Below are 72,089 nucleotides of genomic sequence, written 5' to 3'. Positions count from 1 at the left end.
GGATGCAGACTTCTTCCTGTACCACTGCTTGAAGGTGTCTTCCAGAAACTGGCAGTAGGACTGGGAGTTGAGCTTGACTCCATCCTCAACCCGAAAAGGCCCCACAAGCTCATCTTTGATGATACCAGCCCAAACCAGTACTCCACCTCCACCTTGCTGGCGTCTGAGTCGGACTGGAGCTCTCTGCCCTTTACCAATCCAGCCACGGGCCCATCCATCTGGCCCATCAAGACTCACTCTCATTTCACCAGTCCATAAAACCTTAGAAAAATCAGTCTTGAGATATTTCTTGGCCCAGTCTTGACGTTTCAGCTTGTGTGTCTTGTTCAGTGGTGGTCGTCTTTCAGCCTTTCTTACCTTGGCCATGTCTCTGAGTATTGCACACCTTGTGCTTTTGGGCACTCCAGTGATGTTGCAGCTCTGAAATATGCCCAAACTGGTGGCAAGTGGCAGCTGCACGCTTGACTTTTCATGGGCAGTTATTTTGCGCCTTGGTTTTTCCACACGCTTCTTGCGACCCTGTTGACTATTTTGAATGAAACGCTTGATTGTTCGATGATCACGATTCAGAAGCTTTGCAATTTTAAGACTGCTGCATCCCTCTGCAAGATATCTCACTATTTTTGACTTTTCTGAGCTTGTCAAGTCCTTCTTTTGACCCATTTTGCCAAAGGAAGGGAAGTTGCCTAATAATTATGCACACCTGGTATAGGGTGTTGATGTCATTAGACCACACCCCTTCTCATTACAGAGATGCACATCATCTAATATGCTTAATTGGTAGTAGGCTTTCGAGCCTATACAGCTTGGAGTAAGACAACATGCATGAAGAGGATGATGTGGACAAAATACTCATTTGCCTAATAATTCTGCACTCCCTGTATAAATAAAAGGTTCACGTTGTTTTCCCAACAGTTTCACTAACATCTACACGGGATGTTAGACACAAAGACACAAAGCACTCATGTGTTCTCAATGTCTTCTCCGGTGCTGATAATTGGCATACATTTTGTGTCAGTGACATAAAAGACGGATTTAATGCGACATGACAATTCAAACAGCAGTCGCTTTCTAAAACATCAGGTATGTATCGGATTCAGTACCACATACGAAAGTGACCCAGATCGGATTTGAAAATATTGGATTTGTGCCGTTTTTACACTGTCATACCATGATTGGATATGGGTCGCATACAGTCACAGATTTGATGCGCTTTCGTGTGCAGTGTGAACGTAGCCAGAGCCTCCACATGTTCTCACTGTAATTTGCCCCTCGTGAATGAATTTACGATTGCACTAATTTGAATGTTCGGGGGAAAACCAAACTCATTTTACTCACAGTATCCTACAAACGTCACTGCTGTTTAGTTTTCTGTCTTCATTTATGTTGGAAGTAATAGCAGAGCTGTACGTCTGAATTTGTTTCCAAAATCCCTCAGTCAGGACATGCTATATTGTATTTAGATGGAAGCTAGTGAGCTAACTTCCTGCTAATTTCTAACTCCGTTAAATGTCATAAATTCCGTTTCGTTTTCATAGCATAGCATCTTTATTTATAACGCACTTTACATCCAACAATGTTGACCAAAGTGCTACAAATATAAAACAGAGAGAAAACAGTTTAAATTACATATAAAATATCTTAAAATTAAAAATAATATAATTAATAAGAAAACATTAAGAGACATCAACAAGTCCTGCTGTGCTGAAAGCCAAGGTAAATAAATATGTTTTAAGACGTGATTTAAAACCAGATAAGGAAGGTGCCTGTCTAACATGTAAAGGCAACTCATTCCACAATTTTGGTGCTGCCACAGCAAACGCCCGATCCCCTCTGAGCTTACGATTAGTCCTGGGCACACTCAGGAGGAGCTGGTCTGCCGACCTGAGGGACCGGGAAGGTATGTATGGATGAAGAAGCTCATAGAGGTACAGAGGGGCAGCATTGGACCAACATTTAAAAACAAATAAAAGCAGCTTAAAATGGATCCTAAAATGCACCGGCAGCCAATGAAGTGAATATAAAACTGGGGTGATATGCTCGCATGTACGAGTGCCAGTTAAAAGGCGTGCAGCAGCATTCTGAACTAGCTGCAGTCGAAAAACAGAAGATCGACTCACTCCAAAATAACGAGAATTACAGTAATCCAGCCGAACGGTTACAAAAGCATGGATTACTGTTTCAAATTGCTGTCTCGCAAGAAAGTGCTTAATTTTGGCCAGTTGCCTCAGAGGAAAGAAACTAGACCTTACAACCGACCCGATCTGGCTTTCAAGCTTAAGCTCAGGATCCATTTTAAAACCCAGATTAACAATCTCTGGTTTACAGAATGATTTCAGGGATTGCAAATCAACACACGGAACAGCAGTGGAGGCAGGTCTGAACACCATTACTTCAGTTTTAGAATCATTAAAACAAAGAAAGTTTAGCGCCAACCACAACTTGACGTCCTCCAGACATGTTTGCAAATGATTTACAGACGACCCATCTTTCTTTTTAAGAGGAACATAAATCTGGCAGTCATCTGCATAACAGTGAAAAGAGAGTCTGTGTTTCCTAAGAATTGAGCCCAATGGAAGTAAATAAAGTGAAAACAGGATAGGGCCCAGAATGGAACCCTGTGGTACTCCATCAGACAACGGAGCACGGGAGGACTCACAGTTTCCTAAGCGAACTGAAAAGGTTCGATTTGTTAAGTAAGACCTGAACCATTTCAGAGCCACACCTGTTATACCGACACACTGCTCCAAACGTGAGATTAAAATTTCATGGTCTACAGTGTCAATTGCAGCAGTTAAATCGAGTAAAAATAAGAATGACACTTTCACCAGAATCACATGATAAAAATATATCATTAAAAATTCTTAAAAGTGCTGATTCAGTGCTATGCATTGCTTTAAAACCAGATTGAAAAATCTCCTGAACATTTTGTGCATTCAAGTATGGGATCAATTGGTCATATACAATTTTTTCCAAGACTTTAGATAAAAAGGGCAGCTTAGATATTGGTCTAAAATTTTCAACAGCGTTTGTATCTAGCCCAGGTTTCTTAAGAAGTGGTTGCACAATTGCATCTTTGAAATTCTTTGGAACCATACCTGAGGTAAGGCTGCTATTTAAAATGGTTAAAATAGTTGGACCTATAGTAGAAAAAACTTCTTTCAGAAAACGGGGAGGGATAGGATCACAAGGTGAGCCTACAGCCTTTAAATGATCCACCACCTCCTGTAGCTGAGCAAGAGTAACCGACTCAAACTGTTGAAAGACAGCTGAGCAAATCGGAAGATCAGAGGGGTCAGATGTGGGCAAAATAATCCGCGTCCAAGCCGAGGCTACCTTGTTTATAAAGAAGTGCAGAAACTTTTCACACATTTCATGTGAAGGCTCAAAACTAGGTGCAGAGGGAGGGCTTAAAATAGTCTCAATTGACTTAAACAATATATGTGGTTTCTGATAATTCACCATAATAATGTTTGCAAAGTATTTCCGCTTTGCTTCTTTTATTGTAAGCTGATATAAGGCCCAGCGCTCTCTTAAATTTTGTAAAGAGACCTGTAAGTTATCTTTTTTCCATCTCCGCTCAGCCCTACGACATTCACGCCTCGCAGCACGGGTTTCATCATTCAACCAAGGTTCAAACTTAGTCTTAGGATGCCTGATTTTGAGAGGGGCAACAATATCCAAGACAGTCTGACAACTAGGGCTGTGCGATATGACCAAAATCTCATATCCCGATTTCAAGACATCTATCGTCCGATAATGATATAAATCACAAACATGTAACATTTTCTGTAAATTCTGTGAATGTCGGGCAGCTCAACTTGCGTGAAGTGTTTCCAGCTGGGCGTCGCGTACCTGGAGTCAAGTGTTTTAACTGATGCATGAAATACATTTTTAGACATAGGTTGTAACGGCTGCCGTTTTCTTTGTGAGTATTTATTACACAGCGTGCTGCGGGGAAAAGCCTGTTCTAACGTTTGAGTCTAAGGTTTATTTTTTAGCACCTGACGGCTCTTTTTTGCTTCTCATCCGTAAATACTCTGCATCTTTCACGTGATTCAGTTTATTTTGAAAAGTCTCAACAGGATCTTGACCTTTATTGTGAAAGGTTTATAAGGAAAATAAACAAGCGGACACGAGGTGGTTTTACCGTCGTTGTTGCTAACGACAACGCATAAAAATAAGCGCTTGCTCGTCTGTAGTGTGGTTATATTAAATATAAGAGAAAGAGAGAACTTTAGGAAATTAATATAGCCACTACAGTGACCATCAAAATAATGAAAAAATATTGCCGTAAACAGTTTATTTTGCGACACCACGAAATAAACGATAGTGTAAAATGAAACGATAGACGTTTTTATATCGTCATCCGATATATATCATTATATCGAACAGCCCTACTGACAAGTGGTATGAAACCAAAAACTGAGTTCCTCTATGTATTGGAGTGTCTCAGGAATGGAGAACTGATTATAGTAGGTGGAGAACCGTGCTGCAGTGGAAGAATTTAACAAACGAGATGTCTTAGCAGGGACATGCCCCCTGAATTCATTTCTAGACTAGAAAAATTTGCATTTCCTGTGAAAATGCTGTGTGGATGCCTTAACGCTGAAGCTGTCTGCTGAAAAGCTGAAAAAGATGAAAAGTTGCAAAAAGTTGTATGGTGGTGAAAAAAGAAAAAACATGTCACCCTGAGCAGGATTCGAACCTGGCCCTCGTGGTCTCAAGGCAGCTACTCATCTCACTGAGCTAAACTCATTCTCTCAAAAAAAGAGGAGGAGAGACCGACAATTCTGCTAAAATGAGCAGAAGCTGCTGAGAATTGTGCTGATAAGAGGAGAAAAGGCTGAAAATTTTGCAGAAAAGAGGTGAATCAGCAGAATTTCTGCAGAAAAGAGGTAAAGAAGCAGAAAGTTGCACTGAAAAGAGATGAATAAGCAGAATTTCTGCTGAAAAGAGGCAGAACAACCTGGTTCTGCTCAAATTCACCAATCAGAGGTACTGCCTCTGTCTGCTTCATCAGGCTGTGTACTTGTCTGTATTTCTGCCATGGAGCGTTAAGAAGAATCTGAGGTCCATATTAGAAAAACTCCTAAAATGGGGTGAAAAAAATGACAATTTTGCTGAAAAGGGGTGAAGAAGCTAAAGTATACCAAATCAAAGTATTTGTGCCAAAACATAGTATTTCTGCCATATTGTGGTATTTGTGCCACAAAAGTTACTACATTACAACATGAATACGGATTAAAGATGAAAGAAACTGGCAACAAATTCCTCCACTACAAACCAGTCTGATACCACTTCTTTGCAGTGTTCACGTTTACTAAGGCACTACCCAAAAGGCGCCACAAGAGGGCACTCCAACACAAGAGATGACCTATGTACACTGATGCACTTAGTAACAGTCAGCCTCCTACTTAGCCATTACGTAATACAGCGATATTACAGTGTACAAAATTCACATAAATTTGCAGGGGAAAAAAACAAAGCAGGAACAAGCCCAAAACAATAAAATAACTGGGCTGCCATAGCTATTGCTAACTAGCACATACGCTAAAGGTAACTAAAACCAATACCAACTAATGTTTTTGCAGAAACACTGTAATTTCACTCAAATACTATGAAATAGCAGTAATACTATGATTTGGCAGAAATACTATGTTTCAGTACAAATACTATGACAAAGCAGAAATACTATGACTTAGAAGTAATACTATAACAAAAGGGATTCCTCAAAATTACTATGAAATTGCAGTAATTCTATGATTTGGCAGAAATACTATACTTCGTACAAATACAGTGCTTTGGTACAAATACTATATTTTGATTTGAATACTATGATTTGGCACGAGTAGTATGATTTAGTACGAATACTACGAATTGGCAGAAATACTGTGACTTGGTAGTAATACTATAACATAACAGATATACTGTGATGTTGCAGACATAGTATGTTTTTGCACTACTCATTTGTAGTGAAAAAAAACATGTGGACCAAGGTGGGATTGAACCCACGACCTTTGAGCTGCAGAGCCGTGTCATTACTGATTACGCCACCTGGAAAGGGGGCGGGCATCTAAAACACAGACACTTGAGGAGTCAGAATTAGATCGCGGTGAGAGGCGAAAAACGCCGTTTTTTGGAGTTACAAAACGTCATGTAACTCAAAAACTAGCGGCATAATTCTTGTACTGGGTGAATCAGCGGACTTTGGTGTACTTTGACTGCGATTTTCATTGCTCTTTGTACCTCCGTCGCGGAGATATGACGAGAGAAGAAACGGCTTCATTTTCGGCGTTTGAAAACTGAGAGGAGGACAGATTTCCACCCCTCAAACAAACGTAATTCATTGCTCAACGGTAAGATAATTGTAAAAACTGCTTCCACTGTGAGTGTCAGCAGTGTCTGAAGATATATTGGCACAAGCCTCATGTCCTAACTTTGCTTTATTAAGGAGATATGGCGATTTGAAAATGCCTCCCGTTACAGAATTTCAGCTCTGAATTTCAAAACCTCCCCATAGACTTTCAATGGGGATTTGTCAGACCATGTGTCACTCCGAGGCAAATTGCGAAAGAACGGTAAATCTCACAATAAAGATAGTGACATTGTCTGAAAGCCAGCAAAAATACCTACGTTTTGATGTATAATTTGTGGGGGTTGAGTGGAAATTGAGCGAATAGCAAGAAGTTGTTTAGACATGAAGAGAAAATTCAGAATGGACCAGCACTCACTCTGACTTAATTGCATAGCAACCATAGCAACGCATGTATTTTCTGAAAAATCACAATTTTGCAACTGAAAACTTAAAGAGAGATAAGATTAAAACAGTAGAAGATCTGAAAAAGCTGAATCAGACAGGAATAGCCCAATAATCTGAGAACATTTTAAAGTTTGAATGGAGTTTCTAGGTGAAAGCATGAGGACGTAGTTAAGTTTCAAAGACAAGCAAGTTTTAGCAGAATTGTGGAAGTTTCCCATTCATTTCAATGGGACAAATTAAAGGAAAAAAGTGTAATATTTTAAAAAGTATAATAGTAATAAACACCAAAAGTCATAGCTGGAATTAGCAGAAAGAGCAGAACAGTTTAGAGTTTGAACTGAGAAAATCGGCTGAAAACTGAGGGAGTAGTTAAGTGCCGAAAAACGTACGGAAGCAACAAGAATAATAAAGAATAAAGAGAAACAGGAACTCAATAGTGTGGATGCCTTTGAGGGCATCCACACAATAAAGAGATGTCAAACAGAACCGGCATATGATCAGAGAAAACAGGATCAGAGACTTTCAGATTAAAAACAGGCAATGAGTGCGCTAAAACCAGATCGTCTCACAGCTGCTATCCAGACTAGACGCCTTCTTTTGGTAACATCCGATACATGAGCTGCCTCATGTTGCTTCCAGGTGGGGAAAGAATGAAAAGATAAACCATTTTCAACCTTATTCCCTTGCCGGTCGTGCGATCTAACATTACAACCGACCGCACAGCAAGTACGAACCATAGCTGGTGTTATTCGTGTGCTTTCGCTCCTCTTTCGCTAGCGTTTTGTTTGACCCAGAAACATGGTTCCTCAACCAAAAATCCTGGCCACGCTCCCTCTCGTGACATCACGCTCCAAAAGACCTATTAGGCTAATCTAGAGCTGGGCGATATAAGATTTTTTCATATCACGATATGTTTTTTTCATTGCAGGCGATAACGACATATATATCACGATATAAGCCAAATAACTATATTTGTAAGATTTAAATGTGCCGTTGCTCACAAGTAAAATGTGAAATAATCAGCAGCTTGTTTTAATTAAAATATTTATTTCCCATAATAAGTTCAACAGGGTAGATGTACTTAAGGAACATGAGACTTCAGTTTCAGATAAATAAAGGCAAATATTGCAAACTGCACAAAAGGCAGCCGCTAAAGCGTTTAAGTTTCAAAATAGAACAAACAAAACAGACCACTAAATTGTCAATTCCACTTAGAAACAAAATATTAATTCTAAAAATAAATCTTAGGTTGTTTTACAGAAGAACAGACAAAATTGACTAACTTTTGTCAATATCAAATAAACTGAGAACTAAAAGGAAATTCTTAATCTCTCCTTGTTGTATATCTTAGCTTTTCAAACAGTTTTAACAGTTACTTTAGTCTGACAAAAGCCGAATGACGAATTAGCGCTTTCAGTCAGAGATTGAGCATGCACCGGTTTATTGTATTTCCAGACTTGCTTTCGGCACAATTTACAGTGCGCGCTACTCTGTTTTTTGTCAGACTTGAAATAGCCGAAATACCTTCACACTACGGAACTTCTGTGGCCCTTCTGTTCGACAAGCTCTCCGGCATTGGAACCGTCATCTGTTTTTTCTTCGGTAACCTTCGCTCACGCTCTCGGTTGATTTTTCTCTAGTCGGCAAACTCCTTTCCTTCGTTACCCGGGCTGCACGGCTGCAAAAACAAATACACATGTGCGCCTTGGCACTTGTGCTGTACGTAACAAGTCACGTGACGTGACGCTGCGGCTGTGATTGGTTCGGCTCTGCGCTACTTAATTTGGATTGGCTGTTCTTTTTTTTTTTCTTTTTTTTTTTTTTTAAGAGGACAAGAGAGATGAGGCCTATCGCAATAGTTAAATTTTTCTATTGAGAAAAAGTTATTTCGCAATACATATCGTTATCGTTTTATCGCCCAGCTCTAGGCTAATCGTTGTGTCACTTCCGGTGTTTCAGACAATCCCTTTCCGTCAAGGATTTTTAATTTGTTGCGTTTTTTAAATTTGTTGCGGATTTTTAATTTGTTGCTGTCACGAGTTCAAAATATTGGGGATGGATACAGGAGGAAAACCAAAATAACAACACTGGTCCGGCCGGGTCAAGTCAAACGATGATTTTAATGAACTCACGTGTGGGAGATGAACACTGCACGCAGACAGCATAAGATCTCTCACCGAAAACCACACAACAATAGTTTTTAAGAAAATCAGGGTATTGGAACGCCCCCTCATGCGTAAAGTAGGTGCAATACAATCAATGTTGACAACTTTTAACACATTAAAAGAACATCTTCTTCTTCCCGAGGCCAGATCCTTCCCAGTAATCTTCTAACTCTGCTTATCTCCTGGAACAAACAGTCTCTCCTGCAAGCATAATCAAACAGCTACAAGGCTTTGCAGATTGTTATTTAAATATTTGAACTCTCCCCTACACATGAGTTTAACTACTGCTTGTGTGTGTGCGTGTGTGCCTCGACCTCAGCATTCACTCTGTCTATAAGGACAGAGGCCAACTCTTCATGTGTGCAATAACCTAACTGAAACCATACATGTAATATATTAAATAAATGTTCTAATCAAATGCCACTATTCAAAGCTTAATAAAAGAATATAAATGAATAAAGGATCATGATGAATAACATGGTATATGTGTTTTGTAAGCATGTGCGGCCTTCTACGCTCTACGTCACTTCACTCAATAGATCAGCCAGACATCCCGCTGACTGTAGCTTTTAACCCTTACTGACGTGAGCACAACTCCATAATAAGCACCAAGCGGCAATATGTATAAAGATGATCATGGTTACACCTGCAATGAAAGATTATATGGTTATTGTTTTCCTTCTTCACCCCAACCGGTCGCAGCAGATGGCCGCCCCTCCCTGAGCCTGGTTCTGCCGGAGGTTTCTTCCTGTTAAAAGGGAGTTTTTCCTTCCCACTGTTGCCAAAGTGCTTGCTCATAGGGGGTCATATGATATGATTGTTGGGGTTTTCTCTGTATTTATTATTGTGCGATCTATTGTACAATATAAAGCGCCTTGAGGCGACTTTTGTTGTGATTTGGCGCTATATAAATAAAATTGAATTGAATTGAATTGAATTGAATTATACTAACACCTGTAAATAGAAGATCAACATGAGGTTATAACAATCACTTTAATACAAACGTTAATGTAATGTCAATAGCTTCAATAAATGCTTTAATGCAACGCTTATTATATGATTCTAATGCAGTGATAAAATAACAGTAAAATATCCCTTCTCATTGCGGATTTTTAATTTGTTGTGTATTTTTAATTTGTTGCGGTTTTTTAATTTGTTGCAGATTTTTAATTTGTTGTGGATTTTAATTTGTTGCGGTTTTTTAATTTGTTGTGGATTTTAATTTGTTGCGGATTTTTAATTTGTTGCGATTTGCACTTCCCAGCCACCGTAAAAAGTACCTAAAATACATTATACATATAAGTTATAATATATTATATACAAGTGTAGCTGCGCATTGGTTAATTACCCCCCTCAGATTTTTTGAGTTCTGTAAGTTGTGAGGTAGGACCTCCCTGGATTTTAATTGCTTATCCAGCTGTGTGTGTGATATTCTCTGTTTAACTTAGTTTGTTGAAGTGTTCAGTTTTTAGTTTGTGTAATATTATATTTTTACTTAGGTTGTGTTTTTGTTCATATTTGGTATTTATAGTTATCATTTTTAGATTTTCTTCAAGGTTGTTTTATCTGTCCTCCTGTGTTCCCTTTGTCAAGGCTGCCTTTCTCTTAGATCTTCCGTGCTTAGTCAGTCTTGTCTTCATGTTTATTTATCTTTTGTCTATGTCACGCTCTTTTGTAGGTAGTGTAGGTAGAATGGTAACTGGTGAGATGCCGGTTTCTGATTTTGTGGCATACTTGCAGGCCGTAAGGCTCTGGAGGAATGTAGCTGGGTGAACGTCCACATGATAAGTGAGTGGCGTTCTAACTTTGTGTTCCTATAATCCAGAAGAGTCGGTAGGCAGAAGGACAGGCAGGTTAGAGTGGTAAGTTATTTAAGTCCAGAAGAGTGAATTGCAGAGGTAAGCTGAGGATGTTGTGTTGGAGACCAGCATCTGGGTGAAGGGGTTGCAGAGGAGTAACATGATGATTTTATGAGGTTACTAAAGACACAAAGAAATCAAGGTAAGTACATAGCATGAACATACAAACAAGAAGTTATGAGGCCTGGTTACCACCATGAGGTAGCTGATGAACTGGTCAATGCTTGTCTTAGGTACCATCGGGCGACCATGGCTCAGGGGGTTGGGAAGGGCACCTGTAACCGGAAGGTCACCGGTTTGATCCCTGGCCTCTCTGTCCTGGTCGTTGTGTCCTTGGGCAAGACACTTTACCCTACCGCCTACTGGTGTTGGCCAGAGGGGCCGATGGCGCGATATGGCAGCCTCGCTTCTGTCAGTCTGCCCCAGGGCAGCTGTGGCTACAACTGTAGCTTGCCTCCACCAGTGTGTGAATGTGAGTGTGAATGAATAATGTCATTGTAAAGTGCTTTGGGTGCCTTGAAAAGCGCTATATAAATCCAATGCATTATTATTATTATCCTGCTGATTGCCACTGATGGACGACAGGTGGAGAGATACAGGTAAAAACTGTACAATATAAAGCGCCTCAAGGCGACTGTTGTTGTGATTTGGCGCTATATAAATAAAATTGAATTGAATTAAAATTACTGGACACTCCCACGATCATGACAGGCTATTGCCTGGGTGTCTGGTACGCAGGGCCCACAGATGAGAACAGGAAGCATGCACAGAGGCTAACACTGCTGAAAAATTGTTATTTTTTATTTTTTTTTTTTTTTTTAGCTGTCCTCCGCCACTCCCGGAGGCCATCAACTGCTCCTCCTGTCTCAGGAAAACAAGGGCCATCACAGGTGGCCCCTTGCATCTTGCCTACCACCTGTTTGACCCGCTGCCCTCCAGACGGTACCTTAGGTTTATAAGGGTCTCACACCTCCAGACTCACAAACAGCTTTTTCCCCTGGGTTATCTGGATTGTAAAAAAGAGATCATTTATCCTTCAGATGCAGATGTACAGCTGAGTGTAAAGGTCTCTCTTTCGAGGATGCCAATGTTAAAATTTTGGACAGAGAAGACAAATGGATTGAAAGAGGAGTGAAAGAGGAGGTGGCTACGACACCAACAGTCTGATGTCTATAATCCAGTTTTTGAGATCCCTTCCCAGACACCTTAACATATAACACTCACATCCTGGGCCATTTGACCTCAATAAATAATCTAAATCACATGATAGGGTGGGGCTAGGTTTCACTATGGGTTCACCTGAAACCTTGGCTGATTGTGTCCCACACTGTTTTCACACCTTGGCTCGTGTGATTAGGTAGAGGATCAATATGGGGTCCATGACCCTCTTGAGGACACTCCCATAAGGCTTAAAATCTGGGACTCTCAACCAATTGCGCTTAGAACTGAAGAAGCTTCTTGGATGAGAGGTGAAACGTCTTCAAGAAAACTTAAAGAAGTCCAGACGCTTTTATTTCCAAGCTCCTTAGACTACGATGACCTGGATGACTGAGAACCTTCACAGATACATTTAAAATGCTTCTCCTCACATACTTCAATGATCAGGCTCCATCTTATTGTAAAGACCTCCTAGTCCCATCTCACCCTAATAGAGGTGACTTCTGATTCTTTAAAAGTATAATGGTAGGCAGAGCCTTCAGCTTTCAGGACCTTCTGTTGTGGAACCTGCACCATCGCTTGCCACGTGGCCAACCTCTGGACGAGCTTCGCCGTCGCCGCTGGACAAGTCAGGGGTGCCAACGTTCTGGGCAGATTCCCTCTAAAGTAGGTTTGGGAGCATGGCTCCCTGGCCTCAGTGCCACTGCAGCGGAGGCGGACGCACCTTAGCGGCATCCTCATATACGCCTCGCTGGCTTTAAAGTCCGTACTGGGTCCTGTCTGGTCTGTGTTGTTGTTGTCATTCGTGAAGAGTTCAGCTGTGCGCTGAAATGCTGCAGCTGTGTGTATGTGTAACGTGACAGCAACAGCAATAAAAGATGCTGCAAAGCATGGAAATGTAGACGGGTCTGCTGCAGTATGTTTACGAATTGAAAGACTGATTACAGGAGAACCGCCATCCATAACCCCCAAAACCAGCAGAGAGCCAAGTAGAATTCCACCAAGCGCGAACAGCTAAACCTCATAGAAGATGAAAATGCCATTTTGGATGTCGCCAGAATTGTGAGTCTGCTTGGAGAGCTGTCTTGGATGACTGTGTCAAGGAGGGAGCGTTTAGATGACGTTAGTGAGAGCACTTGAGAAGTAAAGGGAAGCCTTGAGGAATTATGCGCACAGCAGAGTTCAGATGTCTTAAAAGGAGCGATAGAGGACAGAACCTGGCATGCCAGTACATGAGGGTTTGGGTGGTGCTTTGTGAATGCAGGATAGATGGCAGAGAAGACTGGCAACACTGTGCCAGGAATGTGCACTGTTATATTTTGTGAAAGATGTATAGATGGAGGGAAACTGGAATCCCAGTGGGGAAAGCTTGCTGCTACATTTGTGAAAAGGGGATAGAGGGAAGAGAGACTGGCATCCAAGCACAGGCCGAAGGGGCGGTGTGGCAGCAATTTTTCACACCAGCCTATTAATCAACGAAAGACCAAGACAGACTTTTAATTCATTTGAAAGCCTGATGCTTAGCCTTGTCCACCCGAACTGTAAAACTCAGAAACCAGTCTTACTTGTTACCATCTATCGTCCACCTGGGCCTTACACAGAGTTTCTGTCTGATTTCTCAGACTTTTTATCTGATTTAGTGCTCAGTTCAGATAAAATAATTCATGTGGGTGATTTTAACATCCATGTAGATGCTAAAAATGACAGCCTCAACATGGCATTTGATCTGTTATTAGACTCAATTGGCTTCTCTCAAAATGTAAAAGAACCCACCCACCACTTTAATCACACTCTAGATCTTGTTTTAACATATGGCATAGAAACTGAACATTTAACAGTGTTTCCTGAAAACCCTCTCCTGTCTGATCATTTCCTGATAACATTTACATTTACAATAATTGATTACCAGCAGTGGGCAGTGGGTAGTAGACTTTATTACAGTAGATGTGTTTCTGAAAGCGCTGTAACTAAGTTTAAGAATATAATCCACCCACTGTTATCATCTTCAATGGCCTGTACCAACACAGAGCAGAGCAGCTATCTGAATGCTACTCCAACAGAGGTCGATTATCTTGTTAATAATTTTACCTCCTCACTACATGTGACTCTGGATGCTGTAGCTCCGGTGAAAACTAAGGCCTCAAATCAGAAGTACCTGACTCCATGGTATAATTCTCAAACACGTAGCCTAAAGCAGATAACTCGTAAGCTGGAGAGGAAATGGCGTGTCAAAAATTAAGAGGATCATCATTTAGTCTGGAGAACTAGTTTGTTGCTTTATAAGAAAGCCCTCCGCAAAGCCAGAACATCTTACTATTCATCACTGATTGAAGAAAATATTAAGCATTAATTAATGCTTCAATCTTAAATATGATCAACCTATCTCTAATAATTGGCTATGTACCACAGGCCTTCAAGCTCGCTGTAGTTAAAACTTTACTTAAAAAAAACCCATCTCTAGACCCAGCAGTCTTAGCTAATTATAGGCCAATCTCCAACCTTCCTTTCATATCAAAAATCCTTGAAAGAGTAGTTGTCAAACAGCTAACAGATCATCTGCAGAGGAATGGCTTATTTGAAGAGTTTCAGTCAGGTTTCAGAACTCATCACAGCACAGAAACAGCTTTAGTGAAGGTTACAAATGATCTTCTAATGGCCTCTGACAGTGGACTCATCTCTGTGCTTGTCCTGCTAGACCTCAGTGCAGTGTTCGATACTGATAACCATAATATCCTATTAGCGCGATTAGAACATGCTGTAGGTATTACAAGTACTGCACTGCAGTGGTTTGTATCATATCTATCTAATAGACTCCAATTTGTGCATGTAAATGGAGAGTCCTCTTCACACACTGAGGTCAACTATGGTGTTCCACAGGGTTCAGTGCTAGGACCAATTCTGTTTACATTATGCAGTGGAACCCCAGCTTACGAAGACCCCATTTAACGACAAATTCAAGTTACGAAGGCACTTAACAGCAATATTTTTGCCCATGGTAAGACAAAATGCCCGTGTAATGAAATCCGTTTGCGAAATGCGTTTCGCTGTTCCACGTGAAAGACGTATTGTTGTTGCAGTGCGCTATTTCGTGTGCTTTTCGTTTGCAATTAGCCTATCGTTCATTCATAATGGGGCCGGCATAAGGCATAAATATGAGCAAGTTTAAAAAAAATATCATTGCACAGTGTACGCACATTAATTAACGTAAATGTAAGTTTTAGTTTTAATGTTTAAATTAAATTCCATAATGTTATGTACATGTAGACGTACATATGTATGCATGCATACATATGCTTTCTTCAGCCTCCACCAAGAACTTCGTCTTCAGCCAGCATCGCCTCACTCAAAAGGCGATGGAAAAAGGTGACTTACGAAAGACCCTCTGGAACGAATTAATTTCGTAAGTTGGGGTTCCACTGTACATGCTTCCCTTAGGCAGTATCATTAGAAGACTTAGCATACATTTTCACTGCTATGCAGATGACACCCATCTCTATCTATCTATAAAGACAGATAACACACACCAATTAGTTAAACTGCAATTAGTTAAATTGCAGGAATGTCTTAAAGACATAAAGACCTGAATGGCCGCTAACTTTCTGCTTCTTTTTTTTTTTTTTTTTTTTCTTTTTAATTTATTTATTTAAACAACTCACTTGTCTAATACACATACAGTTTCTTCAGAATAATAGAATACTAAGAGAGTCACAAACTTAAGGGGAAAAAAAAGCAGAGAAATTAGAAAGAAAAAGAAACAAACAATATATATATATGTATAAAAATATAAATACATATATAATAATAATTAGAAAAATAAGATAAAGTAAAAGAAAAGAAAGAAAAAGGAAACATGCCTGTGGTGTCAAACATTTCAATCATTCATTTCAAATTCTCTTTTTTTGTATGCCCATCTTCATTCAGCTGTCTTTTTTTGTTGTTTGTTTTTCCCTTTTGTTGTACATCAACCATTTTCCCCAGTCCTTCAAAAAGCGTTCTTCCTTTAATTTCAGTTTATATGTAAGGTTCTCCATCTCCATAATGTCCTCCACAATTGCTACCCACTGCTTCTTTCCTGGTGTTTCTGTCTTAAGCCAGTTTTTGGTGATGGCCTTCTTTGCTGCCAAAAGGAGAATCTTAGCCAGGTAACGATCCTTTACATCTACAGTACCTTCCAAGTATCCTAGATACAAAACAAGGCAGGTTCTAGGAACTATATAACCTAATATATCACAGAAAGCTGAGTGAATTTTGACCCAGAAAGTGTGAATTTTTCTGCATTTCCAGAAAATGTGTGTATGGTCTGGTTCATCCCAGCCTCCAACATTGTTGTTGTGTATTGGTTTGTTTATTTTTAATCTTAGGTGTAATAAAGTAGCGAATTTGATTTTTCCAGATGAATTCTCTCCACTTTAATGAGTGAGTTGTATTCTTATGTTCTTTCCATGTTTCATACCACACCTTCTCAGTGATTTCTTCATTCAGCTCTCTTTCCCATTTTACTTTAACATATACAGTTGATTCCTGTCTTGATTCCATCAAACATTTGTATAGGGTAGACACTGTTCTTGAAATAACACTTTTATATGCTAGCATAATTATTTTTATAATAGGATGGATTTTGTCTTCCTTTATTTTTATGTTTTTATTAAAGTAATCTCTCACCTGTAAGTATCTAAAAAAATCCTTGTTTTTTAAGTTGTATTCTCGTTTTAATTCTTCAAAACTTTTAATTTCTCCTTTTTTGATTAATAAACAAATTGCTGTGATTCCCTTTTCATTCCAATTTTTAAAACCAAGATCCAATTTTCCTGGTCTAAATTCTTCATCGAAGGCTATCCATTTTAGCAAACCAAGCTCTTTACCAATTCTTAACTCCTTTACTGTATCATACCATACATTTAATGTAAAGGATATTATCGGGTTCCTATCTTGGTCTTTAGTTATGTATTCAGGGATCTTTTTATACCCATGTTTGTTTGAATTGGGACATTGAGTGTGGGGAGCTCCACATCCTTCCAGCGAGCCCCGTAATCGTCACTACACCAATATGTTATCTGGCGTATCTGTGCAGCACGAAAATATTCTTTTAAATTAGGAAGCGACATTCCTCCTTTCTCCTTAGTGAGCTGTAAAGTAGTGTATCGTACTCTTGGCCGCTTGCCTTCCCAGACAAATCTAGATATATACTTATCCCATTCTGAGAATTGGGTTTGAGGTATGCTTATCGGAAGAGAGAGGAATAAATATAACAAGCGTGGTAAGATATTCATCTTTATCACATTTATCCTGTCACTAAATCCTAACGGATATGTATTCCATCTTTCCATATCCTGCCTTATCCTGTTATTTATATGTCCATAGTTACTTTGATATAGTTTGGCATAGTTTTTGGTTATATTTATACCTAAATATTTAAGGGTTTTTGCCTCCCACTTTATTTCCCATTCCTTAAGATTTTGAGTTGGTGTACAATTAAACATTAGAACTTTAATAGCCCCACATTTAGTCTCCATATTGTGTTTTTTGGTCTACCTTTAAGATAGATTTTTAAGTAGATAGCACTATGATCCGACACATCTGCCACTCCAATCCAACAATCTGCTATTATATCTCGATTCCCTTTTCGTATAAAGAAGTAGTCTATTCTTGAATATACATAATGTGTTGCTGAATAATGACTATAATTCCTCTGTAGCGGATGCAAAGCTCTCCAGACATCAAAATAGTTAATGTCTTCCAATGTATATCTTACTAATTTTGGAATTGAATTTTTATTTTTCTTCAGGCTGGTTGTGTCCAAATCACTATCTAATATCACATTGAAATCTCCTCCACAAATGCATATACCTTCTGCTTCTAGCACAAGAATATCAAAAATTAATTTAAAGAATTCCTTATTACTTTCAGGGGGGGCATACACATTCATCAATGTGACCATTGTTCGATTAATCACACCTTTCACAATAACATATCTACCTTCCTTATCCTTTATTTCTTTGTGAGATTGAAACTTAAGGGAATTAGTTATGAGAATTGCAACCCCTCTTTTCCTAGAGTTTGTATGAGAGCTGTAAAAGGTGTTTTTGAACCCAAATTTCCTCAATTTTTCATGTTCTATTTTTGATAAATGAGTTTCTTGTAGGAAAGTTATCTGTGTCTTCTCCTTTTTCAGTTTAGTGATAATCTTGGCTCTTTTAACTGGGTTACAAATTCCATTAACATTTAAGGACATACACTTTATTTCTTCATGAGTAGTGAGCATTATCCTTTTGCGATCTACTAGCTATCTTTTGAGACCCCCACAGGCACCCCATTGAACCCTTGTTTAAACAAAACATTTTCATTAACAAATTACAACTCAGTTTAACTATGTACAGATAAGAGGACTTATCTGTACATAGTTGTTGTTCCTCTCTTTGTTTTTGGGGGGTATGTCTCTCATATTGAAAGGGCCCCCCTCCAGTAATGAGATATGACTCACGAAAGATTGTCACACTCATACTAGTCCTTATTATTGTGTACTGTCCATCCCTGGCCAACTTTGTGTTTCCATATAATCCTATCAGACACACCTTGAATCCATCTTGTTGTCATACGTCTCCATATACGCCTCTCAGGCATTGTTATCGTTATGCTGAAATTCTTGAAGTCTCTCTCGAGCTCGCCTGCTAGCCACCCCAGCATACGTGGGCCGGACCGGTTCCATGTCGCTGCCCCAGTTGACAGACGTCCTTCAGTGCTCTCTCTCTCCCGGCTGTTTATCCCTTTTTCCACTTTGTATCCTCTCTCTTGCAGGTCATTAGCAGCCTCCTCTGCGTTGCCATAAGTTTTCACTCCATTTGGCCAGTGGATTCGCATCTTGCTGAGAGGAGTCTGAAAACGGATGCCTTCTTTCTTTAATATCTTTTTGATATTCACGTATGCTTTACGTTCTTGCACCATTCTCGCCGAGTAGTCGTGGTCAAAATAAACCCTGCTTCCGTCCAGAGTGACTATTTTCTTTTCCCATGCCTTTTTAAGTATCATCTCTTTAGTTGTGAATTGTTGGAAATTGACAATGACTGACCTTGGGGGGAGACCCGCTGCCGGTTTCGGGGTTAACGCTCGGTGTGCGCATTGAATCTGGAGATTGATGTTAATATTAAGCTGCTCTCTGAGCCAGATTTCCAGAAACTGGGCCAGCGATTCTGCCTTAGATTCGGCTCCCTCTTGTATTCCGTAGATCCGCAGATTGTTACGTCTGGATCGCAGTTCCAAGTCATCCAATTTGGTCATCATCGATTTTTGTTCTCTCATTAGTTCTGTGAGGGTTTGATTGGCCTCGTGGCTCCACGTCTCTATTTCTTCCGTGCGGGTGAGCGCGGCTTCTAATTTCCCTTCTTGTTCTTTAAGTTCTGTAGTCATGCTCTTAAACTTCTGGTCGATGTCTTCTTTGAATTTAGACAGTTCGTGTCTCATTTGGCCTGTAATTTCTTCTTTGAATGTCATGAAGTCTGATTTCAATTCGTTTTGGAGGGATTGAATTTGTTTGCTAATACAATCCAGTCCGTTTTGAAACGCGGCCATATTAGCTTCGGGTGCTAGCTTGTCCTCGTTGTTCGGATGTTTTATGTCTTTACCTTGGGTGTCCGTAGTTTTTTTATTCTTTACTTTTGTTGTCCCTCCGCTCATCTTCCAAAGTTGTTTTGTCTCACGCTTTAATTCGTGTTTTAGCGGAGTTTATCTACTTGGCTTGTGGGAGCTCTGTACTTATGCGACCATACTGCTCTACCGTCACACCGGAAGTCCAATTTTCTGCTTCTTAATTCAGATCAAACTGAAGTTATTGTACTCGGCCCTCAAAATCTTAGAAACATGGTACCTAACCAGATTCTTACTCTGGATGGCATTACCTTGGCCTCCAGTAACACTGTGAGGAACCTTGGAGTGATTTTTGACCAGGACATGTCCTTCAATGCACATATTAAACAAATATGTAAGACTGATTTCTTCCATTCGTGCAACATTTCTAAAATTAGAAATATCCTGTCTCAGAGTGATGCTGAAAAACTAGTTCATGCATTGTCAAAGGAGTTTGCAAAGAAAAGCGTCTGGACTTCTTTAAGTTGCTTGAAGACGTTTCACCTCTCATCCGAGAAGCTTCTTCAGTTCTAAGGTCAACTGGCCGAGAGTCCCAGATTTAAACCCAGTGGGAGTATCCCCCCAAAGAGGGACAAAGGACCCCCTGGTGATCCTCTAATCACATGAGCCAAGGTGTGAAAGTGGGTGTGGGACCTAATCAGCCAGGGTTTCGGGTGAGCTCATTGTGAAACCTGGCCCCACCTTGTCATGTAATTCACATGACAAGGTGGGGCCAGGTTTCACCTGAGGTCAGATGGCCCAGGATGTGAGTGGGCAAACTCCTTTGACTACAATGACCTGGATGACTGAGAACCTTCACAGACATAGTTCATGCATTTATTACTTCTAGGCTGGACTACTGTAATTCACTATTATCAGGAAGTCCTAAAAACTCCCTGAAAAGCCTTCAATTAATCCAAAATGCTGCAGCAAGAGTCCTGACAGGAACTAGAAAGAGAGAGCATATTTCTCCTGTTTTGGCTTCCCTTCATTGGCTCCCTGTTAAATCCAGAATTGAATTCAAATCCTGCTCCTCACATACAAGGTCTTAAATAATCAGGCCCCATCTTATCTTAACGACCTTGTAGTACCATACCACCCTATTAGAGCACTTCGCTCTCACACTGCAGGCCTACTTGTTGTTCCTAGAGTATTTAAAAGTAGAATGGGAGGGAGAGCCTTCAGTTTTCAGGCCCCTCTTCTGTGGAACCAGCTTCCAGTTTGGATTCGGAAGACAGACACTATCTCTACTTTCAAGATTAGGCTTCAAACTTTCCTTTTTGCTAAAGCATATAGTTAGGGCTGGACCAGGTGACCCTGAATCCTCCCTTAGTTATGCTGCAATAGATGTAGTCCCATGATGCATTGAGTTTTTCCTTTCCAGTCACCTTTCTCACTCACTGTGTTACAGTTTTTCTCGATTGGTTTGGCTCATTTCTTGAAACCGAGATGACATTCTCAAAACCATAAGGTCATTTGGCCAAACAGTCTTACAGTGCTGCCCAACATTATAGCTCACTAGCAAAATCAAATATCTTTCCCCAAACTCTTCGTCCGTGCTTCAAAAGCAGATTCCTTTCCCATATAAAAGGTCAGTACAGTCAAAATAGCACAGATCCTTCTCAATTGCCTTGGCACATGTGCATTCATTTAGTGCTTTTGTCAGAATAACCTGGATGGTTTAGCACAACACCATGGATCCCCTGCAAAAGCTCATATCTCTCCCAAAAGAGTTTATCCATGTGTCAAAACTAAATATCCTTCCCATATAAATAGTCAATGCCCCCAAAATGCATTATACCTTTGGCATTGTTTAAGCACTGCAAGTCAAAATGCTTAAACGTTTTGTCACTGAGGCACAAGTCTAGCAACAGAATACCACTATGAATAAAACCAAAAGATTTTACAGTAAAATCAGCCTCCAATAAACCACTCATACTCAAGGAAACTGTAAACATTTTTATTCGTACAAAGAAATGTTAACATTAGAGAACATACTGTGAAAAGAAAACATATACAGGAGTCTGTAAATGTGAACAGTTATAAACACAAACAAAAAACAAAAAAAAACAAAAAAACTCTGGCCTACCATACTGTAAATAAAGTTTCAGAACTATAGTACAGTAATATTTTCAGTGGTCGCCATTGTCACCCTCTCTTTCCTGGCCACCATCCTCATTCTCCTGGCCATCGACGCGCTGCTCTCTGTCAGGCCATAAATTCTCATCCACATCGCAACGGATATTTTCTCGTGCGATGCAGCGAGGAAGAAACGGCGTGAATGTCTCAACCATCCCCTACATTGATCCCCTGTGATGTCCTCACATGCAGCATCCATTGCATGCAGCAGGGCCCTCTGGTCTTGAGCCTGATGCTCATACACCCTCCACCTCCAAGCTGAAAAAAAACTCCTCAATTGGATTTAGGAAAGGAGAGTAAGGTGGAAGAAACTCCATTAGCATCCGGGGATGGGTGGTGAACCAGGTTCTGATGCGTGGGCATGCGTGGAAGTTCACATTATCCCACACAATGACATAATGTGGTAGCTGAGGTCCTTCTACACCTCTCTCATTTTCTGGGATCAGATCAGTATAAAGGTGGTCCAAAAATTGAGGAGCTTTTGTGTATTGTAGGGCCCTAAACTGGGAATGTGTGTGCCACACCTCTTTCTGATATAGCGGCACACATTGTTATATTTGCTCCTCGCTGGCCTGGGACATCCACAGTGGCTCGGTGGCCAATGATGTTACGGCCACGCCTTCGACCTTTGGCCAGGTTGAAGCCAGCTTCATCAACGAACACTAGGATGTGAGGGGTTTCGTTGCCTTCTAATGCCATTATTCTCTACAGTAGAATAGAAATAAATCTAATCAGTCAAGTAGAGACAGATACTGCAGGGAGGATCTAAAGTACTGTACAAACAGGGAGTGGAAAACTGAAGACAATTTCTAGGCAAAATGCTCTAGTCACACAAAGCTGGATTCTGAAGGTGAAAAGGATAACGCAAAACAAAAAAACAGTGGTAACCATGTCTTACTGTAATAGTGTTACAATGATAGACAACCAGTAGTTGACTTACATGCACATACTGGTACCGCAGCCCTTTCACTCTGTCAGAGTTTCTCTCAAATGGTACCCTGTAAATCTGTTTCATGGTCATCTGATGTTTCTTCAATACCCGGTCTATTGTGGAGATGCTGATAGAGTTTATATTTTGGAACATTACATTGTCTAGCAGGATTGCATTACGAATCTGTCTCAGTGTGATGGCATTATTTGCAATGACCATGTTGCATGTTTCTCGTTCTTGTTGTTCATTTAGAAGTTTTCTTCTGCCACCCACTTGAGGCTGTCGTCCAATCCTAGACATACAAGTCAAAGGTCAACACTGTAAATTTGTTACAAAATGAGTTACCAATGTAATTGTACTGCTGTCTTATGGTACTAGAAGTGTGATGCACTGCACAGTGACTGGAATACTATTCACAGTATTTTCTCCATTTTTTTGTCTTTGTCATTTTTATAGTATCATATAACATCACATGACGATATTACAGTACTCTAGGCCTACACACACACACCAACACTGAATAGTTCAATAGCATAGTTCTGTACCTGTTTTCCCTGCGAAAGGTTTGGATGATGGAGGAGACTGTAGACCGAGGCACATTAGGCTGCACTCGGCGACCTGCCTCTGCCATTGTGAGGCGATGGTTTATAACGTGGTCAATAAGGGTGGCCCGGATTTCATCTGGGACATCATGGTGCCTCCGTGCTCCTCGGCCTCTTCCCCCTATTCCTCCAAGCATTCTCACTCCTCCTCTTCCTCTTCTTCTTCCTCCTCTTCCTCGAGCAGGAAGTTGCTGTTGTACTTGGCGAGGTGCTTCCATGTTCACACTGCAAATGAAACTGGCCCCGGGCCAAGCTCTGTCTATATACTTTTGGCAGCAGTCATAATCATAGACAACACCTGTCAGGTATCTGAACAACCTGTTTGATTGGTCATCTGAGATGTGGGAAACTGCTCCTTCGTTAGTTCTAATTTCACCTGATTGATTGTCAAGTACTGTCATAACTTTATCAAATGTTCCAAGATATTCTTTCATGGTATTATATCTTTGACTAATTTTGACAGTTGAACAGACAATTGTGCATATGATGACTTACACAATGAAACCATGCTGATATGTTTTGGAGTGAGTGACCATTTCACTGAAAAATCAACTAATCAGTTTAGATCGGCAAGATCTATTTATTTGGAAAATGTGCTAAATGTGGGCTCATTGTGCTAACTGTAGCTACTTGTACATAATCATTTGAAAAGAAGCACAGAGTCACTTGAGACATGTACTAAAGCATTTGCAATTTGATTAAACCAATGAAAAATGACATTCTGTTGTGAACAATTGCAAGGTGGTTTGGAGATTTGTCCATGTTATTTTGAGAATGTCATCTCGGTTTCAGGAAATGAGCCAAACCAATCGAGAAAAACTGTAATAGACGTCTCTGCATTGAATCATACCTGTTATTAACCTCTGTCTCTCTTCCACAGCATATCTTTATCCTGTCTTCCTTCTCTCACCCCAATCGGTCACAGCAGATGGCCCCGCCCCTCCCTGAGCCTGGTTCTGCCGGAGGTTTCTTCCTGTTAAAAGGGAGTTTTTCCTTCCCACTGTTGCCAAAGTGCTTGCTCATAGGGGGTCATATGATTGTTGGGTTTTTCCTCTGTATCTATCTACTGTACAATATAAAGTGCCTTGAGGCGACTGTTGTGATTTGGCGCTATATAAATAAAAGTGAATTGAATTGAATCCTGGTGCCAGAAAATTTTGCAACTACAAATTGCAAAGGAGGGATAGTAGAGCAATAAACTGGCAACCCAGTGCCCATAAGTGTTTTTTTATTTTTTTTATTTTTGCAAATGACAGATGGCAGAAGCTGCCAATCCAATACCAGAAAAGCAAGCTGCATTTTGTGAATGAGAACCTGGCATCCTGGTGTCAGGAAGTTTACTGGTGCATATTGCAAAGGAAGGACAGTAGGGCAATATGTTGTTTGTGTGTTTTTTTGTGCAAATTATGGATATATGAAGGAATCTGGCATCTGGCACAAGATAGTGAGCCTGGGGCTCAGAGACAACGTTAACTATAGGAGATGCTTGCAGATGCTTTGGGCACCATCCCCACTAACAGTATTACTAAAACCATTTAGCTCATTTACATCACTGCCTAGAAGCACTTCGGTATAAAATGAACCTTCACAGATACAAAGAAAAAGAAGATTGGAAGCCAAAATCAGGAAGGATGTTAGCTAACTAATGATAAAGAGGTACAACAGGGTTTCCATAACAGAGGGTCTGGAATATACCATACAGAGACTCACAGCTCTGGTCACTTAGCTGAAGAGATATACCAGAGAAGCAGAGGCCAAAAGAATAAATGGCCTGTTCTCCATAGGGATCTATGGAGAACAGGCCATTTATTCTTTCATTCTTTCATTTATTCTTTCATCTTTCATGGTGTATTGTCAGCTACAAGGGGGACACCTACCCAGAACTGAAAATAAGCAATATTAGAAGAACATCTGAGAGAAAAAGGTGTCACACTACACCAATGCCAAGTGGCTGGTGGGCCTAAGAGTAGGAAAAAAGCAACCTCCAAGAGATCAACATCACAAAGGAAGGTATCCAACAACAGCATGAAGAGTTGGAGAGCGCCAGGAGCAGACATTATCCCACACCTACTGAATGAAGAAGTTAATAGCAATCCATGGATTGCAGTACAAATAAAAAGTCTGCTAACAGTATGTACTCATTCACACTGTTCAACACAGGACAGAACAATAACTATCAAAGAGGATCCCTAAAAGGGGTAAAACAACATCTGTCAGGTTTTGTGTGGAGGCGAGGAAGAAGGAACCCAAACGCAGGACTCGCAAGTAGGTGAAGACTGGTGAAGGTTTATTATAAGGAGTGGATGAACAGAGGGTGAACGGACACTGACTGGCTGGACAACTGAATGGCTGACTGAACTGAGAGAACACTAACGGGACGACAACATAACATCACACGAACATCAATGACACGACAAAGAACTGGTGAAACCCAGGAGCTTAAATACACAGGCTGAATGATGACAATGATTGGAAACGGGTGAGTACAGGGCTGAACATAATCTGACTAATGACACAAGCTGACATGGGAAAAACAGGAAGTGAGAACAGGCAGGAGATAAACAGTGAACATGAACTAAAAATACTGGGTCAACGACCCAGAAACCCATGCATATATATATATATATATATATGTATATATATATATATATATATATATATATATATATATATATAAATATATATATATAAAATATATTATATGTATATATATATATATAAAATATAATATATATATAATAGGTCACTCTGAGTCACTTATTGATAAATAGCTGAATAAGAAAGAACAGCATGTGCAAAAAGGGTGTAGCTATTGCAGTATACAGTGTGTTAAGTGGAGGAGTTGTACAGGGAGATGGACACCGGCAGGAATCATTTCCTGTGTCGTTCAGTGGTGCTTTTTGGTAATCTCAGTCTCTCACTGAACGTGCTCCTGTGACTGACCAGCATGTCGTGGAGTGGGTGGGAGGTATTATCCAACATTGTCTTTATCTTGGACAACATCCGCCTCTCCAACACCACCTTAAGGGAGTCCAGCTCCATCCCCACAACATTACTGGCCTTACGGATCAGTTTATTGTAACTTAACAGAGCGAAGAATTTCTACAATTCTACAATTTCTACAATTCTCCCCCATTCTGTCTCTTCCCCTTGTAGCTCACTGATGATGGATCTGTTCAGCAGAGGAGAGCTGGGGCTGCTGGGAGGAGGAGAGGGCCTCAGAGATGATGTGGTTGCGCATGGCATCCGCTGGTCACCCAGTCGTCTGCCAGAAGACATGTATCCGCCGTCTGGATTGGCCCTGGCTGCTGCCTACCATGACATCAAAGTGCGACTAGCCACTCTGGAGAGGGAGAACAGTAGCATTAAAAGGAAACTCGAACACTACGAAGTCAAGGTGGAGAGCAGCAGGCACACACACATATCCACACATCCTAGACACATACACAAAACAGCATACAGTAACATTTCTGTGTTGGGAATGCTTTGTTTGTGCCCTGCCCCCCAGTTCCCTATGATTACTGAGTTTGGAGAGGAGACAATACTGTGTTGTTCCTGTGAGCCCATCATCAAAGACACCAGCACTATCCAGTCACAGACCACTAACCTACAACAAAGGATCAACTCCCTCACTCAGGAGGTAAAAATTAACATGCAGTACTCTTCAACTTCTATGAGTGGGTTGTCTTAGTCCTTTTATATGACACCAGTTAAAAGTGTGTACCTGCATCTGCAATTCCATTCTCCCCATCCAGTACAAACATGTTCCACTCTGCACTATTTGAATCAAGTCTCTTATGTGAATCATGTTGGGGGGTTTTCTCTGTCAGCCTTGTTTGGATTTTTTGTAATCTGACAAATAGTGAACACACAGCCGAGTATCAGGCAAAACAGTGATGAGACATATGCAGGACTGTCCTGTTATGATGTTGCATAGCAGTCAGGACCACAAGCACTGTACTTGCACAGTGAAGCTCTAATTCAAGGAGTTTAAGAGAAATATTACATTAACTGTTCTGGAAGTCTCTCATTTTCAGATTAGATTAACTATCATGCCCTCATTGACATACTTCACATCCTCAGACTGAAAAAAAAAAATGCTAAAAAAAAGTCCTAGGGGTTACCTCTTGGAACAGCAAAGCAATAACACACATTTGAGCCATGACAAATGTCTCAATAACTAGGGGGCCTTTAATGAAAGAACCTTTTCTCCTTTTAAAATGTAAAATTATATCACAACATATCTTCCTGAAATTTAGATACCTGCAGTATACTGTATTTCATTCGGGAATTAATTGAAATTGTTAGAAATAATTTTTCTCAGCTCCAAAAGAGCAAAGAGAGAGAAGAGAGACTGGAAGAAGTCATCCAAGCTTACGAGAAGATTCACCTGGAGAAAAGCAATGTCCAGAGAGACTTAGACAAAATGGTAAATACATACAAACATAATAATGTGTTTTTACTGTTAAACGCATTTTGTGCTGAGGTATTTCCTAGCAGATTGGGTTTCAGTTGCAATTTGCTGTGTTTCTATTTGTATGAGACAGACAACTCTAGTGGAGCAGCACGTGGACAGGATCCGCATCCTCGAATCAGCTCTCAGGCAGAGAGATAGTTCCCTGCAGAAACTCAGCACTGAGCTGCACAGCAAAGACTTACATAAGTCTCAACTCCATGCCAGTCTAGACATACTGAGAGGTGGGTTCTTTATATATCAGGGGCACATCTGCTTAAATAAATATCTATGGTAGCAGTAGGAGAAATATCCTAATCCATAAAGTGCAAGTAGAAACTATACTGTTTGTAACGGTCATAGATATAGTTCAGGATTTTTTTATTTAAAATAAAACAGATTCACAAATTCATTGCTTTACATATTCTATTCCCGCTATTCTTCTGTACCAACAGCAGTGCGGGCCATTCCTGATGAATGCTATAGAGCACTATTAGCCTTGTACAGTGTGTGTGGCATTGGGTCATAGTCTGTCTTGTAGTCAATCCAAGCAATGCTGTCTGGTCTTCTCCACTATCGGAGGGCGATGGCCCTCTAGTATGCACTCCGCGCTCATGTGTTTACTCATGGGCCTATTCAGCTTGGTTGCTATGCCTTAGTAGAGCTTCTATGTTGTGGAGATGCAGGTAATTAGCAGGTTTGATGGTACTGGACCCTTTTGAGGATCCTTCATGATTAGGATTGTTCTTCCATGTGTTAGTGAAACACCCTAGTAGTGCTGCCAAGCATCCATGATCTGTCTGTCATAGTGTGGATGTTCAGGCAGTCTGAGACCTGTTTTTTCTAACCTTCGAGGACAGGTTTTACTTTTCTCCTCCCTTCAGGGCAGAGCTGGTCTCTACTGTGGTCTAGGTACACCTGCTCATCATAGTTGGATTTTCAAAGTCATAATTCAAGAAAGGAATCCTTTCTTGCAATGGAACATTTGCTCTAGGGCATGATCCGGACAGAGGTTGAATAAGAAGGAGGTATGTCTGTGAAGGTTCTCAGTTACCTCAGGATGGAGGTAACAGTGAACAGAGTTGACCACCCACAAAGTTCTGGGACACACTTTCGGGTGAGGTCAGGGGCTGGTCAGCTAAGCAAAGTTTAAAAGAGCCTGCAGTAATAACAAGTCAGCCCTAAGTACCGCTTCATCTCCTTTTTGGTTTTGGGACACGGGCATGATGTGATGGTTGCTGTTTTGTCCATTTAAGGGTGCACGTGCCAGCCTTCCAAGTGGTATCCCAGATACTTTACCTCCCTCCATCCCACTGCTTTGGGTTGACTGTGAACCCTGCCCACCTCAGGGACTCCAGGATCTCACCCGCTGTATATTCAACCCCCAGGTGTCACTATGGATAATAGATGGCAAGTAGATGGCAGCATATGCAGCACACGGAAGCAACACCCAGCACTGGAAAGCAGCTGAGGCTCCAAACAAGCCGAAAGGAACTGTGACGAACTGGTAAAATCCTTACGGAGTGGATAAAGCTGTTTTTTCCCCCCTTAGAGTCTGGAGAAAAGGGAATCTGCCATTAGCCCTTGGTCAAAGTGAGAAGGATCTAACCAGTCCAGAAGCTTTTCGAGCCAGACCATGGGATAAGCATCAAACTCATTCACCTTGTGGTAGTCTGAATCTCTCTCCATCCTTTAAGGAGGTTTAGGGTTAGATCTGTGTGGCTCCACTCCGCTCCAACAGCACCACTTCATAGTCAATGTGTTGGTAACACTTGTCGTGTGACCAAGAATAGCCTTTGCCACTTGGTGAGCTGGATGAAGGGAGCAATACAAGCAATTTATCTCCCAGCAAAAATTATCTTAGGTGCTGCTGATGTTCCTCGGTCTAGAGCAAATTTTCCCATGATAACCTCCCCAGTGTGTGTAGCTTTGCTTTTAGGTCCAGAACATATTGAATTTCATTCTTACCTGAGCTTGGACCTTCCTCCCAGCTTTCTTTAATGATGTCCAGCACCCCCTGTGGCTTCCTGCCGAACAGCATTTCCTTGCTAACGCTGCTCAAACTGGGTTACAGTGCGAAATCCAGAGCAGGGAGATATATGTGAAGCTGTCATTTCTTTTTTTCATTTTCATTTTTTTTTTTTTCAGATGGTTCAGGGCCGACACTGCAGAGCTCCTGCAGTCTGGATGCCCTTTTGGACCTGAAGGTGCAGCAGCTGGAGGCTGAGCTGGAGGGTGCGCAGAACCAGGCTGAGGGGGCTTTTCAGAGAGAGAAGGCAATGAGGGCTGAGGTCCAGAGGCTGCAGCACGAGGTAGCAAAGCTGCGGGAAGCACAAAGACAGGTACCTCTCAATTGCTTTAAATTCTTACCTGGCCATGATCGAGTATAGATGGACTGCAGGACATTGTGACCTCACAACTGCTGTGGGTTCAACAAAGCACACTTAGGCAGCCATGTCTAAGTGTGCTGCCATGCAGCCATGCTTTAATGTTAAAGCTTAAAAGCTGCAGCTATTGTCAATTATATGTCAGGTTATTTTTCAACAAATTCAACAAACAAATTACAGTCCTAGACTGCCACTTGCTGCAGGCTTTCAGAGTTATAGTGGTAAAAAAACCAAAAACCCTTCAATTAAAATAAATGAATAAATCTTCAGAAATTGTTAGGACTGTGGATAAAAGGAGGATACTGAGGATAGTCCAGACTAAAGGTTTTCAATCATTTAGCCCATGCATAGACTTTAAGATTTATTTTACATACTCCCAAATATTAATTTATAATAATATTAATTTATAAACATTTATCATTTTCAGTCACATCTCGTGTTTTCCTTCAGTGCTTGGTAGTTCTAACCACATATCCTTGTGTGTCTGTGTCAGCCACAGGACCTGTCTTCTCACTGTGAACACTGTGACGTAGAATGGATAAAGAAAGCTGGCGATGAACAGTAAGTCTAATTACAAAGAATATTTAAATAGAAGTTTATAGTTCATTGTCTTATGGGTGTGTATGAATGTGTCTGTGTGTGTGTGCTCCAGGGTTAACCTGGCATTAGCTTACACGGAGCTCACAGAGGAGCTGGGTCATGTTCGCTGTCTGGCTGCAAAGCAGAGTGACCTTCTGCAGCATGTCTCACAGGAGCCTGGTAAGTAACCTGAAAGAGTGACTAATTTGTGGATTTTATGGTAGAATATTTGTCAGAGAGACTTGTCCTGTAGATATGCTAAAAGTCTCTACCAGCTTGAAAGTTTTTCATTTTAATTGCATGTACTGTACCCACTTACTGGAACAGTTTTTGTACCGAGGCTCAAGTGTTACAGTGAAACAGTAATAAACATCTACTTTCTTTCATCTTAGTTGATAGCTGATAGTTTATAGCAACTCATGTTAGCTGTGAAGTTGTTGGGTCATGATGGAAGAGTTCAAACATCCTCTGAGTCACATCAGACTGCAGGAGGTATAATCAGTCATCTGTAAAGATGACCATACCATGGTCACTGCAACTTCTACTTGGATTCTACTTGATTGGAAGCTTTGCAGTAACTTGTTGGACACATGTCAGCACCCACAGTAAACTTAAGTGAACTATCTATGGGACAAACCCTACAGCCACTAAGTTAGCTATTGATTTTGCTTGCTGATAGTCTTCACAGTTCTTACACATTTAACAAAAAGCTTGAAAATACAGTAATGAAATTGAAAAGAAAGGTAATAAGGATAAATGAAGGTAATCAAGAACCAAGCAAAACTATGATTTTAGTTCATATCTATCTGCACATATCAAGGTAGGCTAAATCAGTGTATGTCAGCAAAGTAATACGATTTGGTACTCTTCCATTGGTATATGTATATGCTCTCTTGTTGCTAGAAGTGCAATGTAAATGGACTCTGTAAAAATGAAATATTCTCTCTTGTGTGTCCTATGTACAAGAATTTCTACATGTAACATTTTTCTATCTTCACCAGCCTACTTTAGCAATCACCATTACACTAACTTACAGCAACATGAAATTACACTAAATCTCCACCTCCAGCCTTACTTCCTCACTTAGCCGCTCTCTAGTCATCTAGTCTTTAAACTCAGAACTATGTAGTAATGTGTAATTTTGTGTAATGACTGGTGTTATGTTTAGACAAAGCAGAAGTTGTTCTCAGGTCTGTTATTTCCTTTCTTTATTCATCTTTCTCTCCCTCTTGCACAGCTCCTCAGCATCTCTCCCCAACCTCTTCCCAGCGTGCCTCACACTCCCCTGACAGACTCCTCCCCACTCCCCTATCTCCTATGTCCTCAACTGAAGGGCCCACCTCCTATTCCCATCAGCAGACTAGCAGCCGCCTACGAGCTAAGTTCCAGGGTCGCCGAAGTTACTCAGAGGTTAGGCTCCACATTTTAGTAGAACATGAAAATGACAACTATATTGTGAAATATTTTTATGTATTTTATTTTGTACTGATCTTTGCCTCCCGTTTCCAAGGTATCTGACACATCAGTCAACCAAAAGCCCCCAGTTCACCTGTTAAGGGACCCAGTATCTACGCTTCCCAAACCCAGGCACGTCCATGGGGACATGCAGGCTTACAGCCAAACCAAAAGTCAGCTCTGTACCTCACTCGTGGGTTTGGTCAGACCAGCATCAGCTCACGGAGCTGGAGTGGAGAGAGGAGGAGGAAGGGGCATAGAAAGGTGTGCTGACAGCGGCCTGAGCAACAGTCCTCGTCACTGTGTTCTCGACCTGGACTTTCCTGTGGCTGCTGAGGTGAGAAGTAGAACTTGTATTCACTTAGTTCTTGTTTTTCAGATATTATGATGAAACGACGGTTGGTAACCCATTTTAGCAGTGAGTGCTGGGTAGGGATGGGTACCGGTATCCGGTGCCATACTGACATAAACGGTAGTAACCAGACCGAAAAGTAGCGCACATTTCAGTGCTTTATTTCGGTGCTTTTTTTTTACTGAGATGTCATACACTTTGGATTCTAGCCAATCATTTTACCTTTGCAAGCGTAGTAGGCGGGCCCAGGTACGTACATTCTTTTAGAGCAGAGCTACAGATTAAAAATGCCCAAGGCCAAGCGGTCAAAAGTCTGGCTGTACTTCACAGCAAAAGATGCAAACTCAGCAGCCTGCAACAAGTGCTTTAAGCTGATACTGTGCAAAGGAGGTAACTCCTCGAATCTGATGAAACACCTGGCGACGCATAGCGTTTTTTTTAAATGCCAAGAAATGCACCGTATTTGATAGCTTGCTGCGAGACCTCACACCGAGCACATCTACTGCGGGTGTGGTGCCTGTTATCGGACCCGGAGTTAGCAACATCCCCCAAGAACCCGAAGAGTAGAGTCCTGGCCCCTAGACCTGTCAGCGTAGCAGAAATGATGAGGATGATGATGGCAGCAGCAGCCGTTCTCCTCTGCGTGAGTAGCTTAATGTTGTTCGTGTGTAATTAACGTTGAGTACGCTAACCACATTATTACATTAATGCATGTAAGGTGAACTAGCAAACACCATCGTAGTTACATGCGGCTGTCTTCTTGTTTGATGGCAGATACTTCCTTCACCCTGGCCAAAAAGGCTAAAATGACCAAAGAAAAAGTGGAAAACAGCTAAACATGAGAGGTTTTTGGACAAAGTTTGTGTTTTTTCCATTGATTAAGCACTGCTTCCAGCCAAGAGTGATACCATATATGCCCTATAGCTGCAGAAAAGGCTAACATTGTTATCTTTTTACAAAAAAACAGCTGAACATGAGAGGTTTTTGGACAAAGTTTGTGTTCTCCATTCTTTAAGCACCGGCACCATTTCAAAAGTACCGGTTTGGTACTGGTATCGGATAAAACCTAAACGATACCCATCCCTAGTGCTGGGTGCTCTGGCCATTGCCAGTCCATAGTCCATAGTTTATTTGAAGATTTTATGAATCTTGAGCATGCTGAGTTAGACAAATCAAGATGAGGTATTTTAGTGCCATATTTTCTCTTTTTGGTTACCCTTGATATTTTAGATGTAGTGGGCTTCTTAGTAGTCTTCCACTGATGGCCATATTCCATATTCCTTCACTAGATAAAACTCGCTGACTTATTGCTAGTGTTTGCTAGCACTAACATTCTTGGTAATGCAGACAAATGGCTTGATGCACAATGTAGCAGCTAGCTAATGGAGTCTGTGTTTTGCTAGGAGCTGGTTGTTTGTTCAACTTAGTAAATAGTGGATTAGTTTCTAAGCTGCCTTTGGCTAGTGGATTGTCAGAGAAAAGTACTCACTCTGATAATCATTTAGTCATTTTTGATGTAACATGATAGTTAAATCAAAAATGACTACTATTCTGCCAAACTACAGTATCTACTTTAACCCTACTTTTCTTCTCATGAAGGTTCACCACTTCTGTCACACTGACGAACCAACTGAGCCCACGCCACTGGTAACACCACCTCAATCTTCAGATGATGAAGAGGTGATGATAATGATTCTGATGTTTACTGATTTTCCTCTAGAGTTAGAGTTCATATTGAAGATGTGTGGGGTTGTGTTCTATGTAAATTTACAGGACGTATGTACATATCCATCACCTGCTGCCAGCCTGCCTCATACTCTTGGTGCTGTTGGGATTGGTTCATCGTCACCTAGGGAACAGCCCCTTCACTCCTCTTTCCAGTCTCCAAGGAAACAGCCCCACCATCCCTCTTTCTCAGCCCTGGAGGGCCCTACCATGCTCTCATGCCATCTGCCTCCCTACGTGAACACTGAGCATGCTCAGTCATGGCCATCTATTAATGTGAGTAGAAAACAATATTGGGGATTATATGAAGCTATTAACAGATTTCGTGCAGACTTTATGGGCAACAGGCTCACTGCTGGTTCAAGGTTCAAGGTTCTTTATTCGTCACATGCATAGTTATACAAGTATAACACACAGGGAAATGTAACCTGACACGCTCCTCGACTTGTGCAAAAGGGGGTGGGGGAGAGGAACAACATTATATATAGTATATACATTAGGTGAATGTGCAGTAGTAGCACAGTAGAGTGTGTGTGTGTGTGTGTGTGTGTGTGTGTGTGTGTGTGTGTGTGTGTGTGTGTTGGGAGGGGGCGGTTGGTTTAGGGCCCGGATGGCTTGGGGATAGAAGCTCCTCTTGAGTCTCTCTGTCCTTGCCCGGATGATGCAGAACCTTCTACCGGATTGCCTCTGTTACCTCTGTTATTTTGATTTGTTTAACGTGCTGAAGATTATGTTTGTATAATTGGTGTATGGGGAAAAAATGTAAGTTGCTTTAAAAAGACATTCCTGTATTCCTTTTAGCTGATGCCACAGGGAAATAAATCTACCTGTTTAGTTTGTGCAGTAAAGATGAGACACTGAAATATTATTTTAAACTTGGTAAAAAAGAAAAACACTCACAGACACTTGCACAAACTCTTAAGACTCTTAAGATTCTGTAATACAGCAGAAAGTAATGTTTAAACCCTGAAATAAGTTAGCAACTTGTATTTCCAGTTCTCCTGCTTGGGCATAGATGGGCTTTCTTCATGAGGTTTTGTTAGATGTTAGAATAGATTCTCTGGTTAACACAAACTTTACCAAGCTCTGGTTCTGATGCAACCAATGGAGCAGATTGTGCCCATTCAAGACAATGATCCATCCATTCAGCCATCTATCTTCTTGCTCTTATTCAGTTCAGGGTTGCAGGAAGCTGGTGGCCTACCTCAGCTGTCTAGTGCAAGAGTCAGGATAGACCCTGGACAGGCAGCCTACAGTGATTCAAACTTCACCAACTGTGTCATTTCAGAAGCATCCTAAAAACAGCTTTCCACTCTGCAACACTGCACAGAGCTGACGAGGAAGGCAGAAAAATCAAACTTTGCATGTGAAAAATTCCCAACGTAATTTGAAGCTCTGCAAAAGATTAGTAATTAGTAGTATCTTCTCAAAAATTTAATGTCACAGATATGCACCATTTCTGATAAATATCTGTGACATCGACTCTTTGGCAATGTTGAATATTTTCATTATATTGTTCTAAATGTTGAAGCAAGTAAATAGCCACCCCATTCATGAATTACATTTTGGTTTGCTCACAAGCGGCTAAATAAGGCACTGAATGTCATCACATTAAACACAGGGGATTAGTTCTGGTGACAGTCTTGTGACTTTGTTAGTGTCCAAACATCATCGCTTTACTTCTTTTGATTATGTTTGCTCTTCTAAAATCATATAACTGTTATCAGCTTGTTGAGATTAGCTTGCCGAAAGCTTCAGTTCCATTAAATTAAGTTTTTTAATTAATGGGATGACTGTGGCTCGGGAAATAGCGCAGATCATCTGCCAATCGGAAGGCTGGTGGTTTGATCCTCTGTTGCTCCATTTGGCATGCCAAAGTATCCTTGGGCAAGATACTGAAGCTTGAGTTACTTCCGATGTGCTCATTGGAGTGTGAATACGTGTGTGGAAAAGACAAAATACATAGAGAGGGGGAAAAAAACAATGAGATAGGCCTATATAACAACATATACTGTTTATACGAGATAATTTTATTTCTTATATGGATGTTAATTATTTAACTGCCATAAACAGCCATAACTGCACTTGACTGAAAAACCTGTCAAGTGACAAAAATAACAAATGTACTGCACTGAAACACTCAGTGAGGCTATTAACTGCTCTGCATTAACACATTGGCTATTTGCAACTTAGCCTACATACCTAATGAGAGGAATGTGCATGGCTCTGTAAACACAGTTCTGTGATGTCTTGGTCAGTTGAGGTCAGCTTCAGCCTCAGGTTTGATTCAGATCCAATCTGCTTCTGTATTTTGTGTAGATACGTGGTCGCAAATGGAAGCAGAAAGCACACCGCTTTGTGTGAAAGTGCAGGGTATTCCCTGCACAGCTGTATCCAAAAGTCCAAAGTTTCTGCTGTGCTGGTCAAAATATTCAGTACAGTTCTCCTTCTGATACTTCCTGTTTGTAGCCAGGATTGCTTTTGAATGCTTTTGAACCGTTATTTTTCATTCCTCCACTTGCCATGATGACTTAGTTTGTCAACCCTTTTAGCTACTTGTTAGGCCGGCCTAGTGAGCTTGCCTACTGGCTGATTTAAAAAGGAATATGCCTTTTTCAAAAAAGACAAAACTTAGTTTAAACTCAATTTTTGTGATCTTGCAGTAAAGAATGTTTAATGTTTTTAACATTTTAAATAATTATTTAATCTTGAAAAAAGTCTTTGAGACGTACCACTGCTGGGACGCACAGTTTGAGAATGACTGTTTTAGGACATCCTGATAATAATAAATTACAGTAGTCCAGCCTACAAGTAAAAAATGCATGAACTAGTTTTTCAGCGTCACTCTGAGACAGATGTTTCTATTTTTAGAGATATTGCACAAATGGAAGAAAGCAGTCCTTCAGTCCTTCCGAAGGATATGTCTTAGTCAGCTCACAGTACCTGGAGGCCAAGGTAATGCCATCCAGAGTAAGCATGTGGTTAGATACCATATTTCTAAGATTGTCACAGTAAACGAACAGAGTCAAGCAAATGAGATCAGTCCGCTGTCGATGGCCATAAGATCATTTGTAAACTGCACTAACTGTCTCTGTACTGAATTCTGAAATCTGACCGAAACTCTTAAAATAAACCATTTCTCTGCAGGTGATCAGGTAAATCCTTTACAACTAATGTTTCAAGTATTTTTAAGATAAAAAGAGCTTGGACATTGGGCTATAATTAGTTGAGATAGCTGGGTCAGGTGATAGCTTTTTAAGTAATAGTTTAATTATTGCTACCTTAAAGATTTGTGGTAGGTAACCAATTATTAGAGATGAGCTGATCACATTCGAGGAAGCATTAACTAACGGTGGGACTTCTTTGAGAAGTCTTGTAAGAATTGGTCTGCTAGTAATTCCTGAAGTTAACTCAGAAAGATCATTCTGAGAAAACAAGTCTAAAAAAATATCAATGATATTTAAAAAGGCTGGACATCATGAAGGGAATCATTTTTATCCAATGAATCTAATTTTATTTGTGAAGAAAATCATGAAGTCATTGCTAGATAAGATTAACGGAATGCTTGGCTCAATAGACCTCTGACTTTTTGTCAGCTTGGCTACCGTGCCGAAGAAAAACTTAGACTTTTTTATTTTTATTTTCTTGAATCAGTGATGAATAGTAAGATGTTCTAGCTTTCAGGAGGGGTTTCTATTTTTAGAGCAACAAACTATTTTTTTAGGCTGATTGAAGATCTTCTAAATTTGTGAGGTGTCATTTTCTTCTCAAGGTAAAGCTTTGGGTTGCCAAGTGACACCCAAGAAACCTAAAGAATTTAAAGACTAAGTAAAAAGGAGTGTTCCATAATCTCTCTTAAGATGTGTGTGTAGCACTGGTGGTGCAATACTAGTAGTGGGCATATAAGACCCATTAGTGCTACTTCTAGCCTTCTTTGCATGTAGTATAGGCAGTATAGTTACACTTTAACCTTAGTACGAGGACAGAAGGGAAATATGGGCCAGATCAGACAGGTTCTAGATTCATAGGTGCTAAGGGTGTCTGACAACAGAGAACTCGTACACAGTAGGTGTAGAAAACATATGATCCCCCTACGAGCAAGCACTTTGGTGCCAGTGGGAAGGAAAAGCTCCCTTTTAACAGGAAGAAACCTCCAGCAGAACAAGGCTCAGGGAGGGGCAGATCTTTGATATTCTGTCTTTCTCTATTAAAAGGAAGCTACCATAACAATTATAGACTATTTCTTTGTAAGTGTGCAAACTTATTAATTTAACAAACAAATTTCAACAGCTGATCAAATAATTATTTCCCCTACTGTTGCACCAATTCACAACAACAGTCACCTCAAGGTACTAAATTTGACAAGGGAAAGACTCGCCTATATTAGAGATCAAACAACATTCAGATCATGCCCTGCAAGGATTACCAGCATGGTGATGGTGGCTGCAAAATTGTTGGGCGATGGAGACGAGAAGGGAGAGCAAGGAAGGGCAAGAGAAGGAGAACTTTCCCAAATATGACACAAATTTTATTCATGCTCCATATTTATTCTACTTACTAAATGTTTAATATGTCACATAAGTTTCATCAAACTAAATTTTGCTTGGTGCATGCAAAAATATGTTATGCTGCACATTATTTTGACAAATAAAGTTCAACTATGTGAAAGAGAAGGCTGATGTGCAGTAGCGGCATATAAAACAAATGGGAGTGAAAAGAGGTCAGCGCAGAAGAAATGCACAGTGCATTATGCTTATAGTTTCCTACAGGAAACTATAAGCTTTATCAAAAAGGAACGTTTTAAGAGCAATTTTAAATAGGTTGTGTATCTTTTGGTGGCTCTACAGGAGAGGAGCTTGATTGCTGAGACTCTTCTACCGACTTATACTTTTAGAGATTAAGCCTACAGTCTGAGAGTGAGCTGCTCTTTTGGGATAAATCATCTATTCTAAAGCTATTCTAAAAAGTCTCACTGGCTAACTGTGACACTTGATGTAAACAATTAATAATCCAAGCTAAAAGAAGCTTTCCTACTTCATCACATCACAGTTTTCCATCATCAAGAAACTGTGCTAAAGGACTTGTGTTCTCTTTGATTGAAGCTTTATGAAGGCTTTTTTTTTTTTTTTTTTTTTTAGCACAAACTGGTGCATAAAAAGTTAATTAAAATGAATATCCTATTATGTTTTGCAATAGGGTTTTCATAAAATCATCAAGTTTCTGCTCATCATTTAGCTCTGATGGATGCAACTGCAGAGCCCATGTGTAATTTCAGGTGATTAGCTTGTTGGGATTTACCATTATTGATGGTTAAGCAATTTGACACCTATTCTTTTTTTTCTTCCTTATCTCCACAGTTATGGATGGAATCGGAAGAGAATGCTGCTCGGAGCTGCCCTCTGTGCCAGCTGACCTTCCCGACCAGTTACCCTGATGATGCCCTCATCAAACACATTGACTCTCACTTGGAGAACAGCAAGATCTGACCTTTCATTTCTATTTAAAAAATAATTGTAAGCTCACTTTTCACCAGAGATGGGCATAAAGGTTATTTTTGATTGATTCTTGGTTTGATCCAGGAACGGTTTGAGTAGCCTGCATGAGTCTTTTGCATCGCTCCAACCTTTGTATGGCCATTACCCATCTCACTGAAGTGGATAGTCCAATCTGATTGTGAGATCAAAGCATTCACAGCCCACAATTTCCTTTTCAGTAAACACACATGGATTGCATATTATTTTTCATCAAGCACTATAGGTTTTCTTTCATTCAGAACCAAACTATCATTTGTACATTTAAGAAATGATATATGTTATAGTGGGAACCACTGCAGCTGGCACTCTTTTTGCAGTGCCGCATGTGCTGGTCTGAAAGCAGTCCTGGAAACAGAAGACAATTCAGTGTTGTAGAGCAGCGGTCCCCAACCCCCGGGCCTCGGACCGGTACCGGTCCGTGAGTCGTTTGGTACCGGGCCGCGAGAGTTGAGGCTCAGGTGTGAAATGTATGGTTTTCAGGGTTTTTATCGGTTTTCAGCGTTATTTTATTATCGTTTTTATCGTTAACTCGGTTTTCCTGGGTCTTTTCACGTGTGTTATGAATAAATCTTCTTTTTTTCGGTACCGGTACTAGTTTTATTTTGTTGTATTTATCCGCGACACCTTAAAGGCCGGTCCGCGAAAATATTGTCAGCCATAAACCAGTCCGTGGCGCAAAAAAGGTTGGGGACCGCTGTTGTAGAGGATCAAGTTGGCAGTTTGAAAATATACAAACCTTCCTGAGGTCTGATCTGGGTATGAAGAGCACACTTGGTGTGCAAATTTAGACCCGTAGAACCATGGTAGCCGCATTAACCCTTTAACATTCTCTGTAAGAAAATAACAATAGAACTATTATTTCTTAGCACTTTTTATTTACCATGGGCAATAATAACATTAATCAGTAATTTGTTTTTAAATAAATCTTGCATGTTTTAATATTGGCTTAAAACACACTTAAAAATACAAATAAATACAGATTTTTTTATTAAATAATTCAGGCTTGTCATTTTAGCTCTATTTTATTTTATTTTATTAATTTTTTTAAACTAAAAATGTGATTACAAACCATGTAATGATATACTGCTAGAAACACGTTTACCAGTGAGTTTGTTACCATGGGACGAACCATTCATCCATCCATTCACCCACCTACCCACCTATCTGGAGCCGGGTCGTGGGGGCAGCAGCCCAAGCAGAGAAGCCCAGACCTCCCTCTCCCCGGCCACCTCCTCCAGCTTGTCCGGTTCAACACTAAGGCATTCCCAGGTCAGCCGAGAGATATAATCTCTCCAGCGTGTCCTGGGCCTCTTCGTGGTGGGACTTGCCTGGAACACCTCATCCAGGAGGGGCCCAGGAGGCATCCTTGTCAGATGCCTGAACCACCTCAACTGGCTCCTTTCAATGTGGAGGAGCAGCGGCTCTACTCTGAGCCCCTCCGGGATGGCCAAACTTCTCACCCTATCTCTAAGGGAGAGGCCAGCCACCCTTCAGAGGAAGCTCATTTCTGCCACTTGTATCCACGATCTCATTCTTTCGGTCACTGCCACAGCTCGTGACAATTGGTGAGGGTAGGGACGTAGATCGACTGTGAAAGTGAGAGCTTTGCTTTCACACTCAGCTCTCTCTTCACCACAACAGATCGGTACAGCGTCCGCATCACTGCAGCCGCAGCACCAATCCATCTGACCATGGGATTAGTATTAACTAAACTGTCATGATTTTTACTTGATTTGTTTGATTTTTTTTTAACAAACTTAGGATACTTAATTACTTAAAAATAATGTTGATGACATTATTATTATTAATATTACTGTTATTATTATTATATCCTTGAAAAAAGTAGCCTCATATACCATGTATTTATTTGTCCTAAGATAATTTTTTTTTTAAACTTTCATGAAGGAAGTTTAAGTTTTTAAACTTCCAATTTAAAAAAAAAAATTTCAAGCTCTACCAGCTGCGTGGTAGAACTTGAAAAAGTTGTTGTTGTTTTTTTCTATCAAGTTAGATAAGACCTAAAAAAAGAAAAAAGTCAACTTGAGTGTCATGCCTGGACTGAACAACAACGTCCGTGTCGGAAAAGAAAGGCCCAAAACTGTAGCCTGTCAGTTGAAGCTTCAAATTGAGGTGTCGTAAAAAGCAATGGGTGGCTACATCCGCGTTTTATATGAAGTTTTATATGAAGAGTATGCCCCTGGATATTCAGATAACACAAATGTCCCTTAAATGGGGACTGGAGGCTGTCTCCAAAGGCGAGTCAATGTCCATAGATGGCATGTTTAAATGTCCATATCAAGCAAATAAATGTATATGACACTGTACAAACGTTTTGGTCTCTGTAGCTTATTTCCCCTTCATAACAACTGTCATTGGCCATTTATTTATTTATTTATAATGTAACCAATGATGTGAATTTTATCATATGCTGAAGTCTATCTTTTATATGGAGTCTGGACTGACTTCATGGTAGATACCTTCCTGGTTTAAGCCAAAATGAAAACTTAAACTAAATCAAGACATTTAGAGTTATGTTCAACAATTTTAAAATAATGTATAGTAATTTAAAATGTCCTTTAGTTTTATTTAAACATTTTCACAAATCTGTTGGAATATTCATAAATTTATGTAAATGATCTAAATCTCCACAACTAAACTAAGAAAACATAGAACTCTTATTACACTCTCTGCACCTTGGCTCCTGTGCAGAAGACTTGGACATGCATCCAGAACTATAAACAAATATTTTGACTCTCGGCTGCTATTGTTTTATGGATTAAAGACAAACTTACTTAGCATTAGAGCTGTTACAATGATGAGCAGTAAGGGTTCACTGTCTCGCTCAAGGTCACCAGTACCCGTGCCTGTGAATGAACATACGCTGGCTGCTGGAAGTGGAATGGAAGTTAAATTTAAGCTGATTTACTGAGTGCTGCTGTCACAAAGCTGACAGAAAGGTGCAGGAGAGGTGTGAAGACTCCTGGTTAGCCTCTGTTTGGGTACACCTTCCTTTTATTTCATCGCTGTTTTTTTTTTTAACTTTATTTATATAGCACATTTAATAACACCAAAATGTTGACCAAAGTGCTGTACAAAGATAAAACAAAAAAACAAAAATTACACAGAAACAAATAACATCAGTAACAAATACCTGGTAACAGATGGCTAGGTGGATAGATGGGTAACTCTCATGCGGTGTTGATAGCCAATGAGTAAAAATGTGTTTTAAGATGGGATTTGAAAAGACTGACGGTTGGGGCCTTTCTAATGTGGACAGGTAAATCATTCCACATTTTCGGCGCCACAACCGCAAATGCCCGGTCACCTCTGTGAACCAGCCTCGACTTAGAAGTGGCCAAGAGCGAGAGATGACTTGATCTTAGAGCTCTAGGGGGCATATATGGCTGCAGTAAGCCAGACAGATATTCTGGAGCCTGACCGTTCAGCGCTTTATAAGTCATCAACAAAATTTTGTATTTAATTTTAAAGCGGACTGGGAGCCAGTGAAGTGAGACGAGCATCGGGGAAATATGCTCGTGTCTCTTTGAACGTGTCAGGAAACGAGCTGCAGCATTCTGGAGCAGCTGGAGCCGTGCTAGACAAGACTGGCTAACACCTACATATAGAGAATTACAGTAGTCCAGTTGAGATAAGATAAAGATAAGATCGCTGTAGTTAGAGAAGCATTGTGGCAAGCCGAGCCACATCATCCTATGCTCCTCCCACTTTTTTTGCATTCACTAATTGTACTCTCTAAATGTAGGGTTATAAAATGTCTGTAATGTAGTTTGTGTACCTCCACTTGTGTAGGGTAAATGCTGTGTAGCTTAACATTAACTGTGACGCATACATGGTTTCACATGTCTTGATGCATGCTCAATCATCCAGGTAAGTAAATCCCAAAAAGTTGATTCTGTTCATCTGGATGTTTTCAGTAGGAGAAACATTTCGTCATCACCCAGGTGACTTCTTCAGTCTCAGCTGACTGCAGGTTTGCCCAACCTTATAAACAGTACAATGACTTAAACTAGCTCACTGAATGATCAGTGAGCTGTGAGGTGAAGCTCAGGATTTATCCAAAGGAGAGCTGCATCATTACAATCTCTTCCACTCTATAAATCTGAAATTTGTGTGGAACAGCTAACCTATCACATATGCAGAAGAGCGCAAACATTATTTACTGTCGTGTAAAACAACAGGCATAAAACCTGATTTTTTTCCCCTGTGGCGTCAGATTTCGTACAAATTGTATGTGACTCAGTTACAGTGGTAATTATTGCACACTTTCTGTAAATCCTAAAAACTTGATTTCACTTGTCAAATATCATTGTGGTCGTCTGCTATATGATGTATTTAAATGAAATTGCTGATGCAAAGAACCAATGATTTCTGAAGGAAAATCGTGAAGATTATCAGGGGTGCCCAAACTTTTTCATACCACTGTATTAAAGTCTCCTCCTGGAAGTGAAAAGTTTACAAATCCATATCCCATTAAGCAAGCCGCAAAGATAGTCCTGTTCACAACTGTCAGTCACAAACTGACTCTGAGCCTCTTTAGTAATTCCAGCAGCTTTTTAAGATCAAAAGATGGTTTCATGCAACTGCAGACATTAGTAAATGTTGCTTCTTTAGAACGCCAGCCTTTGTAATGAAGATATTTTTCACAGGCTTTTCATGACCTCCATAACACACCGGGTTTAGAACACATTATAGCAAAGTAAGATAGTCCATCTTCTGTAGTTTCAATACGGTGGACATCTGGAGAGACAAGTGTTGGGCTGTTCCAATTCTCAGCAAATAGCTCTTCTCATTTCCTAAGTCCTTAGCAATTCTCTTACCGAGGAATAGGAGAGAGGTACTGCATGTGCATGGAACACACCCCATGTTTCCATCATTTCAGGGTTAACAAACATGCAGGTGGTGATGTCATGTCTCTTGATCTCTAATCTGGAACCAAACCTGCTCTGGAGCAGATTACGTTCACATCTTAAATTACCATGGTGATTTACAAGTGATATAAATCACTTCTTATAAATTTACAAGAAGTGAACCACATTAGTACAGAAAAAGTTACCTGGATAAGCCAGAAGCCGGTTTTGTTGTAAAGACCTCTGGACAGGAGCAGGTCATGTGTTCAGCATAAGTTGTGATTTAGCCAGGTAAAAAGAAGCGATTCACTTTCATGGCAAAACTGACAAGGCCACATATCTTGCCAACTGTGCATAGTAAACCGCTTCGGTGAATGATAAAAGATTAAATATGCTGCTACTCAAGAATCTAAAGAATATTAAGAGTTTCACTTCCTGGTGAATAAGGGAAAAAACAAATGTTACGACATGTACACCTGCTTTCTACGTATTAGCATGCTTCAGTTTCTTTTGCGTGTGCAACATAATGACAGCCTTGAAAGATAGGAAGAATCTATAGCTGTTCTAACCAAACAGCCCTAGTTTAATCTGTTCTCTTCAGATGTAATCAGGAGTCACGGTATACAGACTGGAATGTTTGGAGCATGAGTCAGCACCGGAGGATTTCACAACAACCACAGCTGCAAATGTTCAAGTCTTTTTAAATACAAGTCCAGATTCTAGGCAGCAATTTTGCAGAAGTTTAGTAATGAACAGAAGTTTAATGTTGATCTAGAACCTTTTATTTGAAACTAAACCACTGAAAAAAAAAAAAAAAAAACATTCACAATGATTTAACAGCCATCTCTTTTCCTTATTAAAAATCCACTATCGAAACATAAAAAACCTTCACTGACTCAACTCACAGTCTAAATGTCTAAGAGGTGTTTCAGCTCATCAAGGACAGAGAGAAATGAAGACAGATGGGTTGAAATGGCGCTTGATTCATTCTGGTATATGGACTCACCGATGTGACCCAACACAACATGCATACAGACTTTGTTTAAACAGTAAGACCCCATGAGAACAGCACCAGTTCACCTGCAAAATACCACATAAGCCCCTCTACAAGAAAGAATTTAACACTTTGAGCCTGATATTAAAATTTACAAACGCATGACATAAAATGTTATAAATCACCCACTATTTACATCAAGAAAACATTTTACCCAAGTTTTTCCTAAATGGCAGCAATTTAAAGTAGAATTCAAGTGAAGCTTTGCTTCTTAAACATAAATGATAATATTTCAGATTTTCTTTATGGCAGAGAAAGGCAAAAAGGCAGGAAAGACATCCGGCTTCATCTAAATCAGTCTTCATTTGTACCTTAGTAGCATCTCATCTCTACACTGGCACCAAAAGGAAACTAATGAGAGGTTCATTTATGCTTCTTAAAGCCCTTTCCCTGTATCCCTTGCACCAATGGTAGCAGTATTTTGGCCCTTTGGTCACTGCTGTTGGGTCAATACAGTTTATTCTTCACCAGGCTAATAATCACAAATAGTTATAGCTGATTACTTTTATTGACGACGTGTTCATCGTGCCATTATGTGTTCGCATGGATCCGCTTTCATTCAGCCTCATATTCAGGTGGGTGTAGAGTTCTACCACAGATCCAGATTTTCAGTATTGGCAAAGCTAGGGTCTTTGCGGAGCATCCAGTATGTCCCATTGTACAGCCACACCTCTCTGCCAGCTTCATCCACCGATTTTCTGGGAAAACAGACCAATTAGTGACATGCAACACATTCAACCTGGAAATATTAATAAGCCTAAATAAATAAAAATACATAGAGTGTTCTAAGAGTCTGTATTTTCCCACAGAAATCTAAACAATGTGACATTTATAATCACATCCAAGAACCTCTTCTGTTGACAGCATCAACAGTGAGGCAGCCAATCACCACAAAACAAACAAAAAACAGAACAAGCTGCTTAGGCATCAAACATTTTTATTTAAGCTGGATGGTTAAATATAGAAGCAGCTGAGTTTTTTGTTTTTTTGTTTTTTTTGGTAAATGGGTGCCCCTCCCCCTCCTTTTAAATTGTTTATTTTTTTCTGCCATCATGTTTATTATTTAGTGCTTTAAATACCAGCTTTTACCACCATTATTGGTTGGACAGTGTAATCTCTTCCTGTCTTGTGGTCTTTGTTACATTCAAAATAATATCCAAGTACTCCCATATTAAAAGGCATGCGCTTGAGCAAACCCCACATCTTGTAACTGAGATTAGAAAATGACATTTATGCACACATTTCGTACAGAAAAAGGCTGATACTGAAGAAAAGGACACCAGATGTGTTGCTGCTTGAATTATTAACTAGACTTTTGACAGTCTACCACCACAAAAACAGAGCGAGGCAACGAGAAAAGCTTCTCACCTGAAGAACCTGGGGATGTGTTCCTCCCCTTTCTTGGCCATTTCTTTCCTCCTTTCCCTTTGCTTCTCCTCCACCTCGTCCTTCCTTTTATCTGCTTCTGCTATTTTTCCCTCCTCCAGGAGCCTGATAGAGCAGACAAGAGTAAGGAATTGGAGCGCACAGAAGATGGTGCAGAAATTTCCGTCAGTCTACCATAATTTAAATTAAACAAGATCTTGGATACCTCTGGTCTGGTCTGAAACGTGTGTCTGTAGGTGGAAGGACAGCCTTCAATTCTGAAGTCAGTTCATTAAGTTCCCTGGCATAACTTGAGAAGCCATAGAACTGGACATAGTCATCAGGCTGTACATCTGTATAGAAAAGGATATCGTGGATATTTAAAGATCTTTCGTCTAAAACTTGAACATTGTTGCCAAAACTCAGCGTTTGTGTATAAAGTAGATTAGCTAAATCATTTGTGGAAGAGATCAATGAGTCAGTCTTGGCTCGGGTTGAAGGTGGTCTTTACATGAATCATATCAAGGATTGGAGTAATTTGTGAGGGATTTGAGCGTTGAACAGTGTTACTCACTGGGTTTCCAGATACATTTTGGTGTAGGTAGAGTATCACAGAAAATGCCTTCATGCCAGAGACCACCGAAACGATGAATCACTGACCCAGCCTGGTCCAGAACCACACCCTGCACCTCATTCTTACTGCTGTCCGAGCTCCAGTAGCGGGACTGGGATGAAAAGATGAAGGTACTTAGCACAATTTCAATGCATTACATGGACCTCTGGCTAAATTAGAAAAAAATATGCATGTGCGCATGTCCTTACCTTGACAAAAGTAATCTTGCAGGTGCACACGTCACTCTTTGTGTTTCTGATGATCACCTCACCATAGTGCTCCAAAGAGCGTTGCTGACTCAAGACATTGTGGATACATGTAACGGCCTTATTCCATTCATAGTGATCACCATATCTAAACAAAAAACAAACACATTATACTGTGATCATTGCGAAATGAAATTGAAACAGTTTTTAATGTAGATGATTCGTACAGGCTCAAAGTGTATATGGATTTTTAGAAATGCTGGTGCCTTGTGACAGCAAACTGCAAACCAGCCATCCTTTGCTTTAGTCTATCTTGTTTACTTTTTACTAACACTTATAATATTGTCACGTCTGTGTCAGCATTTGTATCAAAAAAGCCTCAAGATAGTCTTAAAGGTCTCCCACTCATCCGATCAATCTTCTAGCCTGTTTGCATTTCTCCTTTTTATCTGGAGAAATCACGCCTTTGAAAAATTAAGCCAACATGCAAGTACCAGAAACTGTACTTCCTTCAATGGACAGTTTGGTTAAATTGCCCAGCTTTGCAGCAACAATAGGCCAGTTATTTAAATATATATATAAAAAAAAAATCATCACCTGGGTAGGGTAACATTAACTAGTCCAGAAGAGATGATCTCCACAGACTTGCCCCAAAACTTGTACTTCCATCTCTGATCTGAGAGCAGAGGTAAAGAAGGGAAAGCTGCAGTGTTAGGTCTTACTGCTGTATATCTGGGACCTGCTTAAGAAACCAAAAAAAAAACCCAAAAACAACACACCTTGCCAGAAAGTGAAGTTTTCCGACTCTGCATGGCAAGCAGAGATGGGTGGATGGTGGCTGACCTGAAAACAAGACAATACAGCATTAAAGTCTGTTCTAAAACACCAATAAGCCAAATCATTATGTCTTCAGGTTACCTGTTCACTAATGTATTGGAATCCCTTGTCTTCTCTGTAATTCTCATACGTTTCACCCAGGACAGGGTTGAAGGGTTTGTAACGATTCCTCCAGGATGCCCAGGCATAACCAGAGATGGAGAATGCTGCTACATAAACCTAAAAACAAACAAGACAAAAACACCTTTTTTCGCAAATCCTCAACAAGCCTTACACCAAATTCAACTTGATTTGACTCCCAGCGGGTCAGAAATCATAAGCAATCCCAACACACCATCCTCTCATATGGATCATCAATGTTGCTGGCAATGTCCAGCAGCTCAGAGTACTCCAGTTCTTCACTGAGCCTCTGCAGCAACGAGAGTGGCTCATTGAGAGCAACTGGCATAGACACTCTGGACAGATCCTTGCCAATGTTGTTGTAGAGGATGGTCATAATGCCAATGTGACTGTTGTCTGCGCAGGGGGCAGGCAGGGTAGTGCGACGACCTGCATGGTAACACCACAAAACAACGTAACATATTAAACAAAATGGATGATTAAAATTACAAAAACACACAACATGAGATAAACCTGGTCAACTCTAACCAAGAATAATCACAATGTCCACATGTTCCAGGCCTCACTGGTGGTGCTTCCAAAACCCTTTATAGCAGCAGTCCTCACCCCCCGGGCCACGGACTAGTACCGGTCTGTGAGTTGTTTGCTACCGGGCCGCAAGAGTTGAGGCTTGGGTATGAAATTTATGGTTTTCAGGGTTTTAATCGTTATTTTTTAACTCTGTTTCCCTGGGTCTTTCCCTGTGTGTTATGAATAAATCTTTTTTTTTTTTGGTACCGGTACTGGTTTTATTTTGTTGTATTTATCCACGACATCTTAAAGGCCGGTCCGTGAAAATGTTGTTGGACATAAACCGGTCCGTGGAGCAAAAAAGGTTGGGGACCGCTGTTTTATAGCATGCTTCAAGATTCTTAAGATCCTTATGAAATTACAGGCCATACATGGTTAGAAATGTTAAAGGTCTCCCAAATAACAATTAAATAGTCTGGTATGGAAACTGCCACGCATCAACATGCAGAGCCCTCCGGAGGATTATTGGCAGCTCTCTACCCAGTCTACAGGACATTTACACTTCATGCTGCATTTGTAAAGCCACTAGCATCATGGCTGACCCGCATCACCCCTCCCACCAACTGTTTACTCCTCCTCCATCCGGAAGATGACTCTGCAGCATCAGCAACAGGTCAGCGAGATTGTGCAATAGCTTCCCCCCCCCCCCCAAGCTGTATGGCTCCTGAACACAACGCTGCCTTCCTCTGCACTGGACTCATCTCCACACACTACTTGGACTACATAACACTCTTCTGTCACTTCCAACACTTGCACTATTCTGTGTTTCAATGTTGGACTCTGTGTACTCTTGTATTTATTCATTCTCACTCTTTTCTATTTGTTATTGTATTCTATTCAAGTACAATACTGTTGTACTTATTCGAAGTTTATCTTCGAAGTGTGTGTGTGTGTGTGTGTGTGTGTGTGTGTGTGTGTGTGTGTGTGTGTGTGTGTGTGTGTGTGTATATTGTAGAGTTTATTGACAAACCAACAAAGCTCTACTGGACTAAACATAATTGAGATAGGTTTTGGAGTCATGTTTAGCACCAGTTACAGCAGAAACTCATATTAGCCCAGCTAAGCTCATGGCTGTCCTGCTGCCCTTTTCCATGTGCAAGTGCCATATGGGACATAGAATTCAAGTTGCTTCAGCCTGTATATGACTGCTGCTGCAAGCCGCTTTGCAAAGCATGCTCATCCGAGCTGAAACCTAAGTGGTTTTGACAAAGCTACAGTTTGGTTCCAAATGTATACAGGCTACTTCACGTCTGAATTTTGTATGAATCAGAAGCACTATTAGCAGCCATATCTGTCCTAGTGTTATCATTCCTTTCATATTAGCAGTTACCATATTGAAATATAAATTTCCAGGTTTGCTCAACAGAAGATGACGTTACCAGTATCAGGAGGCACTGGGCGTGGCTTGTGACTTGCGCTGTTCAAACTTTCTCTGTAGTTAAGAGTAGCAGCAGCTATGGAGGACAGAGGAAACAATGACTTGATGTTTTTGTTTCGTGTTAACCTTTGTTGTGGCACAGAAAATCGTGCAGTCGTGATTTATTTGAAGGTAAACACTCACAATGTCCTTCTTCAGGCTCCGATGTGGTAGTGGTGGTGATGTCACTCAGGCCCGATTCATCAGAAGCCTCAGCCTCTGACGAAGTCTCGCACACTATTACCTCGCTGGCATCAAAATACTCTGCCATGGAATCTGCCACTGAAGGTGGACGGTTACTGTGACGACTTAAGGAAGGTGTTCTCTGTAAGGATGAAACATGGTTCCAGCTATAGTTTGACCATTTAAGTCCAATAAACAAGTCTACCTGTAGGGTGTGCGAAGTGAAATCAACAGTGAATTTCCAACAGGTGCTACCCACACAACTTGCTCTGTAAGAATTGTAGGTGCAGCTGTCCCAACTGTGAATAACAGCAGCACCACCACCCACATCACCAGACTGTAAATCATTCCATGTTTTCCTTTTTTGACCAAAGTTTCCCACAATCTTATAGCTTCAGTCAGATAAAATTTCTTCATGATCTTGAGCTAGAATTCAATGTAAATCAGGATGATCAGCAAATTAGTGACACCAGAAAATAAATAAATAAATAAATAAATAAATAATGCTACACACATACACTACACACCTGGTCTGGACGGACAGTGCAGAACGATTCTTCAGAAGAGTCAGAGGACAGGGAAAGTGAATGGACTTTGGTCAGATGGGACTGTATATCAAGCTGCATGCGCGCAGGCACACACGCACACACGCACATACAAGCCATCCAGGAGAAGTGCAGAAGAAACACAGGATCAAAAATGCATGCAGCGAATATCACGCACACTCCAAAGCACAAACACAGCAGAGGTGAGGCAAATATTACTTGTTGCCAAGTGCAGCTGCTCTCCAGTACAGGAAATACCAGCACAATCAAACTGAATTATGGATAATATCTTAGCAAGGACTGAGAGCTTTTTAGTGGGCCAGGTAGGACATTAGTAAATGTTTTAACTTAGTACAGGTTAGGAAAGGTCCCTTCAGACATTTAGTATTTCTGAATTACACCCACCCTCTTGCAAAAAAAAAAAAAAAAAAAAAAAAAAAGATCAATCAACTCTTCCTAGGACAACTTCATTTATCTACCCTTTAAACTCAGTAACTTATGGTTAGTAAACAACTCTAAAGCAATTTTGAACAAGAGGGTGAAAGTCTCACCAGTTTCCAGTAGAGTGCTATAACAGTAAATAAACAGGGTAATAACATACATTTATTAACCATGGGATATGTTCATCACTGTGAATATCAGTTGATAGCCAGTTGCCAAGCAACTATTAACAAAATAAAGCCCAAAGTCACAGCTGCTGATGTTCAAACATGCAGTCACATGCACCATGGTAAGAAGCCAAGAGAAAAGCAAGAAGTGTTGCATAAACACAGTCAGGCTGACAGCAGGAGCCAACAAGTCCCTGACCTGACTGCTTTGTTTCAGTATGCGACAATCTTTTTATATGCATATTTGTGTGTGAAAAGAAAGGAATACTTGAGGTGTGTTCCTTTAAGTTCCACCTGTATTAACTTGTGCCCGTCTTACCTGAAAACAGCCCAAACCTGCTCAACAGTATCACTCAGGGCTGGGCCCATTGTTGCCGTTTGCAGGGCTACACTAAGATTTAGAGTGTTGGAAGGACACTAACTGGGGTATGGTGAAGGATCTAGTCTGTGTTTTTATCTGGTTTAGGACATCAAGAATTAGAAGTCAGGTTAAGTTTGTTTCCACATAGGCCATAAGTATCCATGTTTGTATACGCATGTGTACGTTACCTCAGACAATGTGCTACAGATGGTAGCGAGCTGCTGTGAGGTGTTCTGCCGCATGTCTGGGCCGGTCCAGGCTTGCCTCAGTCTCTCGCGCTCCAAGGTCAAAACCTCATGAATGGACTTCAGAGAACTGTGAACTGCAACACAGCAAAAGCGTAAGTGATAGACGAGGATTTTCACACTCTCAGCAATATGTCAAGATAGGGAAAAAAGACAATGCTAATGCAGAGAGCTTCAGACTTAGCCAAGTGGCGGCAAGGCCATACCTCTCTGAGAAGCAGTGCAGATCTCCTGGTGGAGCTTCTTAGCTTCAGGTGAGGTGACTTGAGGATTGGACAGCTGAGAGTAGACGTAGTTTGGAATGGACTGAACAGAAGTGGAATTTGTGCTCAGGTGACTGGAAGTGAACTGCTGGAGATGGAGAGAAAAGGAAAAGAGTCACAGAATTGTAGAGGCTAAACAGTGGAGAGCTGTCTGATGGTACTGTAACAAGACATTAAGTAACAAATTCCTACCATTCCCCCCATGGCCTCAGCACGAGACAGAGTCCTGGAGTGACCCGGCATTCGCCCATTCTTTTTCTTGGGTTTTTCCAGGGAGAGATTCTAAACACAGAAGTACAAAATTATAGCTTCCTTTTCCAGACCATTTTCTTTTGCAGCTTAGGGTGGAGCAATTCTGAAGCTGAGAATGAAATCCCAACAGCATCATATCACAGTTCCATCCTCCAGTTTATATATGGTGCTGTTAAGGCTAATCTGGCATATAGTTGGTTAAGATAGTGAATGACCTGGAAATATTTTTCAGAATGAGCGATTATGGGTGTCTTTTGTTTTAATTTCTTTTTGCATTTCCTAAAGAAAAACTATGGTAAAGTGTTACAGCCTTTCTACTGGCCTTTCAGATTTTTGCTTCAATTAAACATCAAACTTTGTGTGAAATTACTCCCCCCCCGGGTTGTAAAATATTCTTTGACAAGTGACACACATTTGCATTTAGGACCAGCATACTTGCCTGCATGCTGATTCGCATCTCCAGGTCTGTGTTAGTGATAGGGTAGCCTCCTTCCAGCCAATTCAGTCTCTGGATAAGTTGAGCCAGTTCTGTCAGATCTGCCTGACAACGAGCCAGTTCTGATAGGCAGTGGGTTAAAGGTCACAGTTCAGAAATGGAACGAAGAGACAGGCACACCTACTGATCAATTCATTGTTAAATATGGAGGACCTATGATCAAGAATCAGGCCTCCCTTTCTGGCGCCATCTCTAATGCAGCTCTCACCATTGGAGGTTGCATCTATGTCGTGGGTCTGCTGCAGCCAAGCTGATACCTTGCTGGTCACACCTGGTTGACTGGCAACGGCTGGGGCAGGACTTGCCATCTCTGGATGGTACACTGATGCAGAGCTGGCGTAGTGAGGAATCTGCAGGATCATATATCAAGGTTAAAAAAAAAAAAAAAAAAAAAAAAAAAAAGCACTTTCACAACAATTACAGTATCTGTAGGCAACTGCCGTTTTTCAGACTACAGTGATCATGGATTACGTAAATACCATATTCTGTATTTTTTGATAGTCAGCTGTCTAAAGTATAATCATCCAAATTATTAATATTCAAACATTTGTTGGTCGCAAAAATGTTGACCAGTCTATCTGCGATTCTCCATTTGATTGGATTCCTATAGCACAAACTAAATTTCCTTTCAGCTGTGGACAGTTTACTGGAGCAGGAAGTTATACTGACTGTTCCTCTGCTTTGCTGAGAGAAAGCCGGGAGAGTGCTCTGGCCCAAAGAAAGCGCATGAAGCACACCACGATGGACACTCATGGCCTCATTTTTTCTGAACACACGATGGGCACACAGCTTGGTCAACCAGATGTAGAAAATGTCGTGACTTTTTGCCTAGAGAGAAGAGAATTTATTTAATTTGGATACATCTGATCTAGCCACAGTAAACACTTGAATCATCCTGGAACCAATAAGTTACCTTGAGGTGATACAGGTTGTCTCCAGCATCCAGGTCTATGCGTTTGGTCTTCTTATTCACAGACATGACAGCCATGCTGATGTCCAGAGAGCCATGCAGCTTCCCTCTTTGAATCTAAACACAATGGCAGAGGACATTTAACACTTTATTCTTCATCAGAGCGAATCATTGTTGTTTGATGTTTTTGTGTTGGACTTACATCTTGCTGGGTCTTTGAGTACTTGAGAATGCCTTTCTCCAACAGAAAGTACCTCTAAAAAGAGAGTTTGGCAAATTAGTTGTTGATAAAAATCTTCACTGTTCAACCCTGCAGGATTTACTACAGTTTCACCGAGAAACTGGAAAAGCAAAATAGTTTAAATTCTCTCACTTTGTGCCAGCCTTTGAGTGGATATTTTCTCCTTTTCATCAAGTAGCCCTCACAGATCCCAGGAATACTGAGATCTCCAGATGACCCTGGAACCAAGCCCCTGTCAACATGCTGCAAGTCATCCACTACCTCCCAGTGACGAGACTGATAGAGACAGAAAGCACTTTAAAATTACATTCATGAAAACACAGCTTTTAGTTTCAGGTGTCAGTCAACATGTAGAGGAATTCTGTGATATGGATTGCAAGAGGAGGCAGAAATGGAGGAAATCTCTGTAAGCCCATTTGTGCCAAGGGGGATACAGTTTTATCTTTTACTTCACAATATAATTTGTGTCTTTTTTTTTCCTTTTTACCTGTTTTGAGTGCTTGCCAGAACCTGTGCTGCTGCTCCGTGAGTGGCCAGGTCTGAAAGTGCTTGCTGGGGATTTGTCAAGGCCACTAATCACTGACTGGCTGCTACTGAGAGGGGGTGGACAAACCTGAGGGTCCATTGGTGCAATGTAATGAGAGTAGCGTTGCATGGAGAGAAATAACCTTCAACCCAAGTTGTTTCTCATTGCAATGTACACAGTGCTGGGGGGGACAAGAAAAAGCTTCATGACAAGTCAAAAAGATAACATACAAATGTACAAACATCACAGTCACAGTCAAAGCAAAATTAAAGCCGAGTTAGCAAGGTGGATAACAGGAATGACACAAGCAGATTTTTAAAAACCTTCTTCTAAAAGAAACAAATGTATCCACAGACATCCAACTTTCAACTTTTAAAGTAATATGTTTAAGAACAAAAGAAGCCTGGGTGAAACGTTCCATTAAAAGCCACAATTCTAGTTTGTCCAAGAGGTACAAGTGGTCCTTTTACAGTACAAAAAAACAAACAAATCTGCAGTCTCATTGTTTGTCTAATCTGCAGGCATAAGGCAAGATTTTATCTGTGTCTGTAATGATGTCACCATTAAGTTCCTGACTTTAGCAACATTAAAGTCAGGAACTGAGAAGATAGAATTGTCTCACCAAATGTAAAAAAAAACAAAAAAAACAAAAACCCAGACATTTTAAAACCATTTTAGAACTTTAATCTTAGATTGGCTCGTACTTGTTATGAACATAGAGGTGACAAATTAAAGGTATTATGAACCCTTCAACCATATACTCAGACCATCTGGTAGCCCTTACGCTATGGGGAGCATTTTCCTCCAATAGTCCGTGTCCATGATTTCCCTCAAAGGTAAGGGCACCTACAATCAAAAGCAGGACTTTCCTGTAGGGGAAAGGAATGACCGCTAAAGGGACTTTGGGAGTTTTATTTAACTGCCATGTTTGTGAGTGTGTGTGATATCATACTTCCTGCCACTGAAATCACAAGGTAATGAAAGAAGTCTAGAACTTACTAGACTGTTAAGTCAAGCAGGTAGACAATGAAATGCATAATTAAAAAGAAACAGTCATATGGTCCACTGAGCCAACAGTGGTTCTTCCTGCTCGACTTGGAGGGGAAGTCGGAAGACCCTTACACCCAGTTCCAACACTTACATTTGTTTTTCCTCATTCAGACAGATCAGCTTACATGAGGAAGAATCACTGACAAAATTCCAGTCTGAAATTCCAAGAAGCCTAACCAGAGACTGGTGTCCGTTTGTTGCTTAAGGCATGCAGCTTTAAGCACATAATCTGTACTTAAAGGAAATTTGGATTTGCATGTGACTGCATGTTTTGTCTTCAGGTTTGGAACAGTTGCACCTTTACCTTCTCTCTCTGTGGAATATTAACCACATGTTAATCTTAATGTCCTACTTAGGGACAACTACAACTATAGAGAATGTGATCAATGCCTGACACAATCTACTTAGTTTACAGATGATTCAGGTCTGACTTTCAGTATATGGACAGGAAAACCTCCATCAAAACTAAAACTAACTACTAACTTATCATGGCTTACATTTGGGTGATATGACAGCAAATACAGGATTGTATATATTAAACAAAGATATAAAAGTTTATCCATACAATCAACAACAAACAGTAAAAAAAAATAAACAACTACATCAACAGTAATACTTGTGACTATGTATCTATGTAGAATGCACATAAAAGTCATATAAAACAGTGGGAAGGCACAGAGACAAAATAGTAAATGAAACACACCTGTGTTGGACTGACAAGCTGCAGCAGCAGGACTCCACAGACAGTTCCTTATACCTTCTCCCAGAAACAATTGTAGAGTTGTAATATGTCTTCTGTGGAGAAAAATCACAGCACAGAGACTTTCCTAGGGTGTTCCTTCACTGTGTGAACTCCCTGCTCTTGTCCTCTGAGTTAAACAAAAAGCAATACCACACCTGACTGATGATGTGCTTGTTAGACTGGTGTAAATCAAAGCCAGTGGGTATCTGGGCGGGGCTGAAAGCTAAGGAACATGACCTGACCAAACAGGCCTTCCAACTTTGTCATCTCAAAGATGGCATGCGTTAGAACAGATTTGCAGTCAACAGATATGCCAAAGTCTTGAGTTACTTTCAGTAATCAGTTCTGACCTACAAAGGTCTTAAAGAGAGTAATGAGCTGACTATTCTGTCCGGTATCAGAGTGGTTTTCTGAAAGTAACCTGCTGAAAATGTGAATGTGAATGTTTACATCAGTGAGAAAGTCATTTTCCTTTAATGTCTGTATGGGTTCTCAGTCTACCAGGTACCATGGTAGCCTTTTTCACACCTTGGATGGAAGGTGACTCTTCAAGAAACTTAAAGAAGTCCAGTTGCTTTCTTCCAAGCTTCTTCGCATGCATATACACACACGCAGACACACATGCACACATATTTTGCTGCCGCAAACTACTCAGTAAATCTGAAACAAAAAGGAACCCCCTGCAGGCTTGGCTTCAGGATTAAAGCTAGAATTACATTTAGGTTTGGTACTCTGTTGTAATAGTCAAATGTAGAGTTAAGGGGGCCATACGATTATGAGTAATTGATTAATTTTTATCACTGAATGCCCTCACAAAGATAGGTAAACAGTGTTTTATGTGCTTGTAAGTGTGTGTGTCTCCCCCTGTACACAGAGTGAGGAAGACAGCAATAACTCCATCTTACATACACTCATCATGGACTTGGATATCATGGTATTTGGTGGTTATAGATGATTTCTTTGAACTGTTCTTTTTAACAAGATTTGAGTGCAAAGCTTTGACTTTATTTTTGATTTTCTATAAGATACATACAAGGTCAAAAATGTAGGAATAAGCTTAAAGACACTGGTACAAAAATAAAGGAAGACATAGAAAACACAGATCTTAAAGGGAAAAAAATCCTGCTGGGTATATATTACTGAAATGGGCTGAGTAATGTGTTAGGAATCAAAGGATGCCATATTATTTGATGGAAATGAACATTATTGGCTTACAGGGGACTAGAAATACACCTCAAAAATCAAAGTGAAAAGATGTGGCAGATTAGTCCATTTTGCTGAAATTTCATTGGTGCAGCTCAAAATGGTACTTTGTATGGCCACTATGTGCTTTTAAGCATGCCTGACAATATTGTGGCATGCTCCTAATGAGATAACAGATGATATCCTGCTAGATCTTCTCCCAAATCTGGACCAAGACTGTCTGAGGTGGAAAGTTACAGACAAAATAACATTCTCCATAGCTTCTCCACACTCTATCCAAGCACACTGCACCGGTGCTGGGCCTGCCATTTCTGGTATTCTCTGACAAATGCCAGTTTGGCTCCATAGTGTTGGGCAGTAAGGACAGGGCCCACTAGATTTGTGTAAATTTGACAAACTGAACGCATTCTGTACTGTACAGGAGACATGGCACGAGATTGATTGACAATGGGCTACAGCCATTGTTGGGGCCTTGGATCTCTCCCTTGGAGTCTGTTTCTGACTCTTTGGTCAGAGATATTCCCACCATTTGCCTGCTGGATTTCATTTTGCAGTGGTCAGGGAGTACTCATCCTGTTCCTCCTTGCTCAAACTTCTACAACCCTGTCCAGCTCTCCTAGAGTAGCTGCCTGTCTCCTGTAATCCCCTGCATGCTCTTGAGTCTGTGCTGGGAGACATTGTAATGGTAAGGGAATACAGTGGTCCCTCGCTATAATGCGGTTCACCTTTCGCGGCCTCGCTGTTTCACAGATTTTTTTTGTGCAATTTTGCATGCATTTTTTTTTAACAGCGCATTGTGTTCTGCATCCTGATTGGCTGTAGCCCATTGTCAATCAATCTCGTGCCGTGTCTCCTGTACAGTACAGAATGAGATTCAGTTTGTCAATGTTGGGTTTGTCTGGCACAGACCCACCGCTGGAATGATACAATTCTACTACAACAGCAAAAAGCATTCAACACCAAGCAGAGCTCTTTGTTTGATCTCGTGCATGAGGGAGAGAACTGTGACGAGCGCCGTTCCTTCCGCTAGAACCCCAGTCACTCTCGTCTGCTCCCTCATAACACTGTTCTTTATTGTGGTTACATGACTATGCAAAAGTTCATTAACATATGACGTCTTACACAGGCATACATGTAAACAAAGAGTACCTTGTCTGTGTGTCGTGCAGGTATGTGTGTGTGTGTGTGTGTGTGGGGGGGGGGTGTCAAGATGTGACCCTGTGAATGACTCCCCAAAACTGGTGCTAGGAGTCCAGCGGTCCACCTAAACAAAAGGCACTTATACTTAAACAGATACAGAGTAGGTGTCCTCCTATACCATAAATCAGTAAGAGAAGGTACGACCTCTCTCATGACTTTAAGATGTGTGTATATGCCAGAGTGCTCCGGGAGGCACACAGAGTCTTTGCAGAGTGCTAAGGATCAGACATCCTATCAATATGCAATCGATTATATAACTCGATTATATAACTAAGCATATATGAGTATATATTTCTAAGCATAAATGACAATCCAACAATATAAACCTAACAGTCAAATTTACACAAATCTTTGTTCGCTAGCAGTGTGACTCTGAAGTGCTGTACTCTATGTTTGAGTACAGCACTAAGTTTTCTAAGTTTTCTCCCCAACAAACACAACAACGTCCATCACAACAATGTTTTCCACCATCAAAGGCAACCCCAGGTGCCTTTAGTTTGAGTCTATAATACTGGACTTATTTTTCTACGAAGGTTTGAACTTTGAGAGTGTTTAAACAAGAGAGAAAAGTGTGAAAATGTTCATGCCTGTTTGAGAAAAGTGAGGGGTTTTACAGCCTTAAAACATCTATAATGACTGTAAAAAATAAAGTTGGCTACTTCGCGGATTTCACTTATCGCGGGTTATTTTTGGAACGTAACTACCGCGATAAACAAGGGACCACTGTATACTGATGTGCCATCGTGGAGGAGTTTGGCTACCTGTGCAACCGCTATAGGGTGCAAGTAATGCTTCAGTAACACTGACCTAAGCCACATACATGACTAAAAAAGTCACAACAGATTAGGAGGGGGAAAAGTGAGTGGCCTCCATGTGTAAAACCATTACTGTTTTGGGAGCTGGATCTCTAGTGCACTTGTTGATAAGTTTCATTATCACTAAAGTAGCTAAAAGTGATTAAAACCCCTTGTGCTACGTAATTGACCGGATCAGTATCCCAAAAGTTTAACTGGCTTAATGCTATACATATATTAAAAAGTGTTCCTTTGTTTTCTTTGGGGAGCATATATACACATACATTGTCAGTAGAGAATGTAACTAGGCAGCATCAGTTGGTAGCCTATAGGATTGCTTTGGACAAGAAAAAGCGAGTTAAGTTGGAGGAAAGGAGTAACTGGTGAAAGTTGAAGAAAGAAGACTTTTGCAAAGAGTGATGAGTTCAAACAGGCTCTGGATAGTAGAAAAGAGTTACCAGATGACTGGGAAAGTAAAACTGAAGTGGTGAGAAAAACTGCCAAGAGGTCTTTGGTGTGTCTTCTGGACAGAGAAAAGAGGATAAGGAGACTAATGTAATGAGGACGTACAGGAAAGTTTAACAAGTTAAACGTTAACAAAGGTTAACAAAGAAAGGTGGGTGAGGAAAGGTGTATGGCAAAGAGAGGTAGGGAAAGGCTAGACACTAACATGCAACTTGTATTGATTGGCTTGCCTAGCAGATTGACTTAGATGTAAAACGTGAAAGTGTGTAGCAGGTCAGGGTAATTTAGGACAGATGATGGTCAGGGAACTTAAGGGTGGCAAGAGAGGAACTGCGGTACTACATGCAGAAGTAAGAAGTGGCAGAGAAGCATGTGAGGATGATGCAGGACATGTATAAGTATAGCAAGACAGTAGTGAGATGTGCATTGGGAATGACAGATGGATTTGGGGGATTACATTATGGATCAGCTTTGAGCCTTCTTGCTTGCGATGGTGATTCACAGATGAGTTCAGGCAGGAGTCTCTGTGAGGTATGATGTTTGCAGAAAGCACTGCACAGTCAGAGGGCCCCGAGAGGTGGAGGTATGCTCTGGAGAAAAGAGGAACGAAAGTCAATATAAGCAAGACAAAATACATCTATATGAATAAGGGGGAGACAGATGGAAAGACGAACATGTAAGGAGTAGTGATAGTGATGGTAGATGAGTTTAAATACCAGGGCATGTCAGGGGTTATCTGTGCTTTCTCACTTTAAAGCATAAAGAATGAAACTGAAGTTTTACAAGATGCTAGACCTGCATGTATGGTTTAGAGACGCTGGCATTTGGCAAAAGTATAGGAGACAGAGCTGGAGGTGTGAATGTTAATGCAGAGTTGCTGGGGGAAAAGAGGAAAGTCACATAGAAGATTCATAGATGGAGTGAAGAAAGACATGAAGAGGATAGGTGTGGCAAATCTCACTGTTGTTTTCAATGATATATATATGTGTATATTTATATAGAATAGAATAGAATAGAATAGCTCTTTATTGTCACTGTTACAAGAAGAATGAAAGGCAGTTTGGCATCTCTCCGTGTAAAATACACAATAGCGTAAGTAAGTATTTATATAATAACACAGACAGATTCACAATTACACAAGAAAGATACATATATATATATATATATATATATATAAACACCCATCTCGCCCCTGCGGGCAGTTTATCCTTCAAGCTCGGGTCCTCTACCAGAGGCCTGGGAGCTTGAGGGTCCTGCGCAGTATCTTAGCTGTTCCCAGGACTGCGCTCTTCTGAACAGAGATCTCCGATGTTGTTCCCGGGATCTGCTGGAGCCACTCGCCTAGCTTGGGAGTCACCGCACCTAGTGCTCCGATTACCACGGGGACCACCCTTACCTTGACCCTCCACATCCTCTCGAGCTCTTCTCTGAGCCCTTGGTATTTCTCCAGCTTCTCGTGTTCCTTCTTTCTGATGTTGCTGTCATTCGGAACCGCTACATCAATCACTACGGCCGTATTCTTCTGTTTGTCCACCACCACTATGTCCGGTTGGTTAGCCACCACCATTTTTTCCATCTGTATCTGGAAGTCCCACAGGATCTTAGCTTGGTCATTCTCCACCACCCTTGGGGGCGTCTCCCATTTTGACCTCGGAACTTCCAGGCCATACTCGGCACAGATGTTTCTGTATACTATGCCGGCCACTTGGTTATGGCGTTCCATGTATGCCCTGCCTGCTAGCATCTTGCACCCTGCTGTTATGTGCTGGATTGTCTCAGGGGCATCTTTACACAGCCGGTGTTCCAGATCAACTGGCGTTTAGATCAACTGGCGTTTAGATCAACTGGCGTTGGTCGAACAGATGTGTGGCAGTCTTGCATTTCAGGAGCTGCTACCGACAAACCAGCAAAAAAAACGCCAAATGTGTCATCTGTGACACTTGTGAGGTTATCTCAAACACACTCCGTCAGTCTTGATGCCGTTGAACAACAAAATGTTTAAAAATGACGCGAGTTTACCTGGTGATATCCTCATGCGCGACGCGATCGCGAAAACAGCAAACAATTAATACCACGCCGGTGTTGTTCACAGGACAGGAAGAGTAAACGATCGGGAGACTCTTGTCGTCGTTATCATCCCCCTCGCACGTTTTATTTCTCCGGTTTCAGCGTTTTTGCTTCACAACTAAAGCGTGCAGTTTACTTTGTGTGCATTAACATGGACTCGAGTCAACCAGCGCCACCTCTGGCCAAGTGCCACAGCCTACAGCCAGATCAACTTGTGACACACATCTGCACCACGTTTGAATTCATTTCATGCACAACACATTTGTACCTTTCAATTGTGTCTGTTTGTGCGTCATGCAAATAAACCTTTGAAAAAATGAAATGATATCATATATTTATTGTGGCCTACATTTGTACAAAATTCCAAATTATATACACAAAGTCATAGAAATCACCACTCCAATTGGTCATCATGATTTTAATATTCTCTTTTTCCATAACAATGAAATACGCCTTGGACAAATATGACAGTTCATTGGTGTTGTCACATCACATCCTGTAAGCATCTTCTGTCTGTGTCTTTTCTCTGGAAATGAATATTTCCAGCCAATATAGGCAATCCATCAACATGGCTGGAGAGTTGGTAGTTATATACAGTCTGTATAAGTGTGGTTAATCTAATGAACATTTGTAAGGAGATGGCAGTTACTGTGAATGTACAGCAGGTGATTAGTAATAAACAGTCAGACAATGACCCTGACAATCCTGATTACAAGCCTTCTTGTAATCAATCCAGGCTGTGCACAGGTTGGTCAGTCTGGTCTTGCAGTCTTGGCTGACTGTTCTGTCTACCAGTAGCTGGTGTTTTGCGCCTCTGGTATTCTTGCCAATCCCTTTCTGTGCCCCGCTCATGTATTGACCCATGTGCCTGTTCTTCTTAGCCGATATGATGCCTGACAGGAGCTTCCATGTAGTACTGAGGCAGGTTATTGGTCGGTAGTCGGTAGTCCCTTCTTGGGGTCCTTGGGGATCAGGACCGTCTGACCTTTGGTTAGCCATTCCGGGTGTCTCTTGTTAACTAGCAGCTGGTTCATTTGTGCTGCCAGACGCTCATGGAGTGCAGTCAGCTTCTTCAGCCAGTAGGCGTGAACCATGTCGGGCCCTGGTGCTGTCCAACTCTTCATACTGGAGACTGGATGTCTGCCACTGTGATGGTTACAGGACCCTGTTCAAGGAGGTCGCTATGGTCTGCCCTCAGATCCACTAGCCACTGAGCATTGCCGTTATGGGTTGCGTCCTTCTCCCATATGCTCTTCCAGTATTGCTCCATCTCCAGCCTTGGGGGTGCTGTTCTCTTATTGTTCCCTTGCCACTGAGAGTACACCTTTGCTGGTTCTGTGGAGAACAGCTGGTTTATTCTCCTGCCTTCTATCTCTCTGGTGTACCTCCCCAAGCGGCTGGCCAAGGCTGTGAGTCTTTGCTTGGCAGTTTCCAAGGCCTCAGGTATGGACAGCTTGCTGTATTTCTTATGCACCTTCTTTGTCGCGCCTTTCTGCAACTCCGTTAGTTGGCTAACCTCCCTCCATGCTACTTTCATCTTGCCCTCTTTCAAGCTTGGCCATGATCCTATCTTTCAGGTCAGTTCCTCTCGCACTCAACGATGGAAGCTCCTGTCAGGCATCATATCGGCTAAGATGAACAGGCACATGGGTCAATACATGAGCGGGGCACAGAAAGGGATTGGCAAGAATACCAGAGGCACAAAACACCAGCTACTGGTAAACAGAATAGTCAGCCGAGACTGCAAGACCAGGCTGACCAACCTGTGCACTGCCTGGATTGATTACAAGAAGGCCTATGACTCAATGCCCCACAGCTGGATACTGGAATGCCTAGAATTGTACAAGATCAACAGGACCCTGAGAGCCTTCATCAGGAACTCAATGGGGATGTGGCGTACAACACTAGAGGCCAACTCCAAGCCCATAGCACAAGTCACCATCAAGTGCGGGATCTACCAAGGAGATGCTATGTCCCCACTGCTGTTCTGCATAGGCCTGAACCCCCTCAGTGAGATCATTAACAAGACTGGCTACGGATACCGACTACGGAACGGAGCAGTTGTCAGCCACCTCATGTACATGGATGACATCAAGCTGTATGCCAAGAGTGAACGAGACATCGATTCACTGATCCACACTACCAGGCTATACAGCAATGACATCGGGATGTTATTCGGGCTGGAGAAGTGTAGTCGGATGATAACAAAGAGAGGGAAGGTAGTCAGAACTGAGGGGATCGAGCTACCAGAAGGCAACATTGCAGACATAGAGGACAGTTACAAGTACCCGGGCTATCAACACCTACGCCCTGCCCGTGATCAGGTACCCAGCTGGTATAATAAGTTGGCCAAAGGAGGAGATAGAAGCCACTGACATCAAGACAAGAAAGCTCCTTACCATGCATGGAGGGTTTCACCCCAAGTCCAGCACCCTGAGGCTGTACGCTAAGCGGAAGGAAGGGGGCCGGGGACTGGTGAGCGTCAGCACCACAGTCCAGGATGAGACAACGAACATCCAAGAATACATTGGGAAGATGGCCCCAACTGACCGAGTGCTCAGTGAATACCTCAGGCAGCAGAAACCCAAGAAAGAGGAGGAACCATCATGGAAGGACAGGCCCCTGCACGGTATGTACCACCGGCAGATAGAGGAGGTGGCTGATATCCAGAAATCCTACCAGTGGCTGGACAAAGCTGGACTGAAAGACAGCACAGAGGCACTAATCATGGCAGCACAAAAACAAGCTCTGAGTACAAGATCCATAGAGGCTGGGGTCTATCACACCAGGCAAGACCCCAGGTGCAGGCTGTGTAGAGATGCCCCTGAGACAATCCAGCACATAACAGCAGGGTGCAAGATGCTAGCAGGCAGGGCATACATGGAATGCCATAACCAAGTGGCCGGCATAGTATACAGAAACATCTGTGCCGAGTATGGCCTGGAAGTTCCGAGGTCAAAATGGGAGACGCCCCCAAGGGTGGTGGAGAATGACCGAGCTAAGATCCTGTGGGACTTCCAGATACAGACGGAAAAAATGGTGGTGGCTAACCAACCGGACATAGTGGTGGTAGACAAACAGAAGAATATCGATGTAGCGGTTCCGAATGACAGCAATATCAGGAAGAAGGAACACGAGAAGCTGGAGAAATACCAAGGACTCAGAGAAGAGCTCGAGAGGATGTGGAAGGTCAAGGTAAGGGTGGTCCCAGTGGTAATCGGAGCACTAGGTGCGGTGACTCCCAAGCTAGGCGAGTGGCTCCAGCAGATCCCGGGAACAACATCGGAGATCTCTGTCCAGAAGAGCGCAGTCCTGGGAACAGCTAAGATACTGCGCAGGACCCTCAAGCTCCCAGGCCTCTGGTAGAGGACCCGAGCTTGAAGGATAAACCGCCCGCAGGGGCGAGCGGGGTGTGTGTGTATATATATTTCTACAAATATCTGGAAAAGAAAGTTTCCTTCCTCCCTCTGCCTGGGAGAAGTAGTAATGTCGTTGCTGCTACATCATGGTTTGGACTCTGGAACCATTCTCCTGCAGATGGGCTGGACTGTGTTGCTCTCTGTGAGAGGTGGGCAGGTGTGGGTATATTCTTGTATCCCTGGTTGGCCAGTACATTGGGGATTTTGTTAGTGGATGACACGTAAATTTTCCAGAATGATCTTTTAAATGCAGTGTACTCAGCCAGCATAAAAAAGACAATGTTTTCAGCAGTGTCAAGGTCATTTTGGCAGGAGAATGGGGAGTCATCTTTAACCCCCCCCAGATCTAAAAATATTCAATACTTATGTACACTGAATGTTGGTAAACAAGCAATATGTGGTTCCTCTCCCTTTCGAGTGACTCTACCTTTAAGCCAATTTTTTTCTTTCTTCTAAGCCTCACAAAAAGAAAGTTTGATAAGTATCCTTGTGACTAATGATGTAAGAGTAGAAAAACACAGGAAAAAAGACAGTTTGAAGGCTGAGCTCATGGGATTACTCAACACTTTTTTTAAAACTGCTTTGGATATGTATAATATATAATCATCCTCCAAGACAGCTGTAACGTTCACCAGTTTGCATGTTTTTTTGGCCTCTATGCTAGCATGCCTCAACATAAGTAGAAATCCCACTTTTTTCTCTGCGTCGGTGCAGACAGGAAACAAATTTAGACTAAAATTTGGACTTAAGCAGTCGGTCCTTAAGAAATCTTACCACACTAAATTACCCTTACATGTTTAAAACATGTAAGCAAAAAACTTATGCAAAGTTATATGCAAAAAAAAGAGAGAGAGATCAGGAAGGGGGCAAATACTGTACATGAACACATGAGGTTGTAGAGGGTAAATGACTCAGTAGCTACCAAGCATAGTTGTGACGCATGAATGTTACTTACCACCAATGTTACTTGCCTTCCAGCTGAAGGCAAAAGCTGTATAGGACACTATGACAGAACATGTACCCTATATTGAACATTTTTGTCATTCAGGAAGAGCTGTTGCTGGTTGAAGAAGTAACTCATGTACCTGTTCCCCATCTTTGTTTACTAGATATCCACACTGTCATGTTCTCACAAAAAACAAAACAAAACACAACAAAAAAAACCCTCAGAGCTGATGTCATAACCCAGGCATGATGCTTATATTTTGAGTCATGACAAGGTCAAAGGAAGATTTCAGATCAACTATGTCAAGTATGTGGTCTGACCACTAAACCAGAGTTTGTTTAGTTCCTGTGCTAAAGCCCTGAAAACATGTAAAAAAAACAAAAGCAAAAAAAACCTTTTGAATTTCACCTTGACTGGAGAAGAAGGAATTACATGGTATAAATTATAAAACTTGCTGTTTGAATTCTGTACTTTTTATTTGTCTGTGCAGCTCATGTGCTCACAAACAACAGCCTCAGTTTCAAATCCACCTGTCCGACTCCAGGAAATTCCTTGCTCAGGCAGCTGTATGTTTGAGTAAAGCATGTATGATTTTAAAGGCTTCTCAAAATTTGCATCCAAACATGCAGAGAAATTACTGCCAAAAGGAATTTAAAAAAATGATTTGAATGATAACATGTTCTGTCTTCTATCTTCTTCTGTTTACGAAAATGTAATTAATGTAAAACCCAACTCCTGAACCTAACCGAAACCAGTCTGTCAGTGACCTTGTGGGTTTGAACAAGTAATACTATTTGTTTTAATATTAAGACTAGGATTTGAACTTTTTTTTAAGTTTACAGTTAGGCCTGGATCAGGTGAGCTTAAACCATTCCTTAGTTATTCTATTCATAGGCTCAGCCTACTGGGGTACTCACTGAGCTTTTCTTCTCCACTCCCGTCTCCATGGCATTATGCCTATGGCACTTTTATGAATTTTGATGCTTTGTGCTAAAGTGTCCTCGGGCAAGATACTGAAGCCCAAGTTGTTCTCTGATGCATTCATCAGAGAGTGAATATTGTGTGAGTCTATCATGACCTAAGCATAATGTGTATGGGAAACATTACACAGCCCAAGCAAGCCAAATATGGAAGTCATATTTGGATTTAATTGAAAGATGTAGACTGTTTTGTTGTCTGTGATTAAAGCAAAGTTGTCCAGAACAATCTGGCATCCTGTCTCTGTGACAACACCTTAGACAGGTTTGCGACGTAATATGACTGGTTTTCTCTCTCGTCACTCCTACATTTTTCTTTCCCCACCTCCCTTCAGGAATGTGCCAGAACAACATGCACAGGCTGTTGGGCAACATTCGAATAAAGGGAGACTTTAAGGCCAACTGAGCATTGTTTAAACACCAGAGCCTACTAGAGTATATATAGAGTTATATACAGAAACAAAACAATTAACTCATGTAGGACGTAAACAATAAGATATGTATCTTTGTCTGTTGGGTATAATCCTTTGAATGGGGATTTATCTTTCAGCTCACTCTGCTTTATAGCTACGTCAAAACTGTAAACCCTCGAAAACCCTGAAATATAACCTACAGCATAACCATTACCTATGGCATAACCTGGCGTGTAACTGCCTAGAAGTGTAACTACATGTCTGATAGCTGCAGTTTGAAACTCCTGATTTATCTTTTGAGTACTGTTGAGGAATTTCTGGCTACTTTTTTTCCTCAGTTATTGAAAATGTAATTGAGAGACAATCAAGAACAATCAGCATCAGGAATCATAGTCTAAGATTTAATCTAAGTACACACAAATCTCAACAAATTAAAAAATGAGGCCAACATGGAAGTGTCAAAAATGTCTTCTGATGACCACTTGGAGTTGACTCCACACTCCCATGTTGAAATGCCCAATCTAACAGTAGCACAAAGAACGTGCAAAAGGCATTTTATGACCTCTGTGGATAGTTTCCCCTTTCATAGCAATTTCATGGTGGGTAATTTTTTTCTGTGAATTCAAACAGGACTTAGTTAATTTGATTGGTAGGTTTGCCAATGCAGGCAGCTGTCTGCTAGGTTTTAAGTCCAATACTCGAAGTAAACGGAACTTCTCCACGGTTTTTCTGTTTCTGATTCCTTTTGGATTTTTAGTGTAATTATCATATTTTAGACCATTTAAGTTTGTGCTTTAGTTTTGCTGAGCAACATTCCAATATTTTATTATTTAATTTTATTTTTTTTTTATTTATTTTTTTTTATCATTTATTTAATTAGTCTGTTGCTTAGCACTACTTCCCTGGACAGGGAGGAACGCTGGTTCGAGCATGGTTCTGTGTTTAAAAATGATGATGCCTAATGCAATTTTTCTGATTCAGGATTATGTGTATGAGGAGTTGGCGACACAGTTCTTATCTTCATGCATTCCATCAGACACTCAAAACTGTCAAGGTTATGGAAAAAAAATTAATATTGAAGTGCAAGTACCAAAAAATTGGTTTCAAGCTATGCAAGGACAGAGAAGAAATATCAAATTCATGCCAAGTTGTTTTAATGCTCAAAACCTGTAGTTCCGAACAGAAAGTGCAATACTTATGCATGCTGTTAGTGTGCAAAGTGACTGACTCATATGTGCATTCCTTTGTTTTAGGGGAAAACAATTTACAAAAGTTCGAACATCTTCACATCACATACTGTGTGCACATACATTTCTTGTTTTGTTTGTTTGTTTGAACTCATTCCAGTACTCTAACAACTGTGTATTACATCTGCAAACGTTTAAAGAAACGTCAACCTGTAGATGTTCTTTAACATTTAGCAAGCTAAATGCCACGCATGAACAAAATATTATTATAATAATAAAATTGCGAGAAACAGGAGGGTGGTGTGCGCACTCATTCACTCCACATATATTATGTAATCTTATGAAAGCTCCGCGAGATCTTCAACGCACACCTTCTGGCAGAGCTTCAACAGCATTCCGAGGGAGACTGGGAACATTGAGTCCGAATGGACCATGTTCAGCGTCTCCATCGCCCAGCTGCTGCATTGAGCTGCGACCGCAAGGTGGTTGGTGCCTGCCGTGGTGGTAATCCCGAACCAAATGGTGGACACCAGAGGTGAAGGGAGCCACCAGGCTGAAGAAGGAGTCCTATCGGGCTTGGTTAGCCTGTGGGACTCCGGAGGCAGCCGACAGGTATCGACAGGCCAAGCGGAATGCGGCTCGGGCAGTGGCTGAAGCAAAAACTCGGGTGTGGGAGGAGTTCGGAGAGGCCATGGAAAAAGACTTTCAGACTGCCTCGAAGAGATTCTGGCAAACCGTCAGGCGTCTCAGGAGGGGAAAGCGGTGCTCTACCTGCACTGTGTATAGTGCTGGTGGAGCGCTGCTGATGTCGACTGAGAAAATTGTCAGGCGGTGGAAGGAATACTTCGAGGACCTCCTTAATCCCACTGACACGTCTTCCGAGGAAGAAGCAGAGTCTGGGGATGAGGGGAATGACCTGCCAATTTCCAGGGGCGAGGTCACTGAGGCAGTTAAACAACTCCTTGGTGGCAGAGCCCCTGGTGTTGATGAGGTCCGCCCCGAATTCCTGAAGGCTCTGGACGTTGTAGGGCTGTCCTGGTTGACACGCATGGAGATCAGGGGCAGTACCCCTGGACTGGCAGACCGGGGTGGTGGTCCCCATCTTTAAGAAGGGAGACCGGAGGGTGTGTTCCAACTACAGGGGGCTCACACTCCTCAGCCTCCCTGGGAAAGTCTATGCCAGGGTGCTGGAAAGGAGAGTTTGTCCGCTAGTCGAACCTCGGATACAGGAGGAACAATGCGGTTTTCGTCCTGGTCGCGGAACACTGGATCAGCTCTTTATCCTCTCAAGGATACTTGAGGGTGCATGGGAGTTTGCCCAACCAGTCTACATGTGTTTTGTGGACTTGGAGAAGGCATTCGACAGTGTCCCTCGGGGTGTCCTGTGGGAGGTGTTGCGGGAGTATGGGGTGTCTGGCCCATTGCTATGGGCCATTCGATCCCTATACAACCATTGCAAGAGTTTGGTTCGCATTGCCGGCAATAAGTCGGACTCGTTCCCGGTGGGTGATGGGCTCCGCCAGAAACTGCCCTTTGTCACCAGTTCTGTTCATAATTTTTATGGACAGGATTTCTAGGCGCAGCCAAGTGGCGGAGGGCTTTCACTTGGTGGCCTCAGAATCTCATCTCTGCTTTTGCGGATGATGTGGTTCTGTTGGCTTCATCAGGTGAAGGCCTCTAGCTCGCACTGGAACGGTTCGCAGCCGAGTGTGAAGCAGCGGGAATGAGGATCAGCACCTCCAAATCTGAGGCCACGGTTCTCAGCTGGAAAAGGGTGGAGTGCCCACTCCAGGTCGGGGATGAGTTCCTGCCCCAAGTGGAGGAGTTCAAGTATCTCGGGGTCTTGTTCGCGAGTGATGGGAGAAGGGCCGGAGATCGACAGACGGATTGGTGCTGCGGCTGCAGTGATGCGGACGCTGCACCGGTCCGTTGTGGTGAAGAGGGAGCTGAGTGTAAAAGCGAAGCTCTCAATTTACCGGTCGATCTACGTCCCTACCCTCACCTATGGCCACAAGCTGAGGGTAGTGACCGAAAGAACGAGATCGCGGATACAAGCGGCAGAAATGAGCTTCCTCCAAAAGGTGGCTGGCCTCTCCCTTAGAGATAGGGTGAGAAGTTCGGCCATCCGGGAGGGGCTCAGAGTAGAGCCGCTGCTCCTCCACATCGAAAGGAGCCAGTTGAGGTGGTTCCGGGCATGTCCCACCGGGAGGAGGCCCCGGGGCAG

At 41.4% G+C, this 72,089-nt stretch overlaps 2 protein-coding genes across 4 annotated transcripts; one reads left to right on the top strand and one right to left on the bottom strand.

The window, feature by feature from the left end:
• Nucleotides 1-26,400: 26,400 nt before the first annotated feature.
• Nucleotides 26,401-39,674, top strand: LOC116328206 (TANK-binding kinase 1-binding protein 1-like). Its single transcript, XM_039600642.1, has 12 exons — nucleotides 26,401-26,634; nucleotides 26,746-26,877; nucleotides 27,562-27,666; nucleotides 27,785-27,935; nucleotides 29,839-30,032; nucleotides 30,571-30,638; nucleotides 30,730-30,836; nucleotides 31,894-32,066; nucleotides 32,167-32,448; nucleotides 34,063-34,143; nucleotides 34,237-34,464; nucleotides 39,546-39,674. Exons 1-12 carry the CDS (start codon nucleotides 26,401-26,403, stop codon nucleotides 39,672-39,674), a joined length of 1,884 nt encoding a protein of 627 aa, XP_039456576.1.
• Nucleotides 39,675-45,331: 5,657 nt separating this feature from the next.
• On the bottom strand, nucleotides 45,332-57,344 carry LOC116328207 (oxysterol-binding protein-related protein 7-like). Of its 3 annotated transcripts, none has more exons than XM_031749934.2 (23): nucleotides 57,156-57,344; nucleotides 55,364-55,583; nucleotides 55,009-55,152; nucleotides 54,838-54,891; nucleotides 54,639-54,752; nucleotides 54,395-54,553; nucleotides 53,934-54,075; nucleotides 53,669-53,787; nucleotides 53,170-53,259; nucleotides 52,921-53,065; nucleotides 52,658-52,791; nucleotides 51,483-51,575; nucleotides 50,917-51,097; nucleotides 50,735-50,809; nucleotides 49,000-49,214; nucleotides 48,747-48,884; nucleotides 48,608-48,671; nucleotides 48,426-48,504; nucleotides 47,832-47,976; nucleotides 47,584-47,734; nucleotides 47,236-47,362; nucleotides 47,013-47,135; nucleotides 45,332-46,342 (listed from the first exon to the last, which is right to left on the bottom strand). In XM_031749934.2, the coding sequence occupies exons 2-23, from the start codon at nucleotides 55,529-55,531 to the stop codon at nucleotides 46,234-46,236; spliced, it is 2,769 nt and encodes a 922-aa protein (XP_031605794.1). In that variant the 5' UTR covers nucleotides 55,532-55,583; nucleotides 57,156-57,344; the 3' UTR covers nucleotides 45,332-46,233. The 3 variants fall into 3 exon arrangements, with proteins under 3 accessions (XP_031605794.1, XP_031605796.1, XP_031605797.1); XM_031749936.2 differs by having other exon boundaries at nucleotides 52,921-53,062; XM_031749937.2 differs by lacking the exon at nucleotides 51,483-51,575.
• Nucleotides 57,345-72,089: the final 14,745 nt, after the last annotated feature.

Source organism: Oreochromis aureus, linkage group 3 (genome assembly GCF_013358895.1).
Source record: "Oreochromis aureus strain Israel breed Guangdong linkage group 3, ZZ_aureus, whole genome shotgun sequence".
Classification (NCBI taxonomy): Eukaryota; Metazoa; Chordata; class Actinopteri; order Cichliformes; family Cichlidae; genus Oreochromis; species Oreochromis aureus.
This window is presented reverse-complemented; position numbering and strand designations above follow the sequence as displayed.

Bases quoted from the DNA above. Each gene is read 5' to 3' on its own strand.
- LOC116328207 (XM_031749934.2), bottom strand. From the start codon at position 55,531: ATGCAACGCTACTCTCATTACATTGCACCAATGGACCCTCAGGTTTGT. The intron at 51,098-51,482 runs GTGTGTAGTGTA...TCATCCTTACAG, and splicing joins GCACTGTCCGTCCAGACCAG to AGAACACCTTCCTTAAGTCG. The intron at 50,810-50,916 runs GTGAGTGTTTAC...TGTCCTCCATAG, and splicing joins GGAGCCTGAAGAAGGACATT to CTGCTGCTACTCTTAACTAC.
- LOC116328206 (XM_039600642.1), top strand. From the start codon at position 26,401: ATGATGGATCTGTTCAGCAGAGGAGAGCTGGGGCTGCTGGGAGGAGGA. The intron at 26,635-26,745 runs GTGGAGAGCAGC...CCTGCCCCCCAG, and splicing joins TCGAACACTACGAAGTCAAG to TTCCCTATGATTACTGAGTT. The intron at 26,878-27,561 runs GTAAAAATTAAC...AATTTTTCTCAG, and splicing joins TCAACTCCCTCACTCAGGAG to CTCCAAAAGAGCAAAGAGAG.